Source organism: Dasypus novemcinctus, chromosome 16 (genome assembly GCF_030445035.2).
Source record: "Dasypus novemcinctus isolate mDasNov1 chromosome 16, mDasNov1.1.hap2, whole genome shotgun sequence".
Classification (NCBI taxonomy): Eukaryota; Metazoa; Chordata; class Mammalia; order Cingulata; family Dasypodidae; genus Dasypus; species Dasypus novemcinctus.
The window spans coordinates 33,748,918-33,821,006 of record NC_080688.1 but is presented as its reverse complement, the minus strand read 5'-3'; the positions used below and the strand labels follow the sequence as shown (position 1 = coordinate 33,821,006).

The 72,089-nt window shown below is 38.8% G+C and overlaps 1 protein-coding gene across 1 annotated transcript; it reads right to left on the bottom strand.

The window, feature by feature from the left end:
* Positions 1 to 38,001: 38,001 nt before the first annotated feature.
* Positions 38,002 to 38,846, bottom strand: LOC139436637 (ubiquitin-like FUBI-ribosomal protein eS30 fusion protein). Its single transcript, XM_071208392.1, has 2 exons — positions 38,643 to 38,846; positions 38,002 to 38,130 (listed from the first exon to the last, which is right to left on the bottom strand). The coding sequence occupies exons 1-2, from the start codon at positions 38,844 to 38,846 to the stop codon at positions 38,002 to 38,004; spliced, it is 333 nt and encodes a 110-aa protein (XP_071064493.1).
* Positions 38,847 to 72,089: the final 33,243 nt, after the last annotated feature.

Sequence of the window (72,089 nt, the reverse complement as noted above, 5' to 3'; positions counted from 1 at the left end):
ATAGGCCCCTATTGCAATTTGACTGGTGTCCTTTATAAAGGAGAGAGGAGACACAGACAGACACAAAGAGAGGAGACAGCCATTGACAACCGAGGCAGAGACTGGGCATGCCATACCCAAGGAACGCCCAGAATCGCCACCACCATCAGAAGCCAGGAGAGATTTAGGAAAACGATTTCTTCCCTACAGGTTTCAGAGGGGGAGGGGCCTCTCTTACACCCTGATTTTAGACTGCTAGCCTCCACAACTGTGAGAAACTAAATTCTGGTTGTTTTAAGCCAGTTTGTGGTACTTACTTACGGCAGGCCAAGGAAACTAAAACAATAACCCTTCACCTAACAGTTAGAGAAGACACATGTTTAGTGCATAATTAAATGTTTATAAACTAATTTTAAACCAAGTTTCCATGAATGCCATAATGCAATAAAAAAGAAAAAAAACTTTCCACATGCTAAACATATAGACGTACACTGTGAAATATATGAAAGAAGAAACCACAGTGAAAATAATAGAATATTTAGAACTAAAAACAGTGTCTATCAAAAATGGTGGGATAGATTGAAATTTTTCTGGTAATGTAGCAGACCTGAATTATTGAAAAAAAAACCATTAGTGTCTATCAAAAATGGTGGGATAGATTGAAATTTTTCTGGTAATGTAGCAGACCTGAATTATTGGGAAAAAAACCATTATATAATACTTTTAAATGTTTGGAAGAAAATATTGAAAATAAATGTTTAAATAAAAAGAAGGAAAAAAAAAAGAATATAAGGCCAAAGCTGGACTATTAAACCAGGGAAATAAATGAATACTGAAAGCATCAGCACCTTAGGAGCATACATGCTACCCAATGACCTAGAATTTCAGTATGTGAGAGGGTCCTAGGGAAAGGCCTTGAGTCCTGCCCAGGACAAGGAACCTGATAAGAGACCATCCCAGATAAAGCTGGGATTTGGATGGACAACTTCCTCAGAAAAAGGGAAAAGGAAAAATAATAAAATAACATGCAGAAGAAGACAGCAAAGAAAAATTTCACTGTAGGCCCCACTCTGGGTAGAGATATAAATAAACAAAGAAATAAATAAAATCTTCCTTAAGAATTCATGGCAAGTCATAGGCCATATTGGTGCTTTTAGCTTGAATATTTAATATCTAGTAGCCCTAAACTTCACAAGAAAAGCACTTAAGGCTATAAATTTTCCTCAAAGTATCACTTTAAGCACATCATACAAATGTTTATATGTAGTACTTTAATTTCTGTTCTGTTCTAAGTATGTCCTAATTCCATTGAATTTATTTGTATTCCTTAATTTTTAAACATAGGTAGGTTTTTATATTACCTTTTAGTCATTTATTTCTAATTCAATTACATTGCTATCAAAAACATATAATAGTAATTCTTTAAAATTATGGTCTCATACAAAATCAATATTCCTAAATGAGTTTATTAATGAATGTTTAAATAAATGTGTATCTTACCATTATTTTTATAGTTTGCTATTATATATCATGACCAAGAGGGTTTATCCTGAAATGCAATGCTGGTTTGGCATAAGAAAACTGCTCAAGATAAGACAAACTTATTCTACACAAAAGAAAAAAAAAAGGTTAGGAAATTCAAAAGAAATTGTCTATGAAGTTCAACATTTACTTGATTTTTAAAATATCACTCAAAATAAAATCGGAAAGCTATTTCTGTAATTTTGTAAAAGGCCATATTGCAAAGTCCTCCTGTAAATATATTTAATGGAGAAATTTTAGATGAATTTCTTTCATTTTCAGGAGTAATGCTTGCTGTCATCTAATGATACCTTTCATATTTTCTCCATTTCAGTTTATAACCACTACTCTTCCAGTTATTCAGGGTCAAAGCTCTGAGAGTTGTCCTTGATTTCTCTTCTTCTTTCACATCTAATATCTAATTCATCAGTGAGTCTAATCAGCTCTCCAAAATATATCCTGAAATCTGTAAGCCTCTATTCATCTTTACATCTACTTCCCAAGTTAAGCCTTGTCTGCCTCTCATCTGAATTTAGGCAATAACCTCTAAACTGGTCTGTTTTCTCTTCTCCTTCCCCAGTACAACCCGTTTTCCACATAGATGCCAGAGTAAGTTGCCTTTTTTTTTCTCTCACCTTCCCCCCTCCCCAGTTAGTAAGTTGCTTTTGATGTAAACCAGACCACTGTACATCGCTGCTCAAAATCTTCAATGGTTTCCACATCACTGTTAATAAAACTAGAACTTCTAATTTTTGCCTACATTCTCCCATGTGATCTGGCCTTGGCCTGACTCTCAAGACTCCCCCTCTTATATGGTCCTTCAACTGGACAGCCCAAACTTCTTCCACCCTCAGTAGCTTGACATTTGCTGCTGCTTCTGCCTAGAAGGCTCGATCTCTGCTCTAATATCACCTTCTGAGAAAATCATCCCTGACCACTCTCATAAATAACCACTCCACCTAATCACTCTCCTCTCATTACTTTGTTTTATTTTCCTCATAGCATTGTTCTTTAAATCCATTATTCCCTTATATGTCTGCTCATTTATTGCCCACTTCTCCCACTAGCAGGTAGGCTTTTTGAGGGCAAGGAATCTGTCTTGCTTACTGCTGAAACCCCTGCATCCAGAGCATTGCCTGGCACACAAGGAATTCAATAAACATCTTTGAGTGAATTAATGAATCTAACACACTGCTATTCAAAGTATGATCTACAGACCACAAAGTGATTGTAACTGGTTTGCCAAAAGATAAATACATAAATAGAAAGTAAGCATTTAGAAACTTTTACAGCAATCAGACATGTGCCTGGTCATGTTTCCAGTATTTTATTTTTACTGTTTTACAAAAAAAGTGTTGGTCTGAAACAAATTAGGAATTTAAAAACCAGGTCTTCACCGCAAGTAATTTGAGAAGCATTATTCTAAGGTAGGTCTAAGATAGAAAGTAGCTTTTCTTCATCTATTTTTTTTTCATTACTGCATTTATTTAATGTTCAATAAAATGAGTGCATAATACATTATACATAATACTTCCAGGCCCTGGGTAGATGCTGGGGACTGGAGATGAACAAATGTACACAGTGTCCTCAAGAATCTCACTGTGTCCTGAAGGAAACAAATGTATCAGAACTATAAAACAGTATGACAGAAACATATACCAGGATCCTATCTGGGAGCAGAGAAGAAAGAGCCCCTAACAGTGCCTTGGGAGAACTAGGAAGACCTTCCAGGAGGGAGAAGAAGATCCCCAGATTTATAAGGGAGGGGGGAATTCTGGGCAGAGGAAAGGCATATGGAAATTTATAAGAACACAGAACACTCAAAAGTGTAAGTAGTGACTTGGGACTAGAATCTCTGGTATCTGAATGTGGTGGAAGGAAAGGCTAGTGAAAGACTGGTAGTATGTTTCATCATCCAAATAGTTGCTGCTCCTATCTGCCCTTCTCTACAGGAGGATTATAATTTCCTCCTGCTTTGGCCAAGTAGATTTGAGCCTGTAATGGATGAAATTGTGTTCTCCTAAAAAGATATGTTCATGTTCTAATGCAAGTCCCATGAATGTGATCCAGTTTGGATACAGGATCTTGGAAGATGTTATTAGTTAAGATGAGACCAAACTGGATTAAGGTGGGCCCTAACCCAATATGACTAGAGCCCTTATAAGGAGAGGAAATTTGGACACTGACAGAGAAGACAGTCATGTGATGGAGGCAGACACTGAGCTACATCACAACCAAAGAATGCCATGGATAGTCAGCAAGCCACCACCGGAAACCTGACCCCTCCAACACCTTAACTTTAGGCCTCTAGCCTCCAGAACTCTGAGACTTTTTTTCTAAGCCACCTAGTTTGTGGTAATTTGTTATGGCAGCCTTAGGAACTTACACAAGGCCTATGAAATACAAGTGAATATGACATAAGCCACAGCTGAGCAGATGCTTTAAAAGCTATCAGTTGCTCCTCCGGCTCTCTGTCCTTTGGCCACAACCCTGTATGTTCTAGATAGGGATGGTTATCGGCTGGGTCCTGGAATGGAGTCTTGTGCAGCAAAGCTGCAGTCAATCCCTAATGAACATACAAGATGAGTAGGAAATGAGCCTACTCATGTTGTAAGCCACTAATATTCACCACCACAAGATAACTTACCCTAAGCTGACTGGTGCCAGGCAAAGAGTGTAGCCCATCTTGGTAGATGGCAGGAGAAACACCAGAAGGGAATGTTGTATCCATGCATAGTCACCAATTCCTGGGCACTAGTTCCTGCTCCCCAAATCTCAGCTTTTTAAGTAGTGGTCATGTTACTCAAATGATGGCTCTGTTTTAAACAGAGAATTAAGAGAGCATTGACATCTAAGTTTTTACTTATGGTATCCTCCTCTGCCATACCAAGTCAGAACTGGAAATGCCCTCGATCATCTATGGCCTGCTGAATGTATCATAAGGCACACCATTCAGAGATAATGTCATAACAGAAAATGATAGGCAACTATATCCATCAGGGTTCTCCAGAGAAACAAAACCATAGGATAGATGAGAGAAATGGTAGGACATAGAAAAAGAGAAAGATATAAATACCTAGAGAGAGACACAGGGAGGAAGAGATCTAGATAGCTAGAGAGATAGAGGTAGAGGTGTAGGTAAAGATATTTATCATATATAGAGATGTCTCTTTTTATATGATATGTATGTGTATATATATGCACATATATACATTTATTTTCAGAAATTGGCTCATGCCGTTATAGGATGGCAAATCCAAAATTTGTAGGGTTGGGCAGAAGGCTGAAAACTCAAACAGAAGTTGAAGTTGCAGTTTTTAGTCTTAAATTTGTAGAACAGGCAAGCAGTCTTGAAACTCAGGAAGTATTTCTACACTGCAGTCCTAAGGCAGAATTTCTTCTTTCCAGGAACCCTCAGTTTTTTGCTCTTAAATTTTCAACTGATGTGATTAGATCCATGTTATTATTGTAGTCTCCTTTATTTAAAGTCAGCTGATTGAAGATATCTATCACATCTCCAAAATACCTTCACAACATCTGGACTGGTGTTTGACCAAATAACTGGGCACTATAGCCTAATTGGGCACACAATTAGCCGACACAGCAACATACTGCAAAAGAAAAATATGTTATGAACTTCCAAAGTTCTCATCAGATCAAATTCAAGCCATTGTGTTGACAAAAATCAATAAGGGAAAACCACGTTCTGAAACATTATTGGTATACCAATGGGAAGTCTTGGGAAACCAAAATCTGAGAATTTCTGGATGTCGTGCAGAATTTCATGTCATTTCTCCACAACTCAGGAAGTGTGGTTGGTTTGCTTTCCTAACTGACCACTAACATAGCATTTTTTCTATGTTTTGTTTATAAAGTGAGGGAAAAAACAGGAAAATTCTTCAATTTACAAATTGAAAATCCGTAGTTTCCTGGTCCATACGATCCCCTAAACTTTCTGAGATGCTGGCCGCACTCCCCAACCCCAGCGTTGGTTGTCAGAGTCTCCTCTACCTACTGTTTCTCTCTCTATTGGAGAGCTGGGTGCCACTGGAAGGGCAGAGATGTTTTCCAAACCCTCAATCCAATAGCTTGTTGAGGGAGTCTGAGCTCTCAATACTCAGACCCACAATTGGCACCAGCCACCACCTCCTGCTAGACTGTGGATATCAATGTCCTTGCAGATGCTCCGAGAAGAAAACACTGGTATGGGTACTAAAGAAAACCTGATCAAATGAACAACAGTGGCTCAAAGACTCTCCAGAAACCCCAGGTGTCACAGAGATAGGTTGACCCATGCCCTGGCATTCATATCATGGTTAGGATACAGTGCAAGAGAATGTTTGTGTTTACTCTATTCATGGGGATCTCTTCTTAATTAAAAACTTATTTTTATAAGTATATAATATTATATATTATGTTATAAAATTTCATATATTACATTAATTGTGTGTGTGTATATTATAGAAACAATTCTACATATTGTTTAAGAGAAGAGCAGTTTTTAAACAGGACCCTAAAATTGTGTCACAAATCTGTGATAGGCAAAAGTAGGCAATGGAATAAAATCCATTCACAGCCCTCTGTCCTGCCAAGGCTTTGTCATCCCCAGCTGTTCAACTTTCATTCAAAGATGGCAGCGTCTTAATACCTAAAAATTATGTTTTTGGGTCCTACTAATGCTTTTAATCCTTCCCTGTACCTAATCCCTACATTTCTATCACCATCAGGAGGTAAACTGTGTCTGAGTTTACGAGGATCTTCTCATAAGTTTAAAGTTGAAGGCAGAAAGACAACATTCCAGACACCAATGGAAAAGACCCAGTCTGTGAGGTAGGATGCAGAATTGGGTTGCACAGCCATTAAGTGCTCATTAATGTCTTCACTGAAGAAACTGTATTTTATATAAGCTATTATTTATACCCAGGAGGTAAGACCATGACTCTAACAAGACTAATAATCCCAGTAATACCTAGAGTCTTTTTAATATATTTTTTACTTATTTTAAAAATATACATAGATCTCACAAAATATTATATTAAAAAATATAGGAGAGAACCAGCAAGATCGCGGCAGAGTAAAGAGTTACTAGAGTCAGCTCCTGCTACAAGTCAGTCAACAACACCCAGGGCTCTCTGGAGCCAGCTGAAGCACCTGTTTGGGGGCTCCAGGAGACCAGAAGAGCATCCTGCCTCATCCAAGAAGGAGTGGAAGAAGGAGATGCCCATCTGCAGCGAAGACTCGTAAGTAGAGGATCCACACCCTGGAGGCTGGTACCATCCTCCACTGGAGGCACAAGCCACCTCGGGAGCTGTTCCGTGGCTGAAATAGAAAGCTCCACTTCCCCAAAATGGGGGAGGAAGAGACAATTGGGCACCAATTTCAACTATGATGAGGAAATTCAGTGGGCTACAGTATGATCCTGAGAACAGCTAAAGTTTGAGCCTGTCCAAGTCAGAATGAGGCCTGTAGCTGCCATCTTAACTTTGCGCCTGGCACAAGGGGAAGTGGGGCAGACTGAAATACCCAGTGCTGGTGGGGACTGGCTTCTTTCCAACAAGATCATATTGCAGCTCTAGCCTAGGCCCAGTGCCACCTCCAGCAGGGAGGAAGCTGTGGGTATCTGTGCCAGCCTCTCTGGGAGATTACAAGCCAAGCCACGGAGGCTGGTGATTATCCTACTCTGGCAGCATGAGTTGCCCCAGGAACTATTCTGTAGTTGGAACAGGAAGCTCCATTTCCCAGAAACAGGGGAGGAGGAGAGGGTTGGCTGTCAATTTCAGCTACTGATTGGTAGACTTGGCTGGTTAAGATATAACCCTGGAAAAGCTGGGGTGTGAACCAGCCCAAGTCAGAAAGAGGCCAGTAGTGGCCATTTTGACTCCGTCCCCAGCCTGAGGGAAGCTGGGCTGGCTGAAACTCTCAGTGTTGGCAGGAACCAGTTTTTTCACGAAGATCAGCCTGCAGCCTGCCTAGGCTTCAGCCCCGCCTCTGGCAAGGAAAAGGCTGAGAAGCCCTGTACCAGCCTATACAGGTAACTGCAGGTAGCTTGGGCTGACATAGACAGAAAGTCAGAAGTCTACAATCATTTGGATCCACACTGCATAGACTGCTGCCCACACCTGCAGCTCCATCTCACCCAGGCAGGGAAGAAAGGGATGTGAAGCTTCATCAGTCTCTCTGGGCAACTACAGTCTAGGCTTGCATGTGGATTATTCCACATAGCTGTGACTCTGCCCCTACCCCTGGCAAAGGAGAAGTTGGAAGAAGCTTCACTGGTCCCTGGTACAATGAGGGCAGCTTGAGCCTCCACAGCTTACAGTACTAACTACATGCATGGCTCCTACTGCATAACCACCAAGGGAGAAACAATAGGAAGCCCTAAACTAAAGAGAAAAACTGTACTGAGTAAATAATCTAGGAAGCCAGATGGAAAGACACCAACAAAAAATTATAATTCAACCAAGAAACAGGAAGCTATGGCCCAGTTAAAGGAATAAGATAAGCCTCCAGATGACGTAAAGGAGTTGAGACAACTAATCACAGATGTTCAAACAAATCTCCTTAATAAATTCAATGAGATGGCTAAAGAGATTAATGGTATTAAGAAGACATGGGATGAGCATATGGAAGAATTTGAAGGCATACATAGAAAAATAGCAGATCTTACGGAAATGAAAGGTGTAATCAATGAAATTTAAAAAACATTGGAATCATGTAATAGATTTGAGGAGGCAGAAGAAAGGATTGGTGAGCTTGAAGAAATGGCCTCTGAAAGTGAACATACAAAAGAAAAGAATGGAAAAAGTTGAATAAGGTCTCAGGGAACTAAATGACAGCAATAGGCATGCAAACATATGTGTCATGGGTGTCCCAGAAGGAGAAAAGAAGGTAAAAGGGGCAGAAGGAATATTTGAAGAAATAGTGGTAGAAAATTCCCCAACACTATTGAAGGACATAGATACATCTATCCAAGAATCACAATGTACTCCCATCCGAAAAAATTCAAATAGACCAATTCCAAGACACATACTCATCAGAATGTCAAAAGCCAAAGACAAAGAGAGAATTCTGAGAGCAGCAAGAGAAAAGCGATGCATAACATATAAGGGATATCCAATAAGATTAAGTACTGATTTCTCATCAGAAACCATGGAGGCAAGAAGACAGTGGTCTGATATATTTAAGATACTACAAGAGAAAAACTTCCAGCCAAGAATCTTATATCCAGTAAGACTGTCTTTCAAAGGTGAGGGTGAAATTAGAATATTCACAGATAAACAGGAACTGAGAGAATTTCTAAGCAAGAGACCAGATTTTCAGGAAATACTAAAGGGTATGCTAGAGCCTGAAAAGAAAAGACAGGAGAGAGGGATCTGGAAGAGAGTCTAGAAATGAAGATTATATCAATAAAAGTAACTGAAAGTGTCAAAAGAGTGGTGAAAATAAGATATGACTGATAAAACTCAAAGAGTCAGGAAAAAACTTAACCAACTATGTAAATCATTTGTATTCAGAAAACTGCAACTCAATGATAAAACAAATCAAAAAAGCCCTAAATAACTGGAAGAACATTCCATGCTCATGGATTGGAAGACTAAATATCATTCAGATGTCAATTCTACTCAAATTGATATACAGATTTAATGCAATCCCGATAAAAATTCCACCAGCATTTAAGAAAAAAATTGAAAACATGATCATTAAATTTATTTGGAAGGGTAAGGAATCCTGAATAGCCAGAAATATCATAAAAAGGAAAAGTGAACCCTTATCTCCAGACTTTAAATCATAATACCTACCTATAGTGGTAAAAACAGCATGGTACTGGCCTAAAGACAGACACGATAGACCAATGGAACCAAACTGATGGTTCAGAAACGGACCCTCACAGGTATGGTCAAGTGATTTTTGGCTAACCTGTCAAATTCACACAACTCAGGCAGAACAATCCATTCAACAAATGGTGCTGAAAGAATTAGACATCCATAGCTGAAAGAAGGAAAGAGGACCCCTGTCTCACACCTTATCCAAAAATGAACTCAAAATGTATCAAAAAAACTAAAACTAAAAGCAAGAACCATAAAACTTCTAGAAGAAATTATTGGAAAATATCTTCAAGACCTGGTGGTAGGTGGTGGATTCTTAAAGGAGATAAGAGAAGAACTGAGTGGACTACTGATGTATAGTATATGTAGAAGTTTTAATTAGCTTTACTGTAAAAGTGTGGAAATGTATAGAGTGGATGGTAACACACAGTGAGCAACAGCTAGTTTATAAATGGGAATGTGACTGAAAATGGTAGTCTTGTTATGTAAATGCCAATTGACAGACTGCTAGAGAATATTCTAGGAACTGGACAGCACAGTAAACCAAGAGGTGGATAAGAATTGTGGTTGATGGTACAGATGCAAGAGTGTTTTTTGTTAGCTAGAGCAAATGTTTATCACTACTGCAGGGTGTTGGGAATGTAAAAAAGCATGGGGAAAATACAGCTGGAGTGACCTATGGACTGTGGTTAGTAGCAATATTATAATATATATAATATTATAATATTCTTGCATCTGTGTACTGTACTGTGTACTGTGTTGATACTGAGGCAGTATGGAAAATGTGAGTCAAATGTACACTATGGACATGGGTACAATCAGATGATATTATTTCATCTGTAGCAAAGGACACACCACATTGTGGTGTGTTGATGGAGGGGTATTGCTTGAGAATTCTGCACATGTGCATGATTGTTTTGTAAGTTTACAACTTCTGTTGTTGCGATCAGCTCACAATAGTTTGGCTCGAAGGGAAGGCAACACAGAACTTACAGAAATAAAGGACAGATAGACACAAGAGAGAAAATAAAGATGGGACACGGGGACTCACAGCTTCTGTAACAAAGAGTGCTGACCCTAGTTTCCACCTCCTATTTATTGGAAACTACCAAGCAGCTGTTTGCTATCTGAACTGCAACATCATCTACAATAATAAGGAACAACTGCATCATCTATTATAAGGCAACATCTACAATAAAACAGGTGAAACTCTTTTTCCCACATTCTGTCATAAAAATATATTTAAAAAATAATAGTGTGGGTTGGGGTAAAAACACACAAAATGTAAGATAAGGACTATGATTAGTAGTAAGATTTTGACAACATTCTTTCATAATTTGTAATGTTTCATGACAATGCAAGGTGTTGGTGGAGGGTTGATGTATGGGACCCCTGAAAGATGTTATGCATGTTTGCTTTGTAAGTTCACAACTTCTACTATATACTTAATTGTTTATGCATGTTCATATATAAACGATACAAAGATAATAATAATAGGGTTGGTTGGGGGAAAAATACTTTGTTTAGTAGTAATATTTTGACAATGCTCTTTAATCATTAGTTAAAAAGGTTTAACAACAATGCAAGTTATTGTTGGTAGGGTGAGTTATAAGAGTCCTGTATGATGTTAAATATGTTTGTTTTTTTAAGTTCACAACTATTATTATACACTTATTGTTTATGTATGTTTATGTATGAGTGATATACTTCAATAAATTTAAAAAAAATATATAGGAGATTACCATATGCCCCACTTCCCACACCCCCCACTTTTCCCACATCAACAACTTCTTTCATTAGTGTGGTACATCCATTGCATTTGATGAACACATTTTGGAGCACAGCTACACAGCATGGATTATAGTTTAAATTGTAGTCCATTCAGTGGGTTATGGTAGGATATATAATGTCCTGCATCTGTTCCTGCAATATCATTCAGGACAACTCCAAGTCCCAAAAATGCCCCCATATCACACCTCCTTTTCCCTTTCTCTGCCTTCAACAACTCCATTGGCCACTGTCTCCAAATCAATGATACAATTTCTTCCATATTGCTAGAGTCACAATAATTCTATAGTAGAATACCAGTAAGTCCACTCTAGTCCATATTTTATTCCCCAATCCTGAGGACCCTAATGCCCAGAGTCTTGAACCATATAACTGGCTCACTTAGACCAAGTGCCCAGACACTTGCTCTGATACACAAAACCTTATATTTTTAATAATTACTTTGTTATGATTCATGATGTTCAATGTCCAGTGGGAGACTAAGGTTGTTGGAAATAATGACCATCCTTGTTCAAGTGAAGCTGTCATTTGCATCAAATAAAAATGTATTCGTATCCTTTTTAGGACATTGGGATTAATATAGGTTTTACCATTGTCTTCAGATTTTTAAAATAAACTCTGAAGTTCAAATTCATACATCACAAACCTGGGACAATAATCCTTTCCTTTCTTTCTTTGGGTCCTTCTATCAAAAAAAAAAAAAAAACTGAGAGAAGGAAGGGAAGAGAAGGGGAAAAGAAATAATCATTTTCAATGGTAAAACCCCATAATTTTGTCTCTTTATATACCTAAACAGCTACCTGCTGTCATTTGTTGAGTGCCTGCAGAAGTGTATAGGGGCAGCCATCTGAAGGGTCAGGGAGCAGTGGACCTGCCTTGTAGCTGTGTTTATATAATGAGCATACTATTCCTACTTAGATCTTCTGATTATTTGGACTAGTTGGGATCCTAGTGGGAGATTTAACCCCACCGCCAGCTCCCCATGTCTGTGTTCAGATATTCTGAATCCCTGTTACATGCCAGGCACTATCCTACTTTCTGGGACTACAGCAGTGAGCAGAGACATAATTTCTCCTGTAATGTGTGCTCTCTGTAGATGTACGAAAATAAACAAGTAATTGTAAAAGAATGTGAGGAGTTCCGTGGCAATGGTAAACCATTAGAAGAGGTACAGAAATCATACAGGGGGTGGGGAAATTATATCTAAACTGAAATGTGAAGAATAAGTAGGGGTTAGACTGGCAAACAGGTGGGAATCAAAAAGTGACATTGCAATGCTCAGGGGACAAAACCAGCAGGACGAGCAAATTTGTTTGTAGCCATCAAATAGTGGCAATTTGGATCCTTGACTCTACGACAAGGTGCTCCTCTGTGAAAAGTGAGAATGTGTATTAGGAAATATCTTGAATAGATACTAGAAGAGAATGACCCATTCCTCTGCCTGAGAGGAGATCCAGTCCCTGTCTTTCAACCCAACAGAGTATGGCAGCATTAGAGAAGAGCAGTTCCTACGTTTCCTTGTTGCAGTGTCACAGAAAGACCAGGACTTAGGAGTCAGAATGCGGACTGCCACTTACCAGCTGTATAACCAGAGGCAGATTATTCAATGATTCGAGCTTCAGCTTCCCCAACAGCAAAATGTCACCTCTCAGGGTCATGCTGAAGGTTAATTCAAATTGTGCTCGTGCGGTCCTCTTAGTAGGTAAGTAATAACTGTTCCTTCCCCATCTCGACCATTTTCATCTTCCATGCAAATGACCTGTGAGAGCAAATACCTAGCTCCCCACTCATTCTACACACATACACACCCTACACACACGTGCACACATCCCCAGCTCAGTTTCTATCTGAGGAGACTTCCTAAACACTCCTTCCCAGCACTTCTCAACCTAATGGTGCAGCAGAACCAGGAAGTTGCAAAGCATGGTGGTTGTCTATGTCTCGCCTCTCTCTGCTAGAGTATTTGGCAGGAAGGAAGAGAGAGAGAGTTTGGTCCTGCCAGGAGGTTGGCATTGGTCCTGCCCACAGTACAGCTGGCTCTCTGATCTCCACTAAAAGGAGAAAACATGAAAGTTGCATACTCCTATTTTTTATTTTGTTTTGATGTGTTTGAAATGAATGGTATTTATAAAGTTCCCCTACCTAAAAATGTCTAAGTGAATTGATTGAGCTTACAAATCTGAAAGAACAATTATGCATTGCATTGTGCAAATCTGAGCTTCTCAAACACTATAAAATCTACTGGTCCCAGAGACAGTCTTGCCAGCCCCTTTTCCGTATAAATTATAAATGCTCTGCTGCTTCGGTGTAGCTTTAGCTTTAGCACAATATTTCTTCCTTTTAGAAATGCAACAGATCAGAAGAGAGCTGAAAATATCATTTGAGGGTGTATAAAATAAAAGAGATGCTGCTAAAGAAATAAAAGACAAAACCGAAAGAGAAAATGTAAACCTTCAGGGAATGAGCTAGGACAACCCTATGAATCTCACCAGGAAACCAAATAATACAAAAGGAAAGTTAATAATGAATGAACAAATAGATTGGAATTGGACACTCTAAACCCTACAGAAGCAAAAGCCCTCCTGTCTGTTCTGACTTTGGCTCTATTTCTCATTTATTGAAACCCTGGGCTGAAATCATGTAGTCTTCAGAAATTCCACTCTATGAGAAGTTAACAGGCTTGGCTCATTATATAGGGGTTAGATTTTTAATAAAGTGAAAATTAAGAGTTTATCCAAAAGCACACTGGAGTTTATGATTTCTTGGGTTTTCCTCCAGCAGAATGACAACCCAGAAGACAGAGCAGGGTGAAACACTCTCAGCGAAGAAAGAATTGCCACCTGCTATGTGCACGTATTATGTAACAAATATGCAATATAAAATATGGAACCATTAAATGCATTTGGTGTGGCAGAGGCCCTCCTTCCTTACTAATTAGTTAATCCACTCTGGAAAGCCATCACCACCTGTGGTTAGGGAACTTCAGCCAGAATGTCATTCTACCTGGGATGGATGGGCAGCATCCATCATAATAATTCCTTGGATTTAAGCCTATCAACAATCCTTCAGGGTACATAAAGCACTTATCATTATTCTTATTTTCAGATGAAGGTGAATCTCAGAGGCCAAAGGAACTTGCTTAAGGTCACATCCCTTGATCTATTAAGTGTCCAAGTCAGAACTCGAACCCTGAATTTCTGACCCAAGCTTGTGAACCTTGTCCTTACACTTGGCAACCTCCCCAGCACCAGACCTTTTTCCTTCATCTAAACCTGATTAAGCAGCAATCAGACTTAGCCTGAATAAAAATTTGTATAAAATAAAGCCTCTATTCATTAAAATACAGCTTTCAGACACTGTAAGCTGCTATTAATAGTACTTTAATATAAAACGTTTCGGCCTACACTACTTTTCAATATAATAAAGTATATATTAATATCCCAAATTTATGAATTGGATGACCAAGACTCATAAGAGTTAAACGGCTCCAAGTTACATGGTAGTGCATGGACGACTCAAGACTGAGAAGCAGGCCTTCTACCTCCTAGGATGGCGCTCTCCCTTCTTCCTATTCAGAGAACCCTGGCTAGATTGTCTGCCACACAGCGTTTAGGAACCACTTCCTCCATTTACAATGACCCGCTGGTAATGCTCAAATTATATTCTGAGGAAATGTCCATGCACAGCTGAGCCCTCCCCAGAATCAGCACAAAGTAGGTCAGAACCCTCCAAGATTGACTCTAGATCAGGATGCCCCTTGAGAACTGGTGTTGATTCCTTGTTGTGACGCTCTTGCCTGCCCTGTGCTCAATTGCATGTCTTGCCGGTGACACCTATGATACCTTTCTCCACTGTCCTCTCTATATCCCAAACTGCTGTCTTCTGTGACCCTTGAGACAACCTGCCTCCTTCATAACACTGGCCCTTCTGCTCTGATTTCTAACTTGCTGCTCCACTTGAAGCTCCCACACCAAGTTCTGGTTCTCTGAGCCTCACATCTCTGCCACCACTCCTAGGGCTGGAGAGGCTCCTGGCCTTCCTTTTCTTTCTTCAATGTGACAGAAGATACCTCTGCAGATACCTTGGTTCTGGCAGCTGAAAGTCCTTCCGGTGTTTTGCCCCATTTAAACAGAGTTAATTTTCCATTTTAATCACATGAAACCTGAAATACCTCTCCTTCTGATACCTAAAGTTGTTCTTTTATTATTTTTTAAATACCTATCTCATAGGGTTTTTGTAGAGAAACTTAGATATCAGGAATTTGAACTTTTTTTGGGAAATGAAGGGGAAGAAAAAGAATATTAACTTTTTTTAAAGATGTATTTTACTTATTTCCTCCTTCTCCCCTTTGTTGTTTTGTGCTGGCTGTCCGCTCTCTGTGTCTCTTTGCTGTGTTCTCGTCTTCTTTTTAGGAGGCACCAGGAACCAAACCTGGGACCTCCCGTGTGGTAGGCAGGTACCCAACTGCTTGAGCCACATCCATTTCCCCAAAGTTGTTCTTTATACCACAGGACAACAAATAAGTTAACCTGCAGATGCTCATCTAAGTTGCCTTAATATTTAGCATAATAAAACTTTTGCAAACTGCCTTAATGAGAGGTTTTTATACCACATCATATGCCCCAGATTGATAATATATCCCTGAAGGTACAGACCAGAACATTTTAGATAAACTTTTCACAAGATTTTGCATATCAATTTGAAATAGCCTTTTGTCATCAGCATTCTCCCCACTCTAGTGATTCTCTCTTCACGTTTATCTTGGATGCAGGATCAATGGGTGGCTAGTGTGCAGTGTTTGTGTGTGTGTGTGTTTTGTTTGCTTTTCTGCTTGTTTTTGGTCTGTGGTTCAGTTTCTGTGACTATTACCCTATGGAGTGCTTTCACTTTCCAAGCAATCACTTTAAATGGTAGCTTATAGTCTTCCTATTTACTGATGCCCAGAAGAGATTTTTTCAGCAAGAAATGCTCCATATTCTTTCCCCATCCCTTCTTCCCCCATCCTGTCTCTAGGCTCCAAATGGCCCATTAGCTCAGGCTATTCCCAAAGGGCTATGAAATTCCACAATCAAATACTGTGGTTATCAGAAGCAGAGTGGGCATCACCATCCCAAAATCATCAAGATTGAGGAATGAACAACCTATGGGGGAATGCATCTATGGACTAAAGCAGACTTATTATTCTAGTGATGGAAGAATTGTCACATAGATATAAAGGCAGTGGTCACCAGAGGATCTGCGGCGAAGGAGAGGGAAGAATAGGTATAACATGGAGAATTTTGTGGACATTGGAATTGTTCTGTATGACATTGTAATGAAGGATACAGGCTATCATATATTTTGTCAAAACCCATAAAATGGTGCAGTACAAAGTGTAAACCATAGACCATGATTAGTAGCAATGCTTCAATATGTGTTCATCAATTGTAATAAATGTACCACACTAATGAAGGATGTTGTTAATGGGGGAAAGTAAGGGAGGGGAAGTGGTACATGGGAATCCCCTATATTTTCAGTGTAACATTTACATGATCTAAAGCTTCTTTAAAAATAAAGAAAAAATATACTGTCATTCTGCTGTTACTCTCAAGGAATCTTTGGTTTTTAAATTATCCAGCTAGTAAAAAAAGCAAAATGCTCACAAAACATGATATAGGAGAAGTTGAGCAGATATGAAAATCAAAACAAAACTCATCTGTTCAGTTTTTTTTTCCCACATAATTTGAGTCTTTTCTTCCAAATTCCTCAGTGTGAAAAGTCCAAACTTCCAAGATTTCCCTCTAACATTACTCCACAAATACTTGGTTAGAAAGCCATGATTTGCTTTCAACTTACTTGTAAATAAGATTTCAAGAATTCTTTGCACCCCTTACTTCCTATCAAGAAACTGATTTTCACCCAGTTCATAGGTTTATTATGAAAGTGAAAGACCTTCCTTTACTTAGGTGAAGCCCACAAGTGTTACAAAGGTCTAGGACTTAACCATTTTCATTCTCTCTAAAGCAGTGTTTGCAAAAACTTCTTAATGGGAAAAAAGATTTTTTAAAAATATAAATCAAAAGAGATACCATTTTTGTTTATAAAAAATATTTTTTCAAATGAAATGTAGTTTGGTAAAACTTCAATAAAATTCATACATTACTGATGCCAAGCTAAAATTTTTCTAAGCCGTTTTCCTATATTGACACACTTTGTCTTCACAAATCTAAAAAAACATGTTACGCTGCATTGTCATTATACAGAAGAGAAAACTGGAGCAAGGTTAAGTCACTTGCCTAAAGTCAAACAGCTATAAAGTTGATGGAACAGGATTTCAATCTAGGCAGTTGGGTCCCTTCTAGCCCATGCTTAGAACCATTTCTTTTAGGAAAGTAGTGTGGCAAAATAAATCAAGAGTTATAAATACCATGCATTTCAATCTGGAAATCTCATTTTTAGGAAATTATGCTAAAACAAGAACAAGAAACGATAATATCTATATTTGTGAAGATGTTAACCTCAGTATTATAGATAATAGTAAAAAATAGGGCCAGTCTAAACATTCAGCAATAGGGCAATAAATTATGATATTCTCGCTTAAGGTAATATTAAACCATCTTTGAAAACTATGTTTATGAAAGCAGATTTGCAATATGAAAAAAATTATAGAAACTTAATAGAGTTCTATTTTTACAATCATAGGAATACCAAATTATGTTCAAAAAATAACTTGAACGATTTTAAAGTGACATGATAGGTGTTAAATGAAAATCTATGCTTAATTTCTACTTACCATAGAGACAGCTATAGCTTATTTCACAGAGAAACTGTGTTTCTCAAAACATATTATAAAACACATTTCTTTCTAAATTTTCTTGTGCATAAACAAATGCAGCAAGAGAGAAAAAGTTATTTTAATATAAAAGACAGAATATCTAAGAAAATCTTGAGCCCAAAATGTAATTTTTAAAAAATCCTTCTACGAATTTGGCTTCTCAGTGGATGCCATTTTGATACTGTGTACCAAGAGTCAATAAAGTTCTCAAACTCTTAGACCAATTAATTCCAAATCTAAAAATTTATCCTAAAACAACATTAGAAAAATAATTATAAGAGTGGAGAGTGCAATGAGATGGAAATTATAGAAAGATACAATTAGAACACAGAGCAGAGGGAAGTAACCTTGGCTGGAATACTTCCCTGAGGAAACCAAGGTCATGCTGGGACTTGAAGGGCTGTTCTGAATCAGCCAGGTGAAGATGCCATGGGAGGAAGTTCAGACAAACAGAGCCCCATGTGGGGGAGAATACGGCAAGTTTAAGTGCTGAAAGACACCCAATTTGGTTAGAGTAAGGCAGGGGTAGAATGACATCCATAGTCTGACAGCATGAATGGAGGCAGATCCTGGAGCACTCGAAAAGTCATTTCAACAGGTTTATACTTAAACATACATTTATACATCCAAGAGGGCAAAGCTTTATGCACACTGTGAAATTCTGGAAAAGAGAATTGCCTAATAATGGCAAAATGGGAATATTCGAGTACATTACAATATAAACACTCGGTGGGATAGGGAGCCAAAAGTATACTTAAAAGACATTTTGATGACATGGATAGTCTTGTAATACAAAGGTAAATGGAAGAAGATAGTTATAAAGCATTTATATCATTTGACCTAAACTGAGGGTCACAAACAAGATAGCCCAGTTGGGTACTCTGACTGTCATTAGGCAGGTTTGAATGTGAGCACCATGGTGAGAATGTGCCTTCACAAGTGTGCTTCAGTCCTCATTACGCCCTATAGTTGCAAACTCTGCCGCATTGAGTTACATTCTCTAAAAAATTTGTTTTAAAATTTCTAATTCCAGTCTAGGAATGTCATGTGCTATCTCAGGAAATTGCAGGAAACATTCACTTTCTTGTGTACTATTTATGTAAGATTTGACTTTTATGTCAAGTAGATAATTACTTTTGTGATCAGAAAAACAGATGTTTTTAAAGGAAAAGTAATGGAAGGAAATGTGCCAAAATGTTAAATGGTAGAAGTTAGGTAGTATTCATCTTCTTATTTGCTACATTTTATAATTTCTCTATAATGGGTACATATCACTTTTATAATCAGATAAAAAATAAACTAAAAAGCATGCAGCAAGTATTTTTAAATCATACTTGGAAGAAATTATAATTTGCTAATAGAGTAATGCCAAAATAGCCACAAAATGTAGATAAAAGTTTAGGCTCTATTTATGCTATATCAAAAGCCTAGGTCTAATGGGAAAAAAACAATAGTTAAATATAACAATATCCATATTGCCTCTCTGGTTATCTAGGTACTAGCAATACTTCAAGATGCAATTCAAATTTCTCCTCTTCAAGGATATTTCACAGAGTAAAGCTTCTTTCTATATCCTTCTTATTGACCACCATACATCTGGCAATTTGTCTCATTTATCATATTATTGTAACTCTTTAATTTTTTTAACTTATTGAAATATATAACTCATACATAAACATACATAAACAAATGTATAATAGTTGTGAACTTACAAAACAAACGTATATAACATGAAACAAACATATATAACATCTTACCCTACCACCAAAAACGTGCATAGTTTTTAAACCTTTTTCACTAATGATTAGAGAGCATTGTCAAAATATTACTACTAAACAAAGTATCTTTCCCCTAACCAATCCGATTATTATTTTTATATCATTTATATATGAACATACATAAACAACGAAGTGTATAGTAAAAGTTGTGAACCTACAAAGCAAACATGCATAACATCATACAAGGGTCCCCTACATCAACCTTCCACAAACCTTGCATTGTCATGAGATGTTTGTTACAAACTGTGAAAGAACACTGTCAAAATCTTACTACTAATTATAGTTCTTATCTTACATTTGGTGCGGTTTTTCCCCAACCCACCCTATTATTATTTTTTAAATTTATTTTTTATGACAGAAGTTGCAAACTTATAAAATAATCATGGGCACATGCAGAATACCCAAACAATACCCCTCCATCAACACACCAGTGGTGTGTCATTTGTTACAGATAAAATAATACCATCTGATTATTGCCATGTCCATAGTGTACATTTGGCTCACATTTTCCATACTGCCTCAGTGTCAACACAGTACATCTTTCACATAGATGCAAGAATATTATATTATTACTACTAACCACAGTCCATAGATCACTCCAGGTGTATTTTTCCCATGCTTCTCCACATTCCCAACACCCTGCAGGAGTGATAAACATTTGCTCTAGCAAACAAAAAACACTCTTGCATCTGTACCATCAACCACAATTCTCATCCACCTCTTGGTTTACTGTGCTGTCCAGTTCTAGATTATTCTCTAGCATTCTGTCAATTGGCATTTACATAACAAGACTATCATTTTCAGTCACATCCCCATTTCTAAACTAGCTGTTGCTCACTGTGTGTTACCATCCACTCTATACATTTCCACACTTTAACAGTAAAGTCAATTAAAACTTCTACATATATTAAACATTAGTAGTCCACTCAATCCTTCTCTTATCTCCTTTAAGAATCCACCACCTACCACCAGGTCTTGAAGATATTTTTCAGTAATTTCTTCTAGAAGTTTTATGGTTCTTGCATTTAGTTTTAATTTTTTGATCCATTTTGAGTTAGTTTTTGGATAAGGTGTGAGATAGGGGTCCTCTTTCCTTCTTTCAGCTATGGATGCCCAATTCTTTCAGCACCATTTGTTGAATAGATTGTTCTGCCCCAGCTGTGTGAGTTTGACAGGCTAGTCAAAAATCACTTGACCATACCTGTGAGGGTCTGTTTCTGAGCCATCAGTTTGGTTCCATTGGTCTATTGTGTCTGTCTTTAGGCCAGTACCATGCTGTTTTTACCACTATAGGTAGGTATTATGATTTAAAGTCTGGAGATGAGGGTTCACTTTTCCTTTTTATGATGTTACTCATTATTCAGGTCTCCTTAACACTTCCAAATAAATTTATGATCGTGTTTTCAGTTTTACCTTTAATGCTGTTGGAATTTTTATCAGTATTGCTCTTAATCTGTATATCAATTTGAGTAGAATTGACATCTGAATGATATTTAGTCTTCCAATCCATGAGCATGGAATATTCTTCCAGTTATTTAAGGCTTTTTTTATTTGTTTTAACATTGAGGATGCAGTTTTCTGAATACGAGTGCTTTGCATCATCGGTTAAGTTTATTCCTGACTATTTGAGTTTATCCGTCATATTTATTTTCACCAGTCTTTTGCCCCTCTCTCCTGTCTTTTCCTTTTAGGCTCTAGCACACCCTTCAGTATTTCCTGAAAATTTGGTCTCTTGCTTAGAAATTCTCTGTTTCTGTTTATGTGTGAATATTCTAATTTCACCGTCATCTTTGAAAGACAGTCTTGCTGGATATAAGATTCTTGGCTGGAAGTTTTTCTCTTGTAGTATCTTAAATATATCAGACCACTGTCTTCTTGCCTCCATGGTTTCTGGTGAGAAATCAGCACTTAATCTTATTGGATATCCCTTATATGTTATGAATTGCTTTTCTCTTGCTGCTCTCAGAATTCTCTCTTTGTCTTTGGCCTTTGACATTCTGATGAGTATGTGTCTTGGAATTGGTCTATTTGGATTTTTTCGGATGAGGGTACATTGTGTTTCTTGGACAGGGATATCTATGTCCTTCAATAGGGTTGGGAAATTTTCTACCATTATTTCTTCAAATATTCTTTCTGCCCCTTTTCCCTTCTCTTCTCCTTCTGGGACACCCATGACACATATGTTTGCAAGCCTTTTGCTGTCATTTAGTTCCCTGAAACCTTGTTCAATTTTTTCCATTCTTTTTCTTCATCTCTTCTTTTGTATGTTCACTTTCAGAGGCCATTTCTTCAAGCTCACCAATCCTTTCTTCTGCCTCCTCAAATCTGCTATTACATGATTCCAATTTTTTAAAATTTCATTGATTGTACCTTTCATTCCCATAAGATCTGCTATTTTTCTATGTATGCTTTCAAATTCTTCTTTGTGCTCATCCAATGTCTTCTTAATATCCTTAATCTCTTCAGCCATCTCATTGAATTTATTAAGATTTTTTTGAACATCTATAATCAGTTGTTTCAACTCCTTTATGTCATCTGGAGGCTTATTTGTTCCTTTAACTGGGCCATAGCTCCTGTTTCTTGGTGTGGATTGTAATTTTTTGTTCGTGTCTTCACATCTGGCTTACTAGAATATTTTTTCTGGGTGCAGTTTTTCTCTCTAGTTTATGGCTTCCTATCATTTCTCCCTTGCTGGTTATGCAGTAGGAGCCAAGCCTGTAGTTGGTGCTATAAGCTGTGGAAGCTCAAGCTGCCCTCATTGCACCAGGGACCAATGAAGCTTCTTCCAACTTTCTCCTTTGTTAGGGGTGGCAACAGAGTCACAGCTATGTGGAATAATCCATGTGCAGCCCTAAACTGTAGTTGCCCAGAGAGACTGATGAAGCTTTACATTCCTTTCTCCCCTACCTGGGTCAGGGATGGAACTGCAGGTGTGGGCAACAATCTATGCAGTGTGGGTCCTAAGATGACTGCATTTGCCCTGGTAGACTTCTGATTTTCTGTCTATGCCAGCCAAACATTCCTGCAGTTACCTGTAAAGGCTGGTGCAGGGCTCTGCAGCCTCCTCCCTGCCAGGGGTGGGGCTGACGCCTAGGGGTGCTGCAGGCTGATCTGCAAGAAAGAAACTGTCAGCCTGGCTTCCCCTCAGGCTGGGGGTGGAGTCAGAATGGCAGCTACTGGCCTCTTTCTGACTTGGGCTGGTTCTCACCCCAGTTGTTCCCTGGGCTTATCTCTTAGCAGCCATGTCTACCAATCAGAAGCTGAAGTCCGCAGCCAACTGTCTCCTCCTCCCCATTTCTGGGAAATGGAGCTTCCAATTCACACAGAGCAGCTCCTGGGGCGACTTGTGCCGCCAGAGTAGGATAATCACTGGTCTCCGCGGCTTGGCCAGTAATTCCCCAAAGAGTCTGGTGCAGGTCCCCTCGGCTTCTTCCTTGCTGGAGGTGGCACTGGGGCCTAGGCTAGACCTGCAATATGATCTGGATGGGAAGAAGCTGGTCCCCACCAGCGCTGGGATTTTCAGGCCCCCCTGCTTCCCCTCGTGCCAGGCGTGGAATTAAGATGTCAGCTCCCAGCCTCTTTCTGACCTGGACAGGCTCAAACCTCAGCTGTTCTCAGGTTCATACTGGAACCTACTGAATTTACTCATCAGTAGCTGAAATTGGTGTCTAACCATCTTATCCTCCCCTGTTTTGGGAATGTGGAGCTTTCAATTCCAGCTGCAGAACAGCTCCCGAGGCGGCTTGTGCCTCCAGTGGAGGATGGGCACCTGCCTCCACAGCGTGGAGCGCTCTACTTAGGAGTCTTCTCTGCAGATGGGCAGTCTCCTCCTTCCACTCCCCCAAAGACATTGCAGGATGTTCTTCTGGCCTTCTGGAGCCCCCAAACAGGTGCTTCAGCTAGCTCCAGAGAGCCCTGGGTGTTTACTAATTGCCCTGTAGCAGGAGCTGACTCTAGGAGCTCCTTACACCACCGCCATCTTGCTGGTTCTCCCTCTGTTGTAACTTTTTGCATTGAAAAACTTTTTACTTCATGTTGTCTTGCTCCTTTAAGCAAATTTACATCTTGTCCCTCCAATTAGATGAATGGTTCCGGGAAGAGTGTAAACATGTTCTATTCACCACCTCACCATAGCACAAAGGATTGCACAAATGAGCATGCAATTTATAGTTGTTATCTGAATTGTTAGCTGAAAATCCTATCAAATCCTGTTAAACTACTGGTTTACTGCAATATTTATTTTGCCTAGTAGAATTTTCCCGTCATTGAGGTATTTTTCGGTGGGTTAAAGGAGTGAAGAGATAAAGATACATTTTAAATTGCAACAGTCACATTTCACAGGTAAATGAAATTCCAGGAACACAATCAGCAAAAACTTAAATGGATAGAACACTAATGTTCATATCAACATTATTCACAAGAGCCAAAAGGTAGACGCAACCCAAGTGCCCATCAATAGATGAATCGAGATAAACAAAACATGATATATCCATACACTGGAATATTGCTCAGCTATAAAAATAAATGAAGTCCTGATATATGCTACAACATAGATGAACCTTCAAACATTACGCTAAGTGAAAGAAACCAAGCACAAAGGGCAACTATTGTATGAATCCACTAACACGAAATATTTAAACAAAGCAAATTCATAGACATAGATTAGAGGAAACCAGGTCTGAAGGGAGGGGAAATGGGGAGTTACTGCTCAAAGCTATGAAGTTTCTGTGTGGAATGATGAAAAGATTTTAATAATACAAGGTGGAGATGATAGCACAATCTCGTAAAAAATAATGCTATTGAATTGTACGCTTAAAAATGGTTAAGAGGGAAAATTTTATAGCATATATGTGTTTCAGTTTAACAGGCTGCAATGGCAAATATATACAATGGGTTGGCTGAAATAACAGGAATTTACTGGCTTACTGTTTTGAGATTAGGAGAAATTCAAAATCAAGGCATCAGCAAGACTACGCTTTCTTCTAAAAGCCTGTAACCTTTCGGTACAGACTTCTGGAGATCCGTGGGTTTCTTTGGCTTCCATCCCTGCCTCACATCACATAGTAATGTTCTCCCCTGTCTCTTTTGGGTTCCATTGACTTCTGGCTTCCTGCTTTTAGCTTCTAGCTCCACCCCATGGCATTCTCTCTCTCTCTCTCTCTCTCTCTCTGAATTTCTTTTGCTTATAAAGGTCTCTACTATGAAGACCTGTCCCTCAGTGAGGCCACACCTTAACTAATTTGCAATGGGTTCACACCCACAGGAATGCAGATCAAGACCAAGGACTTGGGAAGCAGACTTGGCCTAATGGAAAGGGCGTCCACCTACCACATGGGAGGTCCGCGGTTCAAACCCCAGGCCTCCTTGGCCCGTATGGAGCTGGCCCAAGTGCAGTGCTGATGTGGGCAAGGAGTGCCCTGCCATGCAGGGGTGTCCCCCACGTAGGGGAGCCCCACATGCAAGGAGTGCTTCCCGTAAAGAGAGCCATCCAGAGCGAAAGAAAGTGCAGCCTGACCAGGAATGGCGCCACACACACGGAGAGCTGACACAACAAGATGACACAACAAAAAGAAACACAGATTTCTGGTGCCACTAATAAGGATGGAAGCAGTTACAAAGGAACACACAGCAAATGGACATGGAGAGCAGACAACTGGGGCGGGGGGGGAAGGGGAGAGAAATAAATTAAAAAAATAAATCTTTAAAAAAGCAAAAAAAAAGACCAAGAACTTGTCTAAATAGGGGTATAAATTCAATACACTGCAATATGTTACTACAATTTTTAAAAAATGAATAAAAACATTTTCTGAAACAAAGGAATTTATGGAGAATTTAAATATGTATAAAGTGAGTCTTTGACTTACGTTGCATTTGGAACACTTTCCTTGACTTATGAATTTTATTAAGAATTGTTTCATGTCAATTTTCTGCATTTTTTGTATGATGCAGTTATCTGACAAACTTCTTGTCTGAACAATGAGTCTATTGTTTCATGAAATTGTAAAGATCTGCCTCACAATTCAGCTAAGTTTTACTGAGTCAGCTAGGATTCAATTATAGATATTTATTAAATTTGTTTTGAGAAACACTTACATTGATAGCTGGCACAAACAGAAAATCTTTTTGTATGCCAATGCATCTTCATTCATCATTTTCATTAGGGCAAAATTCTTTATTCCTTCCTATATATACAAACAACTAAAAAATAATAACCATTTCTCAAATTATGATATTCAGCTGGTTTTCTATTCATTTGATCCCAGCTTTTCTATGACTGGAGAGCTGAGGAAATACTAACCTCAGATGTGGGACATAGACAGTCAACAGGAAGTTAGCTTCCTTAATGCTTATATTAAAAAACAACAGATTAATTGACAACTACAGGCAGAAAATAGACAAATGTTTTAAAAGGTGATTAAGAAACTTAAAGTCTTACAACAACCCCACAACCCAGAGACTTGCTTCCATAGATAATGTCCTCCAAGATAAGCAGCACATAAATACATATATCATTTCTGCCAAGCATTGTCATCCAATAAATTGTGGCTCCCATTAACAGGATGTATTCTTGACTCCTAAATGTGACTTACAAGGCCCTTGTAGATCTAGCTCCTACCTGCCCCTCAGCTTCATCTCTTAAAATTCCCTCTTCCTGCCCTTCCCCTGCCGCATTCACAGAACCTGAGCGCTAATCATACTAAATTATTGACAATTCCTCAAATACAAGGTGGGGGTGGGAAATGGGAGCTAAAGTTTAATGGGTACAAAGTATCTGCTGGTGGTGATGGAAAAGTTTCGGTAATGGATGGTAGTGAGGATAACACAGTATTGTGAATGTAATTAAGACCAATTAATTAAATATTTGAATGTGGTTTAGGAGGGGAAATTTTAAGTTTTTATATGTGGTGCCAAATTTTTTTTAAATCCCATGGAACTGTATAACACAAAGAGTGAGCCCTGTAGTTGATGCTGGGGGTTCATGTATACCTAGGGGACCTGAGTCTCTGGACTGACCATGTGATAGCCAGGCCCTGAGCCTCAACAGACTTCAGCTCCTACATTCTGGTTTATTGGACTTACCCCACTCAGCTAACATGGAGTTGAAGAAAGTCAACCACCACACCATGGAGCCTAGAGTGCCTACAACTGAAGGCAGGAGGATTGCATCCAGCATCCATGTGGAGTCTAGGCCCCCTCTTGTTACAGATGTGGAATGGACACAACCATTCCAGGGTCCACAGGTGGAGGAAAAGAATGTGGATTAGAGTGGACTTACTGATAATCTATTCAAGAACTATTGTGATTAGTAATCGAAGAAAATGTGGCATTGGTGTGCAGAAGGTGGCCATGGTGGCTGCTGGGGGTGGGGGTGGGGAATGGGAGGAAGAGATGGGATGTGGAGGCGTTTTCGGGACTTGGAATTGTCCTGGGTGATGCTGTAGGGACAGTTACTGGACATTGTATGTCCTCCCATGGCCCACTGGGTGGAACGTGGTAGTGTGTGGATCATGGTGTGGACCACTGACTACGAGGTGGAGCGGTGCTCTGGGATGTATTCACCAAGTGCAATGAATGTCTCGTGATGATGGAGATGATTGTTGTTGTGGGGGGGGGGGGGGGTGTTTGGGCACCTTGTATTTTTTTAATGTAATATTAAAAAAATCAATAAAGACAAAAAAAAAATGTCCATCAAGGAGACACGCTATTAAAAAAAAATTAAAAATTTTTTTAAAAAGTGAGCCCTAATGTAAACTATGGACTATGGTTAATGATATAATTACATTAATAATCTTTCACCAGTTATAACAAAGTTACCCCATTTTAGGCAAAATGTTAATAAATGGGGAAACCTGTGTGGGGAGTTAAATTTAACTCTACTTTCTGCATGGTTTTTTCTATAAATCTATAATTGCTCTAATTTTTTTTTCATTTTATGGGAAAAGAACAAAAAGACAGTAACAACAACAAAAATATCTTTGAAGTGATGTTGTGAGGGTTAAAAGAGATAGCATAGAAAAAGTGCCTGCCATAGAACGAGGTACATAGTAGCCTCATTCATTTATTCAAACTAACTACTGAGCATCAATTATATGCTAGGTACTGTGTAAGGTCCTGGGAATGAAGTATAAAGAAGACAGATGACAACAGTCCCTAACCTCACATGTGAATCCTTCTCTCCAAGGAATCTCTCCTCTCTACACACACGTACCTTCTCATCCATCCATATTTCTAGACCATTCCTCGATGTTTTGTTCTTTAGCTCTATCAGAACACATATAGGTGATGAGAGAAAAGTTAAAACTCAAATAGGTCCTTTTGAAATTTAGGCTCAGCAGGAACTTAGGAATCAACCAGGGCCAGTGAGTAGATATTAGCAAACTCAGTGGCTTTGGAGTCAGTGGGACTGGTGACTTAGCACAGGGCAGCAGGGACATCCCCAGCAAGGACACACAGCCAGTGGGCAAACACCAGCAGCTTGGCTGGCAGCAGAGGTCCAATGGGCAGCACCAAAGCTTCCAGCCCAGTGGTGGTGGCCCTTTCTGTCAGTCAGCCACAGGGGAAAGATAAGGCAAAAGTGGATCTTTTCCTAAGCAACGAATTTGTGTGATATTTTCTAGTAAAAAAAAAAACAATTCAAAGGAGCAGTGTAAAAGGTACTGTAGGAAGACATGGAGAGAATGAAGGGAGAAAGGAAAAAAATTTTAAAGGAAGCATCAGGGATTGAACCTGGGACCTTGTACATGGTGAGCAGGCACTTAGAACATCGACTTACACCCGCTCCCCAAGGAAGGAAATACTTTGGTGCCAGAGAGGGAGGCTTCTGGTGCCCTCACAGCAGGGATAAGAATGCTCTGATTGGTCCAGGCTGGTCATGTTTCCTGCCTTCTGGCTGAGGGCCAGGCGGGAGGGAGCAAGAGTGGAGGGGTGGGGGGGTAGGAAGGTGGATGATGGTTGTCAAGAAGAAAGGCAAAGTTGCTGATTTTAAATTCTCACAAGGGGCATCTAGGAAGAGGACTTGGTCCAAAGGATAGGGTGTCTGCCTACCACATGGGAGGGCTGCGGTTCAAACCCTGGGCCTCCTGACCCATGTGAAGAGCTGGCCCATGTCCAGTGCTGATGCGCACAAGGAGTGCTGTGCCACGCAGGGGTGTCCCCCGCATAGGGGAGCCCCACGCAAAAGGAGTGCGCCCCATAAGGAGAGCTGCCCAGCGTGAAAGAAAGTTCAGCCTGCCCAGGAATGGTGCCACCCACATGGAGAGCTGACACAACAAGACGATGCAACAAAAAGAAACACAGATTCCTAGTGCCACTGATAAGGATAGAAGCGATCACAGAAGAACACACAACAAATGGACATGGAAAGCAGACAACTGGGGGGCGGGGGGGAGGAAAGAAATAAAAAATATATCTTTAAAAAAAAGCATCTAGAATAGGTAAGGGGTGATTTGTTAAAGGAACAGAGGTTGGGGACACAGAAGCCTATGTCCACTCTAAGCAACTCTGCTGTACGTTTAAGCCTATAAGATATAATCCTTGTCCTTAGGGAGCTCTTATCTTAAAAAGAAAAAATATTTTTTTAAAAACTGAATCAAAATCCAAATATTCAAATAACTCCTCAATAACCAAAAGCACCAGGGTAATAAAGAGTCTAATGTAGCCGTTTATACTCTTCTAGAAAATGCCTTTGCCGTTTTTAATTGTCTCAGGGTTATCAGCCTTAGGTCTAGCAGAATAGCTGATAGGTGACACTGCCCCTTTCTTCCTGCATGTGAGAACACAAATTTCCAATATCAATGTCTCTTTATGATGAAATCATGAGAGGAAAAGACTTGTAAATGGATGAGAGGGAAGGGAAAAGGGAGAGAGGGACTAAAAGACAAAATAGTGCCAGGAAGGCAAGTTTCCTTCAGAATGAGAGAGGCCCATACCTACGAACAGTGGGCATTAAAAAGGGTTTTTAAAAATCCCAGAATTCTACCACCAGTCCATAGGCCAAAGAGAAATAATTATTAATTACTTCGGCATAGTGGGGAAGTGCTGTGTTCAGGCAAATAAGCAGTAAGGCTTTTGTTGTCGGTTTTTCCCTGTTCTCTAAGTCCACTGCCAGCACCACCACAGTGAGAAACCATGCTTAGGTAAAAGGCAGCAGAGCAAGTATTTTGCCAGAGTCCCTCTGAGGAGAGAAAATTGAGGGTAGGCCAAGGAGAAGGTTGGCCCGAAACACAGCACCAGATTAGGATGGGAAGAGGTTTAGCAATCCCCCTAACGAAGGAGGTCGTACCATCTATGCATTGTGTCATCATTGTGGTTAGTTGTATATGCATATGTATGTATTTATGTTTCTTGTTTGATATATAGTTCACAGAGTGTGGATGTGTTCATTCTTGTTTCATCTTTTTTGTTGCCATTATAAATCCTAAATTTAAAGAACCTCTTCAGAAACGAGTGCAAGATACTTTAACCAGGGCAATTGCAGTGACAAAGCCCATACTCAGAACTGGCTGCTGGTCAACAAATATTCTTTACTGAAGGATCCTTTGGGTATGCTGCCAATCCCCTGCTCAAACATTTATTTCCAGTAGTCAGAAGACCTGTCCGCTGAAACAGTGATGATATCTTGCTTTTTCGGATGCCTAAATGAGCCAGCACTGCCAGAGTGAATATCAAACAAAATGATTAAAATAAAGAAATATTGAGGTAAATGGGAGTTGCCTGCATAAAAGAACTATGGTATAACAAAATGGATTGAAGTTTCATTCCCAGAAGAAAGTTCAAACATTTTGCCACACGGAGGGGTAGTGGACTGGAAATCATAATAGACCATTGGCGTTATACGGCGGTGGGCTTTAGAGTAAATTGTACCTTCTGCACTTTTCCTAGGTCAAATAAAGGTAGCTTTAGTAAATGCATGTTGTGAGAATTGATAGTGGAAATGTAATTGTTATCCCCCTCCCCTCAACAATAACTTTAAAATGCATGACTGCTTACCTACTTTTCCCTAAGAATCAGGGGAATCCATGATGGCTCAGTGGAGTGTATTCTCAACTCCTGAATGTGATTCACAAGGCCCCTCTGGATCCAATGCCCACTTGCCTCTCAGCTTCAACTCCTTCAACTCCCTCTTTTACTTTCGACCCCTCCCGTCCCACATCCACAGAACCAGAGCACTAATCATACGAAATTACCTGCCATCCTTCAAATACAGCATGCCCTCTCCTAAGTCTTTGAATTTGCAAATGATTTTCTTTCTCCTTGAAATTCTCTCTCCTTCTCTGTCTGCTTGGTAATATATTCATGCTTCAAGATTCAGTGTACTCTGGGAAAGTTTTCTTGACCCTGCACATATAGATAGAGAAAGGATGAGCTCTCTTGAGTGGTTTTATACAGTTACAGTCCAAGGAAATATAAAGCAAGAAAAGGTAAATTACCAACCACTGTTGAGAGAGAGCACACAGATTTGTAGAGTCAGTCAGGCAGATTTACAAAATCTGTGATCCTGAGCAGATTACTTCATCAGCTGTGAAATAAGGACAACAATCCCTAACTCATAGAATTGTGACCTAGGCCAAGCACAGACCAGTCACAGAGTACTTACTGTAGGTTTTTTCTTTTCACTTTCTTACCCAAATAAATGGCATTATTAAGATTTGCAAATGTAATATAAATTTTAGAGTTTGCAAGTACTTTTTAAACAATGGTCTCATTTAATCTCTAAATCAACCCTGTGAGATAGGTTGCTTTTATTATCCTCAGAGAAAGAAACTGAAGGTCAGAGGGAAGTTAAGTCACAAAGTCTGGACTCTAGTCTGTTCTGATTCCAAATCTAATATTACTATTTTAAAACTGGTTCCTTGATCTGAAAGGCCCTGGTATTTCTGCATGAGAATTGTTTAGCCCTGATTTTATCCAAGTGGTTAAAAGTTACTGAAAATTTACATATTAATCATGCCTTGCTTTTGCATTACAACAAAACATCAAGCTAACAACTGGAAGTAAAATCTTAGAAATGAATTACATTTCATAATGACCATTCATTTAAGCCTCTGTGTTATAGTGCTGATTAGTTTTCAAGTTTAAGATATTTTGTGAGACAGCTGAAATTTCTAATCATGGGCAAATTTTAATGAGGCCCTGTTGTTTGGCAAGGAGGTATGTGTTGTGCTAAAAATAATAAGCAGTAAAACACTAAAATGCGGAAAAAATCTGGGCATTTACATAGATTTTAGCAGATGGTTTCATGCATTAGACTATCAAGTGCTCAGAATTTTTCTAAGCTACTTTAATCTAGTAGGACAGCTAAAGACTAGCATAATCGTGTTGCTAAAATAAAAGAGCTGTCTTTGGCAAAATGGTCAAAACACATACATTCAAATGCCCCTTCAAACATTCTGAAGTGATCAATATCATAATTCATCAGCTCAAGCACCCCTCATCCTAAAACACTTCTTCTCTTCACATTTTAGGAGAAAAAAATAGCAAACACTTGCTGATTGGACCAATTTTCAAAACACATTAAAATCTTGTTCTCACAAAATCGTCTTAGAGAAAAACAGTGTTACACCAAGGAAAGGTTATCAGTCGAGCCATCTACATCCATTTCTCATGAAGATCTAGCAGGAAAGGAGCACTAAAAGGTCCATCCATCTTCCTTTCAGTAATTCTTTATTAAAAGAGGGTTCTGGAAAACCACTTTTACTCTGAGTAGGGCCACACCTAACATTTGTGGACTCAAGGGAAGGTTACAAATGGCGGCCCATATCCCATATGGTTTTGTGGTGTGTTTTTTTTTTATTTTATTTTATTTTTTACACTTTTTTAAATTAAATTTAATAGATCACAAAGAACATTACATTAAAAAACATAAAAAAGGGAAACGGACTTGGCCCAGTGGTTAGGGCGTCCATCTACCACATGGGAGGTCCGCGGTTCAAACCCTGGGCCTCCTTGACCTGTGTGGAGCTGGCCCACATGCAGTGCTGATGCGCGCAAGGAGTGCCGTGCCACACAGGGGTGTCCCCCGAGTAGGGGAGCCCCACGCACAAGGAGTGCACCCCGTAAGGAGAGCCACCCAGCATAAAAGCAAGTGCAGCCTGCCCAGAATGGCGCCGCCCACACTTCCCGTGCCCCTGACAACAACAGAAGCAGACAAAGAAACAAGACACAGCAAAGAGACACAGAGAACAGACAACTGGGGGAGGGGGGGGAATTAAATAAATAAATAAAATCTTTAAAAAAAAAAAACATAAGAGGTTTCCATATACCCCGCTCCCCATCCCCCACCTCATCGTTTTTGTAAATTGTATTTTTTTGAAGATATATAGATCACCAAAAAAATTACATTAAAAAATATGAGGTTCCCGCATACCCCCCCATCCTCAATCCGCTCCTCCCACACCAACAATCTCCCACATCATTGTGGCACACTCATGGCACTCGGTGAACACATTTGGGGGCACTGCTGCACCAAACAGATAATAGTTTACCCTGTAGTTCACACTCTCCTCCAGTACCTTCAGTAGGTTAAGGCAGGATATATGAAGTCCATAATCTGACCCTGCATTATCATTTAGGACAACTCAAAGTCCCAAAAATGCCCCCACATCACATCACTTCTTCCCTCTCCCTGCCCTCAGCAAGCACTGTGGTCACTTTCTCTTCCTCAATGCTACAATTTCTTCTATTACTAGTCACAATAGTTTTACAGTAGAATATCAGTAAGTCCACTCCAATCCATATTTTATTCCTCCATTCTGTGGACCCTGGGATGGTGATGTCCACTCCACCTCTAGATCAAGAGGGGGCTTAGATTCCACATGGACAATGGATACAATTCCTCTGCTTGCAGTTGTTGGCACTCTTGATTCCCTGGTGTGGTGTTTGACCATCTTCACCTCCCTGTTAGCTGAACTGGGTGATTCCAATGAACCAGAGAGTAAGAGTTGCAACTCTACTGAGGCTCAGGGCCCAGCTGGCACATGGGCAGTCCTGAGATTCAAGTCCCCTGAATATGTACCATCCCTAGCACCAACCACAGGTTCAGTAAAAGTGACAAGAGGCGTGTGTAGGAAGGTCACTTCTGAGTCTAGCTCCATCACACTCGGGAGCACAAATTCCAAAGTAGGGCCTCTGACATGGCACAGAACTCCAAATCCATCTGCTGTAACCATATACCCTGTGGATCTCCATACCCTTCAGAAGAAACAGCATCTAGGGGTGTAACTACTTTGGCTTTCTCTGGGGTCCTGCTGATATGTGCATAAGCGTGACCCCTCTGATGACCTCCCAACTTCTACCTTTGCACACATGCTCTCATAATGACACAGCAGGCTGGGTTTGAAGTTAGAATTCTCAGACAACTATGGTAGAACATGTAAGTGTGGGAAGAGCTGGCCCTAGCCGGCTCCCACTATACATCCCACCTTCAGTTTCTCCCTGGTCTTAAATTCAGTCTCCATCCACACACTCTTGGCCTCTCCCCAGGTGTATAGCTCACCTTGGGAATGGAGGAAGGAGGTCCTCACAGGTCCTGAAAGCAATCTCAGAGCCCTTAGAACAGGGGATTTCAGGATCCTGGGTACACAGGGCATGGCCTGGGGAGGAGGAAAGCCTGGCTGACTCCTTCCCCTTGAAGGGGGACTAAGATCAGTAAAGGGTCAGAGAGTGGCCCTCAGAAGCACAGGCAGTAGAGCAAGCTCCCCCCTGCTCAGGCTTGTCTCTTTATTACACTAAATAAATAAATAATGGTTTTCTCTCCTAAAAGCCAAAGCACATGTAGTATGGTCCCACAGCTCAATACCAGCACTTCTCAGTCTAACATGTCCCATACTACACTTTAAAAACTTTTTTAAAAAGTCATTTAAAAGAAAAAAAAAGAGGTATGGGTTGCTGTTTTTACCTCTTATTGACATTTTCTTAAGCAATTCTGAAGGGTCATTGATAAAATGTCTGAGATTTAATCTTCCACTAAGAAGCAGCAATGTTTCTATATACTTGCAAATTTTAAAAGTAGCAAAATCCCTGTAAGATCCAATGTTCAATAAGTTGTCATTTAGAAATAAGGAAGTCAGACTTTTGCTTCAGCCACAATGGAATGATGGGTATCAGACAGTCTCCCAACTGAAAAACAAAAAATAAACAAACACCAGCAAATATATGGAACTGTTTCCAAGACACCAGGCATCAGACAATGAGAGACAGTGATCTCTGAAAGGTGGAAAAGAAATGAGATGAACCCTACGATTGCCCTGGCTAAGTGTCTTAAGAGATTTTCCAGGCCACTGTACAGCAAAGAGGAACCCAGGTGGAACTGTGCAGAATCCTTAAACTGAGAAGACAAGCTAATATTGTAGGAAGACATAGGCTGCTATGGTGTATGAGATAGAGCACCAGAGGCAAAAGAACTGCACAAAAAGAAAACCCATAGATCGATAAAGGGTCCTGCTTAAGTGACCTGCCAAGCATTGGTCAGCATATGCATATGCAGAAACTACCTGAGGCTGGAAAGGAAACAACCTAAAGGAAAACAGGGAACAGTTCTCAGTGCCCACACAGGGCCAGGAACAGGGCCTGTTCTCACCAGCCACCCTGGAAAACCTCGTAATTCATGAGGCATTGGCTAGAGTGCTCAGAAGGTCCTTGCTAAAGTAAAAACAAATGATTAGTCTTGAAATGGTCCCACCAAATAAATAAAAAAGCAAGACCTGAAAGGATCAAACTGCTTCCAACATAAATCTCAATAACATTTGTAAGAATAAAATCCTATGCAGCATTCAACAAGGTAAAATTCACAATGTCGATCAAAATTTACCAGGCATTCTAAGAAGCAGGAAAATATAACCCATTATGTATAGAAAAGTCAATAAATAGAAACCTACCCAGAAATGAAACATATGTTAGAATTAGTAGAGAAGTACATTAAAACAATTATTATAACTATATTCCATATGTTCTAAAAAGTAGAGAAATGGGCCGGGGGGGGGGGTTAAAAAAAGACCCAAATCAGACTTCTAGAGATGAACACCACAATGTTTGAGATAAAAAATATACTTCACTTTATTTTTTTTTAGGATTTATTTATTTTATTTATTTCTCTCCCCTTCCCCCCCTCCTGCCCCAGTTGTCTCTTCTCTATGTCTATTTGCTGTGTGTTCTTCTTTGTCCGCTTCTGTTGTTGTCAGTGGCATGGGAATCTGTGTTTCTTTTTGTTGTGTCATCTTGCTGCGTCATCTCTCCGTATGTGTGGCGCCATTCCTGGGCAGGCTGTACTTTCTTTTGCGCTGGGCGGCTCTCCTTATGGGGCACACTCCTTGCACATGGGGCTCCTCTATGTGGGGACACCCCTGCATGGCACGGCACTCCTTGCGCGCATCAGTGCTGTGCATGGGCCAGCTCTGCACCGGTCCAAGAGGCCTGGGGTTTGAACCGTGGACCTCCCATGTGGTAGACAGACGCCCTAACCACAGGGCGAAGTCCACTTCCTAGCTATACTTCACTTTAGACATCAAAAAGAAAAAAATTATTGAACTTGAACACCTAACAATAGAAACTATCCAAAATGAAATGCAGAAATAAGAAAGAAAAAATGAAAAGAGCATCAGTAAACTATAACTTCAAGCAGCCTCATATACATGCAACTGGAGTTCTGGAAATACATCTTTCTAAAACAGTGGCAAATAAATGAAAGAATTCATTACCAACAGACTTAGATTACCAAGAAAATTTTAAAGTTTTTTGGGTAGAAGAAAAATGATTATACATGGACAAATCTACAAAAATGAGTGAAGATACTGAAAATGGTAACCATTTAGATTAAAACATAAGATTTTTTTCCTTACATTTTCTATCGCTTTACAAAAGAAATAATAGCAATGTATTATACAATTTATAACATATGCATGACAACAATATCTTAAAGGAGACAGAAAAATGTAGTATGGTATTATAAAGTTCACAGACTATATGTGAACTGGTACAATGTCACTAATAAGTTAGACAGGTTCACTATACACCCTAAAGCATAAACTAAAATAATAAAATATTATTAGAAAAAGTTATAACTAATAAGTCAATAAAGGAGAAAACTATGAATCATAAAAAGTAACCCAAAAGAAGGCCAAAAAAGAGAAAATGGGGGAACAAATCGAAAACAAATAGCAAGATAGACTTAAACCTAATCATATAAACTATCACATTAAATATAAAGTGTCTAGATATTCCAAATAAAGGCCAGAATGGGTCAGATTAGATTAGAGAATAAGACCCAACTACTTGCTGCCTTGAAAAATCACACTTAAATATATAAGCACAAATAGATTAAAAGTGAAAGGATTTGGAAATGTTATACTGCACTAACATTAATGAAAAGAAAGGTATATGTCTATATTAATATCAAAAATAAGCATGTGATCAAAAAGGTAGTAACAGATTAAAGTACAAAACTAAACTACATTTTGCAGGAATCAAAATACGATTGTTATCTCTTTTAATACAGTAGCTATACATTAATAAACTTCTCCATTCCCATGTTTTCTACTCTTGCTTTTAAATATTTCCTAATTCAATCCCTCCTTTCTGCATGAACGAATATTATCAAGTCCCATTCACTGCTTCTAAGAGAGCTCTGGTGAGCTGCTCCCTCTTTTACCACCATAAAATAGAAGGGTTTAACTCTTCTATTTTCCACGTTGGAGCTGTTTGCTGAGGGAGAACAAGATTCCAAGCCATAAACCACTCCACCACCTTGTGTTAATTGTATCCTCTATTGGAAAGGAAGCAAGTACAGAGGAAGAACAAGGCTGAGATCAATTCTTTTGTAAGCTGCCTTATCTATCAACTAGAAAGTCTAACTTCATGTATATCAATTTGGGTTCTTCGTTCAAAAGCAAAAGAATTAATCTAGCTAAACAAGAAGCATAAATTTATTGGAAAGAGAAGAGTGAGTTGACAGAATCAGAAAAGAATTCCAAAAACCAGTCCTCAAGAAAAGACAATAACCAGGGCAGCCCTGAGGTCTGGAAGAAGCAGCTAATGACAGACACTTGCAGGCACCAGGGCTAGTATAGTGGGCAGACCATGGCCTTTTCAAAGATGCTCCTATCTTATTCCTGGTAACCTGTGAATGTTTCCTTACGTGGAAAAGAGGAATTAAGGCCGCAACAAGGTAATCGTTCACAAGGGTGATTAAAATGAAGAGGGAGGCAGGAGAACAGAGTCAAAGAAAGAGGAGATGATACACATCTTTTTTTTTTTAACTGGGCTAAGAGGCCTTATTAGAGAAAGCCAGGGTTGCAAAGGATTAAGAGTTGGCATTAGGACTCTTCTTCTTGCCAAAGGTGGGCATGACATTGACAAAGCACATCCTCTGCTTAGCCTGGCTCTCCTCCTCCTCCTCCTCCTCCTCCTCTTCCTCCTCCTCCTCCTCTTCCTTTTATTTTTTTCAAAGATTTATTTTTTTATATATTTTATTTTTATTTCTTTATTATTTTTTTATTTATTTCTCACCCCTCCCCACCCCCCTCCCCCCCCCATGTCTGCTCTCTGTGCCTATTCGCTGTGTGTTCTTCTGTGTCTGCTTCTATTCTTGTCAGCAGTGCTGAGAAACTATGTCTCTTTTTTGTTGCGTCATCTTGCTGTGTCAGCTCTCTGTGTATGCGGTGCCACCCCTGGGCAGGCTGCACTTTTTTCACATGGGGTGGTTCTCCTTGCAGGGTGCACTCCTTGCACGTGGGGATCCCCTACGTGGGGACACTCCTACGTGGCACGGCACTCCTTGCATGCATCAGCCTGCGTGTGGGCCAGCTCACCACACAGGTCAGGAGGCCCTGGGCCTCCCATGTGGTAGGCGGACGCTCTATCATTTGAGCCAAATCCTCTTCACTCTTTCTTCTTTTTCTACTTCTTCTCCTGTTTGGCCACCTTGAGAGTCTGACCTCATACTTTCCTGGCAAGGGCCAGGGAACCATGGATACCTCCAACCATGCAGCCAGCTATTTCCAGAGTGGTCATGGCCTCCACGCCACAGTGGTCCAGGGTAGTCTCATCCTCCAGGGTAATGCCTGACAGGAGCATGACTTGATCTTCGAGGGTGATGCCCTCCTGCAACACTACATGAGCCTCTGCAATGTGAGAAGTACTTGACATGCCCTTGCTGGCTTTGAAGATGGAGTAGTACGGGGGCCATAAGTCAAGGTATGCAGGCAACCTCTAGAAGCTGTTTCAGCAAGGAAGCAAATTGTCCTCTGGAGTCTCCATAAAGGAACATAGTCCTAACAACACCTTAATTTTAGCCCAATGAGACCCATGTCAGACTTCTAACCTCCAGAACTGTAAAATAACCAATCTGTGTTATTCAGGGACACTAAGTGTATGGTAATTTGTTACAACACTATTAGGAAATGAATACTGCAAGAATGAATCAACCCCAATCAAATACTTTATTTGAATTACTCGGCTCAAGGTCTAAATTCCAGGGAGAGTATCTGATTGCCCAAGACTGAGCCACATGACCATTTATTGGCCTAGGAGGGTACATTATCTGGAATAACAAGGTCACCAAAACTATATTCAATGAATGATTCCTCAAAGAGAATGCAAATCAGAGTAAGTTACCAGAAGCAGGAATGGATGCTGCACAGGCAAAAACAAGAGATGGTTACTACAATGGAACTGACTGCCCTCTCCCAGAGCACTCTCCCATATGCAACCTGAGATTGCCAACGTTTCTTCCAACTCAGCTAACGATTTTTCTCATTAGGAACAAATAAAACAGCCATCATTTTTTTAAAAAATCAAACCTGCATGGCTTGTACAGGACTCAATTCAACTTAATTCTCAAATGTTTATTGGCTACCTACTACATCAGGCTATGAGATGCAATGGAGAGCAAGGCAGGCTCAGTCTCTTCCCTAGAGGAGACAACAAATTAAATGAGTTATTGCAAGTGCAACAGGTACAATGGAAGGGGAAGTACAGATATAAGGGGGAAAATATTGTAAGGGATTTTAACTGTATCTTACAGGTCGATGGTAGTCACTGTCCTTTTTATTCAATTAAATACACACCTGTTCCTCTATCTGATTACATGCTCCTTAAAATCATAGAACAGGCTTTTTCTGCTTTGTATCCAGTATGATGCCCTTTGCACAGCAGGTACTCAGTAAATGTTTCATAGTCAGATTTAATTTCTAGCTAGAGCCATTGGGAGGAAAGGAGGGAACAATTTTAAAATGAAAAAGTGAAAATAAACTCTAGTTAATAACACTCTCTTTTCCTGGACTTCTGCTCTACATGTACTGAGTATCCTCCTTGCTTTAACCATTAGCCTGTATCAATTTACATCATAAGAGCATGGACTTCTTCATTCCCTTTGGCAGCCCCCTGCAAAACTGTTCCTTGGATATGGTACATGACCAGCAGAACTTCTCTGTTTCTGGAAAAAATGTTCTTCTGGGTACTTCAGTGAACAGATCTCCATGAAGGAACAGAAGAGGGAATTAGATTCTGGAGAACTTGTCCCAGGGCTAGCAAGAGTTAGAAAAGTATTTGAGACCCACACAGAAAAATTCATGAGACATGTTTTTATAAGGTCCCTCTTGAGGCCAGCTGGCCAGTGTGCAGTAATCTCCTATTACTGTTTTAGTCTGGGTTTTCTGATGGATTAGTTTTAAATGGACGGGACCAGACGGTAAACTAGGGAAAAACCTACATCATTTACTTTGGGATCACTATCTATATTACTATTTAATAATTTAATTTGAGATTTAAAATCTAGGAAGCATAGAAGGTTCTGAAACTGTCACTCCCACTGGGTTTTATAATCCAAAGGATCAAATGGAGTCCTATGAGATAAACTACTGTGACTCTGTGAGCTGTGAGTTTTTCTGGCACTTCCCCCAGGTTTTAGGAGGGCAAGCATTCCTACAGTTTTCAGAGGTTAAATATTAATAATAACAAGAAAGTCCCACATTTTACTGATGTAGAAATGGGTAGAAAGTCTATAAATCCTTCTACATCTGCTCCATATCTATCCCCAAACAAGCTGACTTGTTGGAGAGCAATCCCCCTGGAGCAGCTAAGTGACAAAATGAAAAAATTAGTAGCTTTCATTTATTTACTCATTTTGTCATGGGAGTTTCAGCAGGTATGTACAATAAGAAGTGAATAAGCAAATTGTTCTTTACATCTTATTTCCGTTTCTTCTAAAGAAAGTCTGCAGAGGATCTTTCCCTGTTGTCCTACCTCCTAAAATTGCAAAATGGCAAAACATCCATTTTGGGCGAATGCCTTGCTTTCCTTTATTTTTTATGAAACAAAGTCACTTTGTTCTAACAGAGGTGATTGAAAACTCGTAGCACAGCTGCAAATCGGTTTCAGACCAAGTAGTCATAAACTAAATAACCAGATGATATGTCATTAAGTATTTATAAAGAAATCTGGGAGAATATGCAGCCTGTCCCCTGTCTCTTAATGGATCTAAGAGCGCCTAGTATATTTCACTGATGGGTTACATGAATGTCCTTATTACAGTGGGATAATAGGAAATAGGTATTTAATCATTAGATGCCTTTACTCTGTAAGACTTATCTTTCTGGAATTAAAAGAGCATTTGTGGGAAGTGGACTTGGCCCAGTGGTTAGGGCATCCATCTACCACATGGGAGGTCTGCAGTTCAAACGCTGGGCCTCCTTGACCCGTGCAGAGCTGGCCCGTGTGCAGTGCTGATGCGCGCAAGGAGTGCCGTGCCACGCAGGGGTGTCCCTGCGTAGCTGTGTCCCCGCATAGGGGAGCCCCATGCGCAAGGAGTGTGCCCCGTAAGGAGAGCCGCCCAGCATAAAAGAAAGTATAGCCTGCCCAGGAATGGCGCTGCCCACACAGAGAGCTGACACAGCAAGATGACACAACAAAAAGAAATATAGATTCCTGTGCCACTGACAACAACCGAAGTGGACAAAGAAGAATACATAGCAAATAGACACAGAGAAAAGACAACTGGGGTGGGAGGGGGAAAGGGGAGAGAAATAAATAAATAAATCTTAAAAAAAAAAGAGCACTTGTTACCATACTAACAGAAGAAATAACATATGGTCCAGAGAAATTCTAGATAGGAATATATTCACATATAGCTTATATTCTAGAATTACTTAATTAGAATTGCTTCACTAAGGTCTTTATTTGAAACAAATCATGCTGTCAGTACATCACTACAAGTTAAACATCTAGCTGTTCCTTGGTATGTGGGAAGGATATTTTTGGGATATTCCCAAATAATACCAGCATTTCCCCTGACATACAGCAAAAGCTCAAATGAATGGGCAGAATTACATAATGTCCTTCAGATAAATTTACTTTTAAGCTGAGAATATGTCCAAAAGAAGATAGTCCAAATGTGAACAATCTTGGAAATTTTCAGGGACTATAAATAGGATTTCAAAATTGGAAATGTCATTTCAACCTTCTCCTCAACCTCACTGCTGTGACTCTAATAATTGCTCTTGTTGTCTTAATTTCTTTTAGTACAGCATGACCATTTCCTAGGATTATTGGGTAATATGTGATCTTTTTCAGTTTTATTCAGTCTCATTCTATGAGAATTATCTGATAGGGAAAGGCACATATCCATAGTATGAGCAACTTTGCTTAGGTGACCTATGAAATCTCCAGTTGGCTTTATATGACAGCATTACTCCTTGAAGCAGATGAGGGCTCATTTCTGTAGTAATTTTCCCATTGACCCTTTGGTATGATCTTCGCAGTATTGTCATGGTGGACAGTCAATAACCATAGTTGTTAATTATTCTGATTGACTACTATGCAGATTTAAATTTAGTTACATTATTCAAGACCTTGAATGGGACTTCAAAGAAATCTACTTAAAATATTTCATTCAACAAAGCAGCAAGTAAAGATAAATAACTTCCTAACACCACATAGCTATTAGGTGACAGAACCCAGGATGGAACATGGGTCTTGTATTTCCAAAGTCAGTGCTGGGCTGACCACAGTTGATGATTTTGGCAAATATTTATAAATTGTTCTGGAAACACTCTGCTACCATGACTAGAGCATCAGCCTGGGTATACAGGGAAAAACATGCAAGCAAATTTTTAAATCACAGAAAAACAAAAATGGAAAATACTCATCTTGTTAGCCCAAATTTATATGAATATAGAAATATTGCAGTAATAATTCCAATATTCCAAGTAAACCAAAAATATTTTATTAATAATTCCAACTTTTCCAAGTAAACCAAAAAAAGGGGGGCTAACTATCTGGTATCTAGGTCTGTTGCTATGTAATACTGAACATGAAATGAGGACTTTTGGGTTGAGTAATACAAAATAATTTGTATGAAAACTCTGAGCCATACCACTCGACCTAGAGAAGAGGCCAGAGTGTCAAACACCTATGAGGAAAAAAAACCATTTTAATTACACAGGTAAAAAGGTGTCTTTATTTCTTCTTCCTCACAACCACACAGGTCAATAAAGAATTTCTTCTTTAGGTAACTTTGTGAAGAACAGAAAGACCAAGCAAATTCAAATAATTCATTTAAATAAAATCTGTGTGCCCACTAATTCTTAGCAACATCTGTGGACACTTTTATATTTCTGAAGACTCAAAGTTCATATGACAATAATATAATGCAGCTTATCTGTGTTGCCTCATTCCCTAGGCTCTCAGAAATGCCAATATTTTATTCTCTTTTGAAATTAACTTCCCTTTTCCTCATTTCTGAAAAGATGACTTTACTCAGTTGATTATTGCAAATATGAACACTATGTGGCCTTCTCTTTGTCACCTACCCAATTCTTCAACTCCAAGTGCACTTGTTTCCATCTGAAAATAGACCTGGGGCTTCCCCAGCCCTGCTGTCCTATCACCTCACTCCTTTTGCCTTCCCCTCCCATCCTCACCTCAGTTCATTCATTCAGTAAATATTTCTCTTCAATCACTCCCTGGGGACCTTCCCCTCATCCCATAAATATGTTCTGGCTACTCCAAAATTAAGCAAAATCTATGTGACTCTAATGCCTTTTCAGGATTTTTTTTACCTGCTTTTCCCAGTCAAACTAAGTACATCCAATGAAAAGTATGTTAAACAAGAATGCTTAATGCCATGAGAAAACGTGCGAACTGTATTTTAAAGGTAAATGCAAAACAGTAGAGACAGCATAATTCCAATTTTGTGAAAAAGATGCATATTTGCCTAGGAAAAGGCATAAACAAATGTACAGAGAGCAGGTAAGAGAGAGAAGTTTCTCTGGATAATGAAATTATGTGTGTTTTCTCTTTTTTGTGCTTTTCTCTTTTCAAAATTTTCTCCTATGAATATATAGTGTTTTTTTTTAATTTAAAGAAACTGCAAATTAAAGTTATTGACTGATTTCCTGAATGAATTCCTATCCTCTAATTTGTTTCTTTTAGTTTCTTATCTTCTTTCCATAGCTTTTGGTGGGCATAAATCTTGACAGCACTTTTTCTTAGAATCAGAGACTCTGCAATCCTTGTTCCATTCCTGCCCTTCTTTGTTCACCTCTCTTCCTCTTCCTTCTCACCAAATGGGGACTTTCCCAAATACTCAGTCCTCAATTCTGCTCCTATCAGCCTTCACTGGCCCTTAGAGAACTCCAAAATTTTGTCTTTGTAATAACTTCAGCTATCACCTCTACTCAGATTATTTCTAAATATCCATTGCTAACCCTTGCCTACCCAATATTCCTCTCGAATACCACACCATTACCTCAAATTCAGCATCTCAAAAACCAATCTGACCATCCTCCCAACCCAAGCCAGTTTTCATTTAACTTCCCTACTTGTGTCAATGGTAGCATTCATTTCCCAGTTAAAGATTATCAGCAATGCCTCTCCCATTTCCCTAGGTATTTAACTCAGCGTCATGTATTTTCCATTCCTCTTCTGATTGGTCTTATACCCCTGTCTCTTTCCATGATCATGGCCACCATCTTAATTTAGGTCCTTATCCTTTGAACACCAAAATAGCCTACTTTTTATTCTCATTTTATCCTCTGCTCACTGTCCCTTGAACATCACCTACTTCCTTGCTACTCAAATTCTGGACCATCCCAGCAGCTTCAATATCACCTGAAGATTTGTTGAGAATGTAGACGTCAGGTCTCCACTCCAATCTAGGGCATCAGACTCTGTATTTTAATAAGACAACCAGGTGATTGATACATGCATTGAAGTTTGGAAAATACTGGCTTACTTGAACCTGAATACCCACTAGAGAGTCTTCTCTTCTCCAGCCAAATCATCCAGATCAGAGTCCTCCTTCCCTGTGCTGCTATTCCATTCCACTCTAACCCACACCATCTCTTCCTTCACAGAATATCTGTGTTAAGTTTCCATGCATTTAGACACCTAATGTTTTATTTCTTTTTTCTCACCCATGTCAGCTTTCCTCAACTAGATTGCAATTGCCTGAGCAAAGGCCCGATTTGCTTTTCCCCTCCAAATAAATGATAAATGTTTATAGCTCGAATACACTGGTTCAAAACTTTCTTAACTGAAAATAAGTGTTTTCACAATTTAGAAATATTTTATTTTATTTTGTACTGCATCCTACGGACGTTTTAAAGTTTATTCTGTTGCTCAGAAGAATTCAAGTATATTTTCTTCTCCCTAAACAAAGTGCTTGAAACATTTTTACTGCAAGATTCCCATAAAACTTAATAGCTAACATTTACTCATTTCTTTCTATGCTCCAAACACTTTTCAGCTTATTGTATTCAAAACTTGTCACCAGGCTAGGAAATGTGTGCTACTGTTTTCCAGCCCCATTTTACAGATAAGTAAAGTGAGACACAGAGAGGTTAATTATCTTGCCCTAAGTGGTAAGTAGTAGAGTCAAGCTGGGGACCCATAATGATTCTGAACCATTACGCATAAAGCCTACATAATTTGCCTACATTAACATGCATTACCAATTCCAGAATAACAGGGAAAAGGCAAGAGATGTGAAGATTAATTATAGGATGCCTATCAGAATTTGGATCCATGAGAAAGCATTAAATAGGCATGGAAAAGACTCCAATTTTGGAGTGCTAGTAATTCTCCGTCACTGTAATTTTCCATCCCTATTAACCCACACATGTTAATCTGTAACAGCATCTCTGGCCACCTTTGGAAAGCTAGAAGAGTTAAACTGTAATCATTTATTTGCAACCTTCAGAAACTGCTCTTATTTGGACTTGTATCAAGTTTATTGCTTTCAAATAACTGATCTTTTACAGAAAATCTAAATTAGTGATGTGTTGACTGAAGCTAATACCCTGTAGCAATGTTGTGATTGCTAGGGAGTCTAAAGGAACCAAAATCTTTCACAACAAAATTAAAGTTCATAAGAAAAAGGTGCAAAGATAGCTGAATAACCCAACTAACATCTTCATAACACCTAAAGTACTTATGAAGTGATGATGTAGATGGATAGTTAAATTCAATACTATTTTACAAGGAAAATACAAAGCAAGCCATTGTGACCAAAGCACTTCAATAATGTGCATTCTTTCCAAATATCACCCCACTGTAGGAAACAGTAGAGTAGAAAAACCCAGGGTTTGGGGGCCAGGTAGGCCTGAGGCTAAGTCCCAGCTGGTTGTTACCCTTCGGTAAGTTACTTAAATTCTTTGAACCCTCTTTTCCTAATCTGGAAAGCAAAAATAAAACATCTGTCTTGCAAGACTTTCTAAGGATAAACATAATGTATATAAACTTCTTGGTTTATAGTAGGTGCTTAACAAAGTAGAGCTAGTATCACTACTTCATGTACAACAATAGTTACCAGACTACAAATAGGAAATGGAATGCATTTTAAAATTGTATCTGTGAGAAGGACAACCACCACACCATGGAGCCTAGAGTGATTACAACTGAAAGTGGGAGGATTGCATCCAGCATCCATGTGGAATCTGAGCCTCCTCTTGACATAGAGGTGCAATGGACACAACCAATCCAATGTCCACATAGAAGAGGTGGCATTGGATTGGGAAAAGTGGACATGGTGGCTGATAGGTATGGGGAAAGGCAGGAAGAGATGAGAGGTGGAGGCGTCTTTGGGACATGGAGCTGCCCTGGATGGTGCTTCAGAGGCAATCACCAGACATTGTATATCCTCACAGGGCCCACTGGATGGAATGGGGGAGAGTATGGGCCATGATGTGGACCATTGACTATGAGGTTCAGAGGTGCCCAAAGATGTACTTACCAAATCCAATGGATGTGTCATGATGATGGGAGGGAGTGTTGCTGGGGCGGGGGGAGAGGTGGGGTGGGGGGTTGGGGTTGAATGGGACCTCACATATATATTTTTAATGTAATATTATTACAAAGTCAATAAAATTAAAAATAAATAAAATAAAATAAAATTGTATCTGTGGCAAACTTTAATAAACCAGGACTCCACTTATTTCAAAGGCAAAGATAATTAGCAAATAGGCTTAGAAGTTCTTGAATAAAGAGGCTGGTTGCAGCTAGAAATTCTCTGTAACTGTAGTTAAAATAGACAAATCTTATGGTTTATAACAACACCGCAGAGCTTTTATTCCAAAAGCTCTCCTCACTTTTCTTTTTCTAGAAAAGTTAATATCATGGCAATTCAAGAAAATGTGGCATTGGTGTGGAGAAAGTGGCCATGGTGGCTGCTGGGGGTAGGGAGTGGGAGAAAGAGATGAGATGTGGGGGCATTTTTGGGACTTGGAGTTGTCCTGGGTGGTGCTGCAGGGACAGTTACCAGACATTGTATGTCTTCCCATGGCCCACTGGGAGGACTGTGGGAGAGTGTGAGCTATGGTGTGGACCACTGACCATGAGGTACAGCAGTGCTCAGAGATGTACTCACCAAATGCAATGAATGTCTCATGATGATGGAGGAGATTGTTGTTATGGGGGGAGGAGTGGGGCAAGGGGGGTGGGGAGTATATGGGGACCTCATATTTTTTTAATGTAATATTAAAAAAATAAAGAAAGAAAAAAATAGATAAATTAAAAAATTTTTTTGTTGTTTGAGGTACGAGGGCCAGGGATTGAACCTGGGACATCATCAGTGGGAAGCCAGAGCTCAACTGCTGAGCCACATCAGCTCCCTTGAGTTGGTTTTTTCCTTTGTTTTCTTGTTGTTGTTTTTTTGTTTTTAGGAGGCACCAGGAACCAAACCTGGGACCTCCTATGTGAGAAGCAGCCACTCAACTGTTTGAGTGCTCCCCTTTAAAAAAATTTTAAATCCTGTGATTCCCTCTAGATTCCTTACGAACTAAAGTTAGTTTATACAGGTTTTTTTGTTATTTCCATCCAATCTCATGTCCCCATGATAACAATAGTGAACTGAGAAGATTGTTACATTTTTTTAAATGTGCTAATCATTTAAACAGTGATTCCAAAAATTTCCCCAAAAGCTTGGATGACTGTACTTATTCTGAAGGATGTTTTTATCCTGAATAAAGTAGAATTTGAAACACAACTTTGTGGCAGCGAACCATTAGGACATCAACTCTATCATGTGCTGGTTTCATGGGAGTTGAGGGCTTGAGTGTTGCATTAATACTTTGTCTAGAGTTTCATGGGTCTGGGGGTGAATTGTTTTGTTTCTTTTAGACTATTAGTGTGCAATGAGAACATTTGTTTTTTTCTTAGAAAGGATATTACAAAGACACAGAGAGGCGTGCAAACTGCTCTGTGCTGTTTCAAGAATTGCCTGCAGCATTTGTTCTACTCCCTCACTGGTAAGCTACCAAGGAAGCTTTTATTTTTTGTCACATCATTAATAATCTAATAATATCAATAGAACCTTGTAGTTACAATTTTGGTAGGTAGGAGCATTTCCTATCTTGCTAGTCTCATTTTTCAAGCCCTGGGGCTGGTAGTCAGAACCTAAACTTCTATATATTATAAAAATAGTGAAGCATAATGTACAATGAATGGCTGCTGCTTCTACATGAATCTTCAACCCAGAGGTCTGACAGAGGCTTTGAGGAGTCAGTTAGAGCTAAAGGTTATTATTTCTACCAACTCCTTTACTGAGGCAAAAACTACTGAATTGCTAAATTACAGCTATTTCCACAGTGTCACTGCAGGGCCTCCCAACAGAGATTCATTACGTAAATAATAATTTTGTGTTGGTGTTGATTGTCAAGCCAATTTAAGATAGCTAGAATTGCTCAACAGGTAAATTTGAAGGATCCATTGAAACTCATACCTTCCCTCCAAAATAATACTGAACATGAACCCTGCAGCAAAGGAAAACTATCAAAAGCAAATGGTGTGAATTATATAATTGCCAAATACCAGACTTTATTCATGCATGTGAAAAATATTTCCTGTGTGCCCACTATGTGCCTAACACAAGGGCAGTCCTAGAACTATCACTATGTAGCATCATGTCCAGAGGATGCGTTAGAAGGGAAACCATCGATTATGAAATAAATACAGGAAGCACTATGAACAGAGTGCCAGGTAAAAAGAACTTAACTCTTTCTGGTGGGCTCAGGGAAGGATTCCAATTTGAGGATGTGTTTAGCTGGATTTTGAGGGCCTCTATGAGAGTAACATAAGTTGGTGACCAACAGGGCTATCAATCACTTACCTGGATTATTTCATTGAACCCTACAAAGTAAGTACTATATGTCTCTCTTTTACAAAAGCAGAAACTAAGACTTGGAGGAATAAAGAAACTTGGCCCAAGTCACAAAGCTAGAAAGAGACAGAGCTCAGCTCTGAGTGCAGACAAGCCAGTGCTCCAAGCTTGCCTTCTCACTACCCACGTGGCTATTGCTTCAGGGCTACAAGTGGGGAGGGCAATACAGGCCCATGAGGCAGTTTGTGCAACATTCTAATCGCCTGAAATTTAGGATGCATCAGGTCCAGTACCGGCAGATGAAGCCAACAAAGGCACAGGCCTGGTAAGGAGGGGCACTGGCCTTTGTCGGGCAGGTTTCGTGGTGAGTCGTATCCTCTTCTTTCCTGTGGTCTCTGTGTCCCCTCCCAGACTGGAGAAAAAAGACCTGTACCTGCAAGCTCAAACCAACCATCACAGGCGAAGGAACTAATCTTGACATTTTAAAAAATATATGTTTTATATTTTTTTAAGAGACTTTGATTACACAAAAAATATATGTATAAGGGAATCCCATATGCACCATTCCCCACACCTCCCACTTTTCCCACATTAACAACTTCTTTCATTCATGTGGTACATTCGTTGCAATTGATGAACACATTTTGGAGCACAGCCACACAGCATGGATTATAGTTTACGTTGTAGTTTACACTCTCTCCCACTCCATTCTGTAGTTAGGGCAGGGCATAAAATGGCCTGAAGGAATGGAGATAGACCGGTCTGGAGATTCTCATTCTGAGGCGCATCCGCCTTCAGCTGCTGAGCCCTGACTGTGGCGCAGGCTGCGATCCCATTCCACACACGCTGGCCTCGCCATGTGCCCCGCTTCTGGAAACAGATCCCCAGTGTGCCACGACTCACTTCCTAGCGTCCTCCACGACGCCCTGTTACTGCAGCTAACTGCTTCATACCCATCCCATTTGACTCCAGAATCATTTCACTTAAGCAATGTAATCCACCTTTAACTATGATGCAGACAGGAAATCCAGTATCAGAGGCAGGACATGAAGCTTTAGGTACTGCATTCTGACACCTCAAGAAATTCATATAAATGATATGGACAAGGTAAAAAAAAAAAAATCACAGGACTAAACTATCCATTTGTAGGACTTTCCAAAACAGAAAAAGCTAATTTATCATGATAGAAGTAAGAAAAATAGTTACCTCTCAGGAGAGAAGCTTATTGATTAGAAAGCTAGAAAGGGGGAAGAAGGAAATTTTAGGGAGATGGAAATGCTCTCATTATGATCTGGTTTGTAGTTACATTTAAGATGTGAGCATTGTACAGTATGGAAATATACCTCAACTTTTAAAATGCAGAAAAAAATGGAATAGACCAATCTTTTTAAACATTTTAATCTGTTCTTGGTCTTAAAATATGGTTATCCTTAACTGTTCACGACAGATCAACATCTGTACCAAATGACTTTTTTTCTTATATAAAAGCAGATACTCCTACTTCTCCACATCGAATACTATTCATTTTATTCAGTTGAGAAGCAGAATTATTTATTCAGGGCCAATAAGAGACAAATATTTCAAACATCTCCTGTTACCTAAAGAAAGAAGCATAACTAGTAAAAGTTGGCAACTTGCAAAGACAAATTAAATTCACCTAAATTTTTATCATTCAAATTTTGATTACATTTACTTGCCTGTCTTAAAAAGATTTAGTTCTGCCTGGCTGTCCATAGGTAAACATTGGTTAACAAGAGAATGTTTTTGAAACAAAGTTACAATGTTGCTATGGCCTCTTTATATTCTTCTAATTTTTTTCCTCATAATGTTTTTCCTATACTTCTGGCATTAAATGTTGCACATCCTTATGTTGAAATTAAATATTATATTTTAACCCCAAAAATATAAATCATTTTGATAATTTCTATAATAGAGTAAGAAATATTAATAGCAGAGACAGTGACTTTTACATACACAGATCACATTCACAGATCAGTGAATTTAAGCAGTATACAGAAACTCACTACCTGGAGTCAGACTCCTAGGAAGAAGCTTTAGATACAATTTATTATGCATTTAACTTAACTAGAGAGATCTTGAAATAACCTTGACAATAGTTATTTACCCTTCTTTTTTTTTTTTAGCTGTTAGGGGGCATAAGATCAACTAATTAAATTTCTCTGTGACTGTCATTCTGAAATGATTTAGGGGTAGAACCAGGTTAAGCTAAACTAACTGGAGTCGATGCATTGAAGCATTGTTTAACAGTGTCTGGACTGAATTCTGATTGCCTGCATACACGGCTCATCGATCTTCCCATCTTCTGGTGACAAGGAGGATATAATTCCTAACACCAGATACAAAATAAATACGAAAAAAAAAACCTACCATAAATTTTGAGTCCTTAAGTACACAATAAACTATTGAAAATTGAAATGGATTTTCACTTATTCTCAAAATTGGATTGTGTCACAAGCTGACAATTTATATTTAGAGAGTAACAAGCAATTGGCTGGTCCTGGTGACGATGGCTGCAGCAATTACAAGATTTAATATTCGAGGGTTTTGTTCTTTCTCTTCCCGTCTCTCTCAGAAAAGCACAGTGAAGGTTTGGTCTTAAATTTAAAAATTGGCATTGTCTGTTTTTGTTATATTAGCAAATAAATTTATTCATAGAAATTCTGCTTCAACGTGTTTTATAAATTTGGGGTGTGAATAACTTGTCAAACTAAGAAGTAATCTCAGTTATAGAGTTAGAACAGAGGTGGAGTAGAGTTTTGTCTCCAATACAAAACCTTCTACATGTCATCCACTTTGTAATCTAAGATCATTTCAACCTAGTGAAAATCAGGAAACTGTGACCTCCCTACTCCCATGAAGCACTTGTTGAACTATATGGTAATTATTTGTTAAAGTGTCTCCACAATAGGATTATTGGCTTCTCAAAGAAAGGGAAAATACCTTATATCTCTTTATATCTCTACTGGCCTATAGAAGATCCCCAAGAGGTATTCAATGGAATAAATGAATTAATTATTTTTGTCTCCTCTGTTCTTCAATTCCAATACTTGAGTCTCTCCAAATAAATTATCCCTTCACTCTTCAGTGCTCTCTGACTCTGGCTTCCCGCTGCAAGTGCCTAAGTGTGTCCCATAACATTCTAGGGCTTCAGAATCCACTTTTGTTTGAATCCCTTTTAATTACATACTACTTCCATTTAGTCTCATCTTACTGACTGTATTAGTCAGCCAAAGGGGTGCCGATGCAAAAGACCAGAAATCTGCTGACTTTTATAAAGGGTATTTATCTGGGGTAGGAGCTTACAGATACCAGGCCATAAAGCATAAGTTACTTCCCTCTCCAAAGTCTTTTGCCACGTGTTGGAGCAAGATCACTGCCAACATCTGCCAGGGCTCAGGCTTTTCGGGTTCCTCTCTTAACAGGTCTTGCTTCTCTCTGGGCTCAGTTTTCTCCACAAGGCCAGCTGTAGACTATCAGGCGAACAGCTCTGTCTCTCTCCCCGGGGCTTCTGCTATAGCTAAGGAGCTGTCTCTATTCCTCTGTGTTCTTCTCCTGTGTGTTCACTTCCTGGGCTCCAGCTCCAATAACAAAACTCCAACATGAAAACTTTCAGCATCAAAAAGTTCCAACTCTGTCCTTTGCCATGCCTTTTATCTGTGAGTCCCTACCTACCAAGTGGTAGGAACTCAACACCCTACTGATGTGGCCCCATCAAAGCCCTAATCATAATTTAATCACACCCAGGTACAGACCAGTTTACAAATATAATCCAGTATCTATTTTTGGAATTCATAACTATATCAAACTGCTACACTGACCTTTACTGTATCCTAAAATACCTTGAAATTTGAATCATTAAGTCAAAATTGTTGTCACAAAATATAGAATGTGAGAGCTGGAAGGACCTTAGCAATCGTCTAACTTCATTTTTCATAGATAGGCCTTTTCTTTTTTTTGAAGAATTCCCCATTAAAGGCAACTATGTCCTCAGAAGGACAAATCCCCTGACAGTTACAGAGCTCCTTGTCAGGTCACTTGCCATCCAGGGCAGCCAGCTGGCTGAGAAAGCAGAAGGCCAGAGTGGTATTGGAAAGAGTAGGTGCCAGTACAGGACAAGAGGCTGCTAAGAAGAGGAGGTGAAGGAGCATTGAAGGGGTGTGTTACCAAGCTTAGAGTCTGGCCCAAAGCAGGGGTTGGCAAACCAATGTAACCCACCACCTGTTTTTTTGGGTTTTTTTGGTTTTTTGTTTTTGATTTTTTTTATTTTTTTTTATTGAAGTATATCATTCATACATGAACATGCATAAACAATAAGTGTATAATAAACATTGTGAACTTACAAAATAAACATACATAACATCACACAGGGGTCTCATACGTCACCCCTCCACCAACTCTTTGCATTGTTGTGAAATATTTGTTACAAACTATGCAAGAGCATCATCAAAATATTACTACCAGCTATAGTCCTTATCTCATATTTCGTGTATTTTTCCCCCAACCTCATACTACTTTTTTGAAAATACATTTATGAGAACACAGCTTCATTCATTTATTTACGTATCGCCTGTGGATGTGTTCATGATTTTATAGCAGAGTTGAGTAGATGGGTCAGAGAGGCTATGGCCCACAAAGCCTAGAATATTTATTCTCTGGCCCTTTATAGAAAAACTTTGCCACCCCTGGCCAGCTGAAGTCACCCTCCACATGACATGACACCTCCTTAGAGGCCATCCACCTGTGTGTCTCAAAGAAAAGAGCATGCCTCCACCATATGCACAAAGCCATGTGACAGAGCTTCATTCCTCATGTCTGTCCAAATTTCAAGAGTGTCCTTTCTCTGTAATGGTAACTAATTGATAAACTGATCCAAACAGGTTTATGAAGATAAAAATAAAACACTTTATTTATGACACAATGATATTAAAGAAGGGAAAATGAACTAAAAGATGTCAGGTGCTTCTGTCACCTCCTGTAAAAACATAACTATATATTTATCTATAGCCTGTACCAACTCATTCTAGAACATTCTAAAGAAACTGAGAAATAAATTAAGCTATTGCTCTCCTGTTTTTTTAAACATAGTCTGTAGCTCTAATCTAAGTCTATTCTGATATTTATACCAAAGTCCATGAACCTGTGTGTGTTGTCTTTATTTTCAATGCTTGTGAAGTCCTTTCTTTTCCTCTCCATTCCATTTACCCAAATTTAACATGTGGTTGAAGTCCTGTCTCCTCCAAGTCCACATAGATTTTCCCCAAAACTTCTATAGTTCATAGAATGAGTACCACACAATTTAAAATAAATTTTAGTATTTATTTTAAACTATAATTTGTACTCTTTAAAGCTCGATAAATTATGCTCATTCAGGGAAATTCATTCGTTTAGCGAGTTCCCACCACTTTTCTATGTGCTGGGGAGACAGCTGTGAACAAAATGGACAAAGTCCCAGCACATGAATCCTACCTTCTGCTTGAGGGAGAGTGGCAAGAAGCACATGAACAATTAAATATATAGTAGGTCAGGTGGAGATATGTGCTGTGAAGAAAAAAATAAGGGAGCCAGAGAGTAAAAGAGACACGAAAAAGTGACATTTCAGCAGAAACATGGAGAAAATGGGAGAGCAGACCCCGAAATTACAAGGAAAAGAACTCTCCAGTAAGCTCAGTAGGTAGGAAAGCTGTGAGGAAGAACCAGTTTTGGCTTATTCAAAGAACAAATGTGTCCAGTATAAAGAACAAATGGAAAGAGACTCATCTTTCTCAGCCAGAGAGATAGGGAGGGCTTTGCCAGCCTCACAAGGTCTTTGTTTTCAATCCGAATGAAAAGAGAACCCAGGGAAATGTATGAGTAGGGAGGTCCATGGTAAGGCTTAGGTTTTCACAGGCTCCTCCTGGGGGCTGTGCTGAGAACAAACAATCAACTTTTGTGGGACAAGTGTGGGAGCCCAAAGGTCAGTTAGGAGGTAAGAGATGATTGTACTCAAACTAGGCTTAGAGTGAAGGAGAAGCTGAGATGTGGTTGACTCTAAACGTATTTTGAAGATGGAACCAAAAGAATCTGCTGCTGGATTGAAGGTGAAGTGTTGTGAGAGTGAGGACTGAGCAATGAGAAGCATATCGTTGAAAAACTGAGATGGGGAAGATGGAACACCAGCAGAGTCAATAGAATTTGCATCATGGTGACATGTAATAGAAAACTCAAGAAATAGTGGGTAATACCTCAAATAAAAACGAGTCCAAAACCATGACTGTATGCATAAAAAATGTAACATGGGACTGTATAGCATAGTGAAACCTCATGTGAAATATGAATATGGGTAATACAGCATATATAAGGCTGTTTTTCTTTGAAACTGAACAATGTATGTTAATGTTACAAGATGTTAATATCAGGCAAAAATATATCCAAAGTAAACTGTGGACAGTAGTATATTGTAATGTATTAATAATTGTCCAGTAAGCATTTTTTTAAAAGGAAATATACTAAGGGAAAGACACTAGACACAAGATACTATTCATTGCTTGACTCCATCTATACAAGATATAAATACAAATAAACTAGACAGAATAGAATAGCAGCTATGTATGGCAGGGAAAGCATAGAGAGATTGAGAGGTGATGAGTTTTTTTGTCTTTTTGTTTTATATTATTATTATTATTGGAATAATGAAAATGCTCTAATTATTAATATGATTGAATTGATGAATACACAACTATGCGATTGTACCAAATACCATTGGTTGTACACTTGGATGGATCGCATGCTTTTTAATATGTATCAATAGAACTGATTTATTTAAAAAACATGACTGTGGGGAAGAGGATGTGGCTCAATCGACTGGGCTCCCATCTAACACATGGGAGGCCCTGGGTTCACATCCCAGGGCCTCCTTCTGAAGGCAAGCTGGCCCACACACGCGAAAAGCTGACAGCCCGCGCCCGCAGAGAGCTGGCCCGGCAAGATGACGGAACAAAGAGAGACAAGCAGGCACAGAAAAATGCACAGTGAATGGATACTGAGAGCAGACAGCAAGCAAAAGCAGCAAGGGGGGAATAAATAAATTATTTTTAAAGAGAATTAAAACAAGAAACATGACTGTGGAAGCCTCTAGATACATTTTGTCAAATTGCTTTCGAAAACAGTTACACAATGCAAAAATCAATAGCCTTCATGTATGCAAACAATAAAGTGAAAGGGAAACCCCCATTTAAAGTACCACATAAAATGGAATGAAATAATTTCCAGATAAAAAGCTAATATAAAATATTAAAAATCTAAATGAGGAAAACTGCAAACTTCATTAAACTCACAAAAAAAGACATGAAAAAATGTGAGATATACTACATTCTTAAAAAGGTAGACTCAAAACCATAAAGATGTCAATTCTCTCATTAATGTATAAATTTAATGTGATCACAATAAAATTAACTTTGCTTTTTTATTCTTGTAAAGCAAAGCCGTTTGAGTTTAAAGTCCTTTAGGAAGAAGCAACATTCAAGAATAGTAACAAAAATCTTTAAAAAGAAGAACAAAGGGGAGAGAAGCTAGTCTCACCAAAAATAAAACATGCTATAAAATAGTCTCTGTAAAATATAAAAGTATGCTATTGGAACATGAATAGACAAACAGATAAATAGAACAAAGTGGAAAATCCAGAAATTGCATACAGAAATACAGTATGAAATAAGGACTGACTTTCAATAGGTGGGGACAAGTGAACTATTAAATACCTGAAATTTAAATAATGGAATATTATCTCATCATCTCATTCTATTCCTCAAATCAAATCATAAACAAATGTAGGATTAATACCAAGACAATAAGAAATTTAAATATAAAAAGCAAAATCATACAAGCAGTTGATAAAAACATTGATGAGTTCCTTTGTGATTTGGAACTGGGTAAAATTTTTATAATTATGACAATTCAGGATCAATGTTGAAAAAGATTGATAAAATTTACAGAATAAAATTTAAAAATAAAAACAGTTCTTTGACAAGCCAAGTAAAAAGATAGATGTCAAATTGATTTTAAAGTTGTAATTTATATTTTAAAAAGGTTAATTTCACTTATATGTATATAGAAATAATCTATAAAAAGAGAAAAACACCAACAGCCCAATAAAAAAGGAACATATGAGGGGAGTGGGTGTAGCTCAGTGATTGAGCACCTGCTTCCCATGTACAAGGTCCCAGGTTCAATCCTTGGTACCTCCAAAAAGAGAAAAAAAAAGGGAACTCACAAAAAGAGTTTACAAGGGGGAAAAAAAAGGTAAATGAACCTTAAACATATAAATAGATGCTAACCATGAATAATATTTTAAAAAATGTTACAGACTCATTTACAACTTCCCTACACATTGTTCCTCTGCCCCTTTTATTTGAACCTATAATTAGCACTATATTTGTTAAATATATGTCTCAGAGACTTATATCTTCAGCCTATTCATATGCTAGTTGAGTCCTGAATCTCAGCAGAGTTACAACACTTACTCTCCAGTTCATCAGATTCACCCAGGAAACTAAAGAAATGATGATGGACAACAACCATCCCAAGGAACAGACAGGGTCTGCTACTGCAAGCAAGATAGTTCAATCTGTGTGCCCCATGGGATCTAAGCTCCCTCTCAATCAGAAACAGATCCAAAATCCTCAAGATTGAGGAATGAACAAACAAGATGAGAATGCAACTATGGACTAAACTGGATTAATTATTATCCTAACAATGGAAGTGTTTGTATCATTGATATAGAGGCAAATAGCCACCAGAGGTTCTGAGGGGAGGGAGAAGGAAGAATAGGTGTAACATGGGGGCATTTTAGGGATTGTCCTGCATGACATTGTAATGATGGATACAGGTCATTATACATTTTGGCAAAACTTATAATATTGTGCAGTGCAGAGTATAAAGTAAAATGTAAACTTTAGGCCATGATTAGTAGCAATGCTTCAACATATGTTCATTAATCGTAACAAATGTAACACACTAATGAAAAATGTTACTGGAGGAAAGTCGGGGAGGGGAAAGGGGTGAGGTATATGGGAATCTCCTATATTTTGATGTAATATTTATGTAATCTGAAGCTTCTTTAAAAATAAAAAAAGGGAAGCGGATATGGCACAACCACTTGGGCACCCACCTACCACATGGGAGGTCCCAATTTCAGCCCCAGTACCTCCTAAAAGAATATGAGCAGATGTCACTGCCTGCCACAACACAGCTAGATGCCATCTCTCACCACAACAAGCAGAGGCCAGAAGCCACGAGATGCAGCACCCTACAGGGAGCAAATGTGGCTCAGCCTGTTGGGCACTGGCCTCTCACGTGGAAGGTCCTGGGTTTGGTTCCGCATGCCTCCTGGAGAAGGCAAGTAATGAGCTGACAGACAAGCAAAGAGGGGATCAAGAAAAATAAGTAAGTAAAAAGTAAATCTATAAATAAACAATACTGAGATAATATTTTTCATATATCAGATTGGCAACAAATTCTAAAGCTTAATAACAGACCCTTGTAGTGAGGCTGTAGGAAAACAAACTCATATATTTCTGGAGGAATGCAAAAAGCAAAAATCCATTGGAGAAGAATCTGTCAATATCTAGAAGAATTATTAATACTTGTGCATTTACCCTTTAACCCAGGAGCCCACTTCTAGGAATCCAACCCAAAGATAGTCTTGGGGTGTGGGGGGAATGACATATGCCTAAGGTTTTTCATTACAGCCCTGTTTGTAATAGAGAAATACTGGAAATAGCCTAGCTGTCCATCAACAGGGGGATTAGTTGTACAAACTGACTATGACAAAGAATGAGAAATTTCATTTTATGAACTAATGGGGTGTTTTCCAAAATTATCAAGTGAAGAAAGTAAAGAAGAACATTGTATATAGTTTACTACCATTTGTGTAATAAAGAGATGAATATAAATATGTAAATTTATTTGCTTACATGAAAAATATGGCGGTTATATCAAAAATCACTTCATATGGTTCCCATAGGGCAGCAGGGAGGAGAAAACAATACAGAGGGAAGCAGAATAGAAGGTAGTCTCTGAATATAACTCATAGAGTTTTGACTTTGGAATCATGTAAATGTTTTGCATAATTATAAAAGAAAATTAAATCAGAATGAAAAAATTAATACTGCAAAAGTAAAATAAACTAATGAATTTGTGTGTCAAGTCTGTCAATTACCAATATAGACAATAATTATTTCAAGAAATTTAAGCCATAGTAATTAAATCCTAGTTGGAAATACCCTAAGAACAAATAGAATTGTAAATATTTTAAACCATATTCAGAAATTACATCTTTGTAATATATCAGTATTATAACTTTTAAATTATAGGATAAAGCATATATGTTTAATGTCATTACAAACCAAGATTTTTAGTAAACAGTAAGAACATACAAATATAAAATAAGTTAAATTCCTATAATATAGTCTTAGAATGGGGAATATCAGTATGACTTCATTTTCTCTCTTTTTAAAAAAAAGTACTGAAAAGACCTAGAAACAATAACCAGCCTATGAACAGTGAGTACTCCTAGTGCTTAGGATGTGGTAGATAAATATCATTTCCTCCTTACTAGAAAGCAAGAAAACTAAAGAGAATGACTAGGATCATATTAACAGGATATAGGATGTAACTTGAAAGGGTTCATTGGCCAAAAATGGGATACAAAACTAATATTAACTATAATGGACTGAAGCACATAAAATATGTGTCAATTTTATGAGACAATGTGGCTAAGATATGATTTCCATTTGTTTGATCAACCATTGGCCTGGTGTTACTGTGGAGGTATTTTGTAGAATGGATTAGCATCTACAATCGATTTACTTTAAGTAAAAGAGATTACCTCTCAGTTATGTGGGTGGGCCTCATCTAATCAGTCTGAGAGCTTTCTTAAAAATAAGAACTGAGGGTTTCAAAAATCAAAAGGATTCTGCCTCAAGATTACACCCTTCCCTGGCCTCCCTTACAGACTCAGATTAAGACTTCATCGCCACTCCCAGAATTTCCAGCCCCCCACCTGCCACACAGGATTTGGACTTGCCAGCCCCCACAATCATGAAAACCAATTCCTTTTAATAATTCTGTGTGTATGTATCCTGTGTATGTGTATATACACATGAAAATACCCTGTTGGTTCTCTTCATGGAGAATTTGGACACAGGGTTTAGAATGAAAATACACATAGAATTCTGGACAATGTCACATGTAAAGGTGGGTGGAGGAAGGAAAGCAGAGTTAGGCAACTGAACATGGAATCCATAGTGAGATGAAAGTGAAGGGAAGTCAAAAGTGGCCTAAAAATTAGAACAAAAAGGGAAGAAATAGGTGACTCTGAAATCTAGAAATTAGGTTTGAATACCATATTGATTACAGAGAGTGAGAAAATGCTGGTTCACTGGGACCTTTGAGTTCCTGAATCTTGGACCCACAGAAATGCTCTCATCTACTATCCTAGAACAGAAACTCCAGCTTCTCTTCCTAACTCAGAACTTCTTCAGTTGCAACTCAGTATCACAAGTCTAAAGGGGATCCCTTAAACCACCTACATGACATGGTTAGTTTTTTGAGTAGCTTGTGTAGCAGACACAATGATGCACCTTTCAGATCTCCCTTTAAGAGATAACTGCTATTCATCTGTGAAGAGTGTGCTCAGTTAAAACCCTCCAGCTGTTAAATACTTCATGGTCAACCTCAGCTCCTGAGTCACGATCATGTTCTTCCCCAATGACTGAGCAAGGCATTATTACTAGCAAAGGACATGTTCTTCTTGGGTCAGCCCATAGTCAGTGACTGAGCAAGGCATTGGTACTTGGCTGAGCCATTTCTGTCCAATAGGATACTTGTCTAGGGGGCAGTTTTTCCTCTGGAGCTGGTAGAGACTTTGTCAGACCTGAATCATGGTCTCCTATCTCTCTTGACCCAATCATCCTGCTTCCCTAGCATTACTCCTCAACAACCTTGGGACCCCTAACCTGTCCCAGCATCTGTGTTCTCGGGAACCCATCCAGCAGAACCTGCTGCTGATCACAAGATGTGAACGGAACCTGACTCCTCTCTTTCCATCTCTAGGCTCCAATCCCTCAGTATCAGCATTATACTCAGAGGCTATTCTTCATATCAGCTCTTGTTCAAGCCTAGCAGAAAATCAGATCTCTCTTCCTGAAGGGTCAACAAAAGCCTCATCATCTTGGGTCATGTTCTCATACCTAAACCGTTCATTAGGGCTGAGGAGATAGAGGGTGCTGATTGATTTTGGTCAAGAAGGGCCCATCCCTGGAACCAAGAGCGGGATCAGCCCACTCCCACAATATGGGTTAAGAATGTGGGTTCTGCAAACAAGAATCAGGGCTATTCAAAGTACAGTTCCATCAATCTATCTAGCCCTCTGGCCTCTACCCCTATGAACCCCTCAAGAGCCACTGAAGATCCTCCCAAACTGTACAATTCTGCCCCAGAATCTCAGATTAGAGGGTAAGAAATTTATTTCTTCAAGGAAAGCTCTCTTTTACCAATCACCTACCTCGGCCAGCTGCCCATTCCGCACTCATCTTTATGGAGTTCTGCCACACAGATAAAAAACCTTTCTCTTCTGCTGTCACCACTGACCTCCTGTAGCCAACACGTTTGTCTTGATCCTTTTAAATTCTTTTTTCCCCTATGATTTGGTTCTTTCTCTAAGCAGACCTATAAGGTAGGTATTTTCCCTCCATTTTACAGAGGAGGAATCTGGGACTTAGTGAAATTACACATTTAGTAAAAGATTAAAATAGATTTGAACATGGGTCTCTTAATCCTCAAAGTGACAATCTTATCTACCTTATCATACTGCCTCTTTGGGTCTATGTAATGTTCCTTTCGGCAATGTTTGCAGTTTACGCCTCAGAATATAAGAGTTTTGACTCCTGTTAAAAGAATTTTTAGCACAATTGAGTAGAAGATTGGGTGTGTTTGTGGTATGGTAGACTCCTCTAACCTCCCTGATGTCATGTGCTTTATTTCAGCTAACAATCCGGCCCTATCCTCAGAATCTGAGCTCACGTGGTTATAGTTAAGGTATCTGTCATTATCAGTATTTTGTAAATTAGAGAAGTTGCACATTTACAGAAAAATAATGCAGAAAATATAGAGTTCCCATATACCCTGCACACACATACACACACAGCTTTCCCATCATTAACACTCTGCCTTAGTGTGCATCTTTGTCACAACTGATGAAACAATATTATTATAATTATACTATTAGCTATAATCCATAGTTTGCATTAGGGTTCACTCTTTGTGATGTACAGTCTTATGGGTTGTTTTTTTTTTTTTTTTAGTTTTTTATTCTAGTCTTTTACTTCACTAAAGGCTGCCAAGGCAATATACCAGAAATGGGTTAGCTTTTACAATGGGAATTTAGTAACTTACAAGGTTACAGTTCTGGGGCAGAAAAAATATCCAAATCAAGACATCACATGAAACTCTCTCCCCAAAAACTGGCTGCTGGTCTCCTGCGACATGGCAGGGCACTATGGCAGCATCTGCCATCCTTCTCTTCCAGTTCTGTTGCTTTCAGCTTCTTTCTCTTGTGGCATTCTCTCTGTCCTGTGGCTTTCTCTCTCCTGGGTTCCACTAATTTTAGCTTCTGGCTTCTGGGACTTTCTTTCTCCGCTTCTGGGGGTTTCTTTCTGTGTCTGCAACCATTTTCCTTTGTATATTCATTCCATTTATAAAGAGGATGAAGAGCCACCCTGGGCTATACCTTAATGAAGTAATCTAATCAATTGACCCTAACTGAATTAATCCAATCAAAGAGTTCTACCTACGCGAGGCTCAGACCCACTGAAATGGATTAATTTAGGAACATAATTTTCTGGGGTCCTCCAAAGAATCAAGCTACCACATCTTGTAACATATATACAACCTAAAATTTCCACCCTTAACCACATTCAAACATATAATTAATTGGTGTTAGTTACATTCACAACACTGTGCTATCATCACCACCACCCATTACCAAAACTTTCACATCATCCCAAATAGAAATTCAGTACCAATTAAACATTAACTCCCCATTCCCTATCCTCAACCCAGCACCTGCTAAACTGTATTCTAGTTTCTGACTCTCTGTATTTGTTTATTCTAGTTATTTCATATAAGTAAGATCATACAATATTTGTCTTTTTGTGTTGGGCTTATTTAACTCAACATGATGCCTTCAAGGTTCATTCATGTGTCACATGTATCAGAACTTAATTCCTTTTTATGACTGAATGTTTGTCCATTCAGTAGTTCATGGTCACTTGGATGGCGCCTACCTTTTGACTATTGGAACATTGCCATTATAAACATTAGTGTGAAAATACCTGTTCAAGCCCCTGCTTTCCATTCTTTTGGGTACATACCTAGAAGAGGAATTACTGGGTTGTATGGTACTTCTATATATAATTTTCTGAGGAACTGCCAAACTGTTTTCCACAGCGGCTGCATTTTACATTCCCACCAAAATGAACAAGTGCTCCTATTTCCCCACATGCTCTCCAGAACTTGTTACTTTCCAGTTTGTTTTTTAATAGTAGTCATTCTAATAGGTAAAAAATTGCGTCTCATTGTGGTTTTGATTTGCATTTCCCTAATAGCTAATGATGTTGAGCATCTTTTCATGTGTCCTTTGGCCATTTGTATATCTTCCTTGGAGAAATGTCTGTTCAAGTGTTTTGCCTACTTTTTACTGGGTAATTTGTCTTTTTGTTGTTGAGTTGTAAGATCTCTTTATATAGCCTGCATATTAAACCCTCAAATTCTCAGTGGAGCAAATCTGTATAAATTTTGTGCTTTCATCTGTTCTCATCTGAGGCAGAAAGTTATTGTGTTCCTTAGACCTCCCCCCAACAATGTGAGTCTCTACCTTTGTCTATGTTAATTTGTACAAGATAAGTAGGGAGGTCTCCATGGACCTATGCCCAGAATCTGGAATAAGTTGCATCAATTATCATTTCTCTGAGATTAAAAGCAATCAACAAAAATACATAAAATTACTAAATTCACCTACTTGGAGTTGAGTTTCAGGGTTCTGCCTTTTAAAAGAAATACTTAATCTTGACCAAAAATGAAGATACATTGCAGGATTTGAGGGCATTTTCCCCAAACATTGGAAAAACACACTTTTATTGTTTCAGTAATAACCAAAACTCTGCAAGCACACATAAGCCCAAGAGAAAAACGTATACCCTTACAAATGAATCAAATTGAAATTTTAATTATATTATTTAATATTGCCAATGTCATTAGTCCCATTTAAGAAGTAGTCAGAAGGCACTGATGGTGAGTTAGTAATTCATATCCATTTCCCAATTAAACTCTTTTCAAAAATGAAAAAGAAACAAAAGGACAAATCTAAATGATGCACAGCTGCCTTCACCCATGGCCTGGTAAGGGGAAAGAGTGAGAAATTGAGAGACAAAAAATAAATGGAGCAGTGGTTTCCTTTGCCACCTTATTGAGTGAGAGAGAATGCACTTTTTAAATGAAATTTGCTAGAGGACAAAGGGTGCAATCCACTTACTGAGAATGCTTTTGCACAGATGTAAGAGCTTTCTCTGTAATTGCCTCCCTACATTTAGTTTGCTTGCTTACTAGCTTGTTTGCTTCTAAATTAATGAAATGAGAGCATTAGGCAAAGAAGAGCTATATTTGCATTATACTTCATCCACCTAAAGAAAGGTGGTGCATAATGAGATGTGAAAAATATGTTTTCAACTTGGGAAAACATTATTTTTACTAAGCTATGATTTTACTTTTTGACTTTGGCTTTGGAAATCAATTTATGTCCTATTATTTTAAAACAGATTTTCCAAATACAAGAGAGATTATTTTATTCAAAAGTAGGCAACCACAGAAAATATTCAAAGAATAATTTTGTGACCATCATTAAATGAAATTTTAAACAAGAGTCACATAATTATTAAACTTTAACTGGCTCCCCTATGTATTCTCCTTGTTTGCATCTTCCTCCCTCACACAACATCTCCCCCAATAGGGTATGTTTATGACTAAATAGCTCTTCTGTAGTTTCAAACTCCTTAGACACTTCTGCTTTTGTTTTGTGAAGTTACCCTTTGCTCCTAAGGAAGCACACATTTGTTAGCATGGAACCCAAACAATCTGTAATTGGCAAGTGATGGCAGATCCCATCTGCTGCTGACATTTCCAAACTATAACCCTCATCATAGCATTACTTCAGCTACTCTTGACTAAATCCATTCCTAATTCTTTCTCTTTGTCCCTCACCCCACGTCCCCATCTCCCAAAGGATTGCTCTCCTCTTCTAACAGTCTTGGAATTATCATCTGCTGTTCTCTCATGACCTGCTCAGCAATCTAAAACATTTATAATTTATGAACTGAAACATCTCTAATGATGGCATGGCCACCAAGAGGAATCCAAGTCTCATATCTGTACATGAGTTAGAAAATCCCATCACTTCTGTTCTTCCAGTTTGGAGTGAATTCAGCATTCAGCTCTATCAATCTGCCAAGTAACACACTGACTTTGTGGATCATTTGACAGCTTACTGCCAAGGCAGGAAATTCATACAAAGCTTTCAGAATGTATGAGCATCCACACAGGGTTTTTGGAGGAGCAAGGGTATTTGTTATATGACCTCACCTTTCTTTAAGGTGATTGACAGTGCAGAAAATTGAGTTGCCTCCACAATATGATTCATAATTCACTCCATGTCTTTTGGTACAGTCAGATAAATTTGTCAGCACATAGTAATTTACAAGTGACTGTCTCAAATACTTTGTAGCAGCCTGTATAAAGCACATTTCTTCCAAAGATCTCAAGGAGCTGCTCAAAAGATCTGATATATACCCTAACATTAGTATTCAAGTCCAATGTTACCCCTTCACTTACATAAGGATACTTAAATACATTGGGAGGAAATTTTAAGCTCATTTCACAGCTGTGCTTCACATTATTAATGATGGAAAATTGATCATACTAGATATCATAAATATAAAATCCCCTTCCATGCTATTCTTAGAAATCTCTAAGTGCACATTTAAAAAAAAACAAAAACCTGAGATTATAAGCAAAACGTTTTTGCAATTTCAGTTCTTAAAAATTACCAATGAAGTCAGAAAGAAAATTGTAAAAGGTTGAGATTTAGCTAGTAATGACCAATTTTGGAGTACTGAAGGTGGAATCCATTTCACAAATGTTAAATAGTCCTATAATCCATTCTGAGACTACTTTCCAGAGAATTTGCAAACACTTTTGCAATCAAAATGGATTGGATGAAATCTCCAAGTGAAAGGACTAGCATGCGATTGTAAATTAGTAGACAGAAATAATCCATATTGCTGTGATTTATCTGGAGGAAGATGCTAAGAACAAAATCACAATGGAGAGTTTAGAACATAGAAGTGGAAGGAATGAGAACTTGGCAGAATTTTTCCAGCACTACCCTGAGGGAAGAAACACTGAATCCAAAGAAAACAAATTACCACTGGAGAGATAGAACCAACCAGCACTTAATAGTGTCAGCCTAGACCCCTGAAATGTGCCAGCCACATAACCTTGGGAGAGTTATTTAATCTCTGATGCCTCCATTTTCTCATCTACTTGATGAGAACACATAATAGGATATTACTTCATGGGGTGGCTGGGAGGATTTATGAATTAATATAGTTAAAGCATTTATAATGTACCTGGCATAGTGGTTAATAAATATTATCATATATTCTTACAACTCTGTTGTAACTCAGGGATGATTCAATATAACCTTACCCATGGGCTGGTTGAAACAGTCTTCAATATTACACATTTCACTTTGCTTTAACTCCATGCTTACCAAACAAACAAACCTTAACTTATTAATTTGGTCTCCCGGGTATCCTGCCACTGAAAAGAGGGTGCCTTGGATGAGGTTATGTATATTCCTTCTCATCTTCATCCATTTCATTGTGAATTGATGAATTGGCAGTCTATCTCATGTCATGTGATCACCTATAGAAGGGATTGGTATAAGGCAGACTCCCTCCTGCCTGCTCAACTCCAGGGCTCTGACAAAGCCAAATCCTGGACCATACAAAATGCATCAAGATAATGCCCCACAAGGAGCCTCTTAGTGAGACTCCTGAAGACACTCAAATTGCCACACTTCCCTCTTCCCACTGCAAAGTTCTGGCAACCATGAGATGCTCAAAATCAAACCTCAGAAGGTGGCAATGTCTGTACTCTGGGACGACTATAACACTGTTTATTCAACGTTGTGAGTTTATTTAATTATCATTTAAGTCTGATGAGCTTGGATCATAAGATTCAGCTTCATTTAAATCCCAATAGATGATTTACATGTTTTGTATAAAACAAGATGCAACTGATTCATCATGTTAAAAACAAGTATTTAGAGCTGATTTTACCAATTAATGTAATGCTTTAAACATTAATCTGGATTAGGCAAATTGCAGTAGAGAAGGAAAATGCAAAAGCTCTGGTAAAAATCTTTTTAAATATACTATACATCTCTCAGTCAACCTCAACGATCCCTTCTGTTAGTTATTTTTATTCACTATTTTCAAAATCTTATTGCTTAGAGAGATCAGCAAAGATAAGCAAAACAAAGTTTCCTTTATCAAAAGAATAAATCTTTCTAAAATGTTTTATACATTCTCTCTAGTTTAGGTAAAGAAAGTCTGCTGAATATAATTTTTTTGATGAATCAAGGGTTGTCATGATGAACATTAATTATTGTGCTATTTCTCTGCAATCTGGGGCCATGATATGTGGAGTTTATTATTTCTTCTCTGATTTTTTCCCAACAGCTGAGCTGGGGGGCTTGGGGAGTAGATTTTTATTTGTTTTCTTCTCTTTTCAACCGACATCTGCTACTCACTGTCTTTTTTTAATCTTTTGTCCATTTTTATGTTTAATTGTTTCTGTAGCTTTATATAGGGAAAGGAACAACATTTGGGGTCAAAATACAAATCTCTCTTCGCCAACTGTCTTAGCTTACTAGGCTGCTGTGATAAATATCACACAATGGGTGCCCTAAACAACAAGTATTTGATGGTTTACAGGTTTGAGGCAATACGTCCAAAACCAAGGCCTGGACAAAGCCATTCATTCTCGTCAAAGTCGGTAGCACTCTGGTGGTGGCTTGCTGCAGTCCTCGCCGTTCCCAGGCCTGCACCTCTGCCTCCTGTCACACGGTGCTCTCTTTCTGCTCGTGTCTGCTCTTCTGGATTCCACAGACATCCAGCTTCTTTCTGTGTGGACTTCTCTGTCTGATCTGAATGTCTTCTATTTATGAAAGACTCCGGTAATATGGATTAAGTCCCATCCCGATCAAGTTGGCCACACCTTAACTAAAAGCAGCATCCTCAAAAGCCCATTTAGAAAACGGGTTCACTCCCACAGGAACGCAGGTCAGGATGAAGAACATGTTTTTGAGGGGGTCCATCATTCAATTTACCACACCAACTTACACTGTTATACCAAACTGATCAGAAAAAGTATAGATAAATGAACACTCCAATATCACTTTTAATATTAATATCACTGACATTCATGAATATGACTTAGGTTCTGGCACCATGAAATGCTCGAAATCAAACCTCAGAAGGTGACAGACTCACCCACCAGGAGCAGACTGTGCTCTAGGTTTTCCCTGTAAAACATGTGACATTGAGGCATAGACCAGAATGCCTGCTTCCTAGAAGCAGCTAGTTCCCAAGAGAAAAAGAAAGGAAGAAGCCAAGGTTCTGGTCCCAAATTAACTTCTAGAGGAGAGAGGGACATAAGGAGGCCAGGAATATAGTGCCAGTGGGTATCTTCACATACGGATTAATAAACCATGTAAAAGGACATTTCTTCCCAAAAGAACTAAACAGAAAAATGATTGGAATACCAGCTCTCCCACACCATAAGAGTGTAACTTTACGCAAGTTACCAAACCTCATTAATCCTCAATTTGTTTGTCTTTGAATTTTTAAAAATGCTGTGCTTACTTTAACTAGTTATACAGGGATTATTATATTAAATAATATATGGCAGAATAAAGTCCATCAGTAACTTTAGGCTGCCTTCCCTCTGAACCACTTCCCTCCTGCCCCACTTGTTCTTTTTTTATTTTATTCAAATGTTATTTCAAATTCAAAAAAATAAAATAACAGGAAAAGGCAGCCCAAAGAGTTATGGAAGCATTACTCCTAAAAAGTTCTGACCAGGCACTTTAATCTCTTCTAATTTCAGCTACCAATTGAATTATTCCTCTAGTGTGCAGAAAGATACAGAGATCAACACAGATTAGTTAAATGACATAGTCAAGATCTCCTTATTAATGAAAAAATGAAGAAGAGAAAAAATTCTTAATCATACGCATAGCTCACAAAGCCAAATCTCATATTTTTTTGTTACCTTTAGCATTAATACAGTACCTTCTTGGCTATAAAAATATTACAATGCACTTAACAATAGTCTATAAATTGCACTACTTCTATTTTGCATGTATCACCACATTCAACACCTTGTAGTAGAACATTCTTATATGTATATTTTTAACCACAGTCCTCATCTGCTGCTAAAATCATTGTTATACATTCTCTATATTATACTCCAGCTATCCTCCAACTAGCATTAACTTCCTTAGACTACTTGTTAACCCACAATCACATCCATAAATCAACAGTTTGTTACATTCAAAGTGTTAGCATCAAGTCCATCCGTTACCACATAATTACATCTGACCTTATTAAACAAGCTATATACATTCAGCATCATCTCCTCCTTCTCATCCCACATTCTGTTTCTCACCAATCTACACTGCACAGTCCAACTCCATAAGTCTACTGATTATATTTAATACATATCAGTGAGACCACACAATATTCATCCTTGTATTAGTTAGCCAAAGGGGTGCTCATGCAAAATACCAGAAATCCATTGGCTTTTATAAAAGGGCATTTATTGGGGGTAGAAACTTACTGTTACTAGATCGTAAAGTATAAGTTACTTCCCTCACCAAGTCTGTTGTGTTGGAGTAAGATGGCTGCCAACATCTGCAAGGGTCCATCCAGCCTTCCTCTTCCTCTAAGGCTCCATGGTCCCAGCTTCTTCCAATATCAGCTGTAGGTTGGACTAAGTTCATCTCTCTCCCAGGGCTCATTCCTCTCCAGCCTCAGCTGCTGTGTTCTCTTCATAAGGTCCCCTGTAGATGCTCAGGCTCTCTCTCTTCCCAGGGCCTCTGTTGTGTCTAGGGAGCTGTCTCTATTCCTCTGAGTTCTTTTCCTGCATGTTTGCTTCCCAGGGTTCCAGCTCAAAATTATACTCTCTGCTCTGCCATGTGGTTTTTAATCTGTGAGTCCCCATCCAAGTAAAAGTGAAACTTCTGAATCCAATATAATCTAATATGCCCAGAGGAAAAGACCAGTTCACAAACATAAGCTATTATCTATTTTTGGAATTCATAAGCAATATCAAACTGCTACAGTCCTTTTGTGTCTGACTTATTTCATTCAACATAATATCCTTAAGGTTCCTCCATATTGTCATGTGCTTCTCCAATCAATTTCTTCTTACAGCTGAATAGTATTCCATTGTATAAATATACCATACTATATCTTATTTATCCATTCATCAGCTGATAGACACTTAGGTCTTTTCCATCTTTTAGCAATTATAAATAATGCCACTATGAGCATCAGTGTGCAAATATCTTTTGATGTCCTTGCTTTGAGATCTTCTGAATATATTCCTAGTAATGTGATTGCCAGATCATATGGCAGTTCTATATTTAGGTTCTTAAGTAACCGTAAAACTGTCTTCCACAGAGGCTGCACCAGACTATATTCCCACCAATGGAGAAGGAATATTCCTTTATCTCCACATCCTTTATAGCACTTGCAGTGCTATGGTTTGTTTGTTTGTTTAATAATGGCCATTCTATAAGGTGTGAAATGGTATCTCATTGTAGTTTTGATCTGCTGTTCCCTAATAAGTGATGTTGAATGTTTTTTTTCATGTGCCGCACTCCTTCTTGCATTGGCACCAATTGAGAAGTGGTATAAGTAACCTCTGCAAATTAATGAAAGTACTTCTTTCCATCAGTCACTTCAATGGTCTTAGTTTTGACTCTTCTTGACTGTGTCCATAATGCCTTGCACTCAGAAACTTTTCAGATTTGGAGACCATTCAGGGTTTTGTTACTGGGCAGCTGATAGTGGAATTCCTGAGATATTTCTTTATATATATACCAGCAAAAGCATTAATCACCTCCATTTTACAAAAATATAAAACTTGATCCTGATTTTCCTGGAAGCTTGCAAACTAATTAAAACATAATCATCATAATCCTTTCAACCCCAAAATGTTTGTGATGGGCAGTATACTTAGGGCAGCCAAACTGACCGAGCAAAAAAAACAACAGAAAGTTCTCGTCTCCTATCTAAAATGGGAGGGCAAGAAGAAGAGTCTGAATCTAATGTTTAAGTACAAAGAACATGGGAGAATATCAATTTTTTTAAAAATCCAACAGATGTCCATATCCCAAGAGTAAGATGAATATGGAAACAACATCAATAGTTCAGAATAACTGAGCTTCTTAACATCCGGTGAGTCATTAGATCTGGAATCTGGTAACCTGAAAAAAAATTCACAGAACCTAGATACCAGACAACTGGACCACAGTCCCCCAGGAAGAGGCCAGCAGAGTCTACATGACAAGATCAAGTTCTCCAGCTGTGGGACTGAGAGTCAGAGCTAGGTTCCAG

What these genes read in the sequence shown, in the direction of transcription:
- LOC139436637 (XM_071208392.1), bottom strand. Translation starts at nt 38,846, where the DNA reads ATGTCAAGTACTTCTCACATTGCAGAGGCTCATGTAGTGTTGCAGGAG. An exon ending in CCCTGGCCCTTGCCAGGAAA is followed by an intron (nt 38,131 to 38,642) that starts GTATGAGGTCAG and finishes AAAAAATAAAAG; the next exon opens with GAAGAGGAGGAGGAGGAGGA.